Below are 72,089 nucleotides of genomic sequence, written 5' to 3'. Positions count from 1 at the left end.
TGACCTGGTCAATGTCAGCAAGTCAAGCAGTAAAGCAGCTCATTTTTGGGAAAAATACTAGAAATGTAAATAAAGAAATATTGGACAAATAAAAGAAAATCATCAGTAGATGCTAGATATAATAATTTTCTTGATTAATATATGCTAAAATTAGGCACACCTTAATCAAGCAACAATTCACAATCCTCTCTAATAAATGAAGGTTTTTTTTGCCACTTGTCACACTCTCATACATTATGCCACATGTCATTTTGTCATAATTTTGAGATATTTATTTTCCACTTGTCATTTACTTCATTTATCATTATTGAATTATTGAATATATACCATTAATTTAGTTTCTATACATTAAACATATCATAATTACTATATTAGTTTCATATTTTAAATTTCAAAATTTAAACTTCAATTTCAATTTTAAATAAATTTACAATTGAAACTTTCGTATTTAAAATTTTGTTATAATTAACACATTTAATACGTGGGTCTGATAACTAAACACGTAATTAAATTTAATTTTTTCATTTTTTTTAATTTATACTTATTTCAAATTTCAAATTCAAATAAAACTTTCTGTTTAATCACTTGTGTTTAACATTTTGTTTTAATCAACCCGTATATTATACGGATATCACAACTAGTAAATAATATGTGTGACTATATGTGTGTGAGTGTGAGGGTGAGAGAGAAGATAAACAGCATTCAAAATGCAAATAGAGAAGGTACGTAATTATAGGTAGCTCCCTTAAACTAACTACACCTAACTTGAAACAAACATAATCTAATTTTGTAACTGTTTTACTGTATAAGGTCGCAAGTCATTATAATATTTTAATTTAGAAAAAAAAAAAACAAATCTTTTGTTTATTGTCAATTGTCTGACTTTATTTATTCATGTTATTGAAGCTTATTTAAGATAAGCAACATATTTTAAGTTTAATATGTCCAATCAGAATCCAATATAAAGGTTTATATTTTTCTCAACAAGTTAAATGGATTGAAACATTTAAAAGAAAGAAAAAGAAGGTAGATTGAGTCTAGCAGTTGGTTTTTGGACCCATGCATGAAAGCTTCCTAAACTGAGTCGACGACTATCATAACTTGGTTTTAAAATCATTAAAGTTATTAAAATATTTTGTCATGATTCTCGCATATACTTGCTTAGTTTCTTATACCACAAATCCAAAATAATATTATATAATTATTGAAATAGATATTTTATTCTTGTTATGCTAAAGATGATCCATAAGAAACTCATTGCTTATTTGTAGAGGGAGAGAAATAATTCATAATATACATTTATTTTGACGATTGTTAAGAGTTTATGGTATGACACCTAACTATTGACACCCTTACATGTTATATAATTAGGGTTTGGGTAATTTAATGGGTTTTGTAAACAATGTAAGTAAAATCCATCTTCAAAAATATGCAAACTTTTATAGATAAAATTCAAGAAATAGCAAAATAGTTTTATCATATTTCCGCTATGTTTTGAAAGAAAACAACTTTTACGCCTTGTTCCCGAGTTTTTAGTAATTCAATAAAGGAAAGAGAAGAAAAATATTAACAGAAAAAAAAAGAGGGAAATAAAAATTTCCTTATTCCGTGTTCCCGAATTCGAAGAAAATAAAAGAAAAATTTTAAGTTTCTGTGTTTTCTTTCGGAATCCACTCAATTTGGGAGAAAAAATTGAAAGGAAAATATGGCTTCAAAATCCATTTATTCCCCTCAATTTCTTTCCATTAATTAAACTCGGAAACACGATTTTTCTTCGACATGCCTCACTTTACCTCCATATCCCTCCTTAAGTAGGAACAAGACATTAACAAAATGGCATGTATAGATGAAACTTGAAAATTGATTTATTAGTTAAATTGTTTAACAAACATCAAATTGTGCAACTTTTTTACACAACCAGTTTGATAAAGAGAATCATAGAAATCGTCCAATGTCACAGCAATTTATAGTCATCAATTTACTTCGTCTAACTGTATATTGTTTTTACCCTTATTTTGAAAAATAGTCAACTTTTATTCTTTGGAAAGGCATTTAAAATCATTGAACAAAGTTAATCATAAAAACTCCTAATAACTCATAAAATTAAGATCATTGCCTAATATTTTTTCTTTTTCTTTTCTGTGTATTCTTACCCTTTTCTTGACATATAGGGAGTCACCTAATCAACCAACCAATCATTTTTGAAGGTGAAAAAGGAGGCAATATTTTATGATTGTCCATCATATCTTATTAAGTAAATGATAATGTGAAAGTGACTTATGATAGGAATTTTGGGCAACTGAAATATGATTTTGTTCAATTATTATATATTCAGAGACCCATTCCACAAATGAAAACGATCATAACCTCGTTTTCTCAATAACTTCATTTATTTCTCTGTTTATACAACATGTTTAAACAAAAATATGTTGTTCAATAAAAAGAATTTTAGTTTTTTTTTTTAATACTCAGGCCATGGGTTAAAAAATGAATTATTACTGCGAATGAATATGTTAAGAATAGTAGCTAGTTATATACATTTAGCTTTAAATTAATTGAACAAACTCGAAATGAAAATATCTACATATATATTCTTCCCGATCATCTATTACCTTGAAATTACACGTGCATATCCTAAAATTCTATTAACTTCTAAATACATATCAATAGTGATCATAATATAATATTCAATACAGTAAACGTAAGTTTTGGTAGAATTTATTTGTTCCAAAATTATAGAGTTGTTAAGAGTTGGTGGGTGGTTACAACTTACAACCTCAACAATTTTTATACATAATGTTATATATACCAATTTACGTAAGTTACCAATCTTTATCTTTAGTGTATGTATTATTTCATAGTATTGGTATTAACGATTATAGTTAAATAATTGTTTGATGAAATGCAATGACTTACGAAATCACTAACTATGTCATTGGTTTAAAAGTGTACGTTTCACATACTTCAGATTTTTATCTATGTATTTTAGAAGCTAGAATTTAATTTATTTAGCAGATACTACTCTAGAAAACTCTTTCACTTTATTTTTAACAAATGTTACGAGAGGCTTACATAATCTAGAAGGTGAGGAAATGCTATTTTAACCTAATCAAATGTTATAAACGATTAATAGGCCCACCTAGTTTTCTAATTTAGAACTATTTTGATTCATGTAAGTTATTGGCGCATAATGGAAGTAAGGAAACAGTAAACAATGTTTAAGAGTCACATTTTTTTTTAATAATTCAAGAACCTCTCAAGGTTATAAATTCAACTTATGTTAAAGATATAAATTTGAGAGTTATTGTCAAATTCAAACATTTGAATTTGAATGTAATTGAAATTAAATGGCTAATTAATCAACCACATTAATTCGAATATGCGTCAGAACTCATTATACCTTAATTTTTTTTTTTCTCTTTTTGACAAAAACCTCCGGTTTATCAAAGGATCATGATAGCATATAATAAAACACACTTTTTCCTAAAACCATTTCACTTTTAGGAAAAAAATACAACACAAAAATACCAAAAAAATGATATTTGGACTATAAGGGGTAAGAAAAATATATAGTTTAGTTTTAAAACTTAAATATTTAAGAAACTGACTATTTCAATGATAAAAACAGGAGTCATTGCCCGTACCTAATCTTACCTTCATATTCTTACATCAATCATCAATCAATCATTCATTTTATTCATAATTTCGTATTATATGTATACATATCACTGTGTGTAGTTTGAAGTTGGCTAGCAGCCAGCTTGAATCTTACATTATCATAATTTTCTCCCTTTTACGTGCATTCATTTGTGTTTTTTCCCCCAAATATCCGGCAAAAATTCACAAAAAAACAAATCGAATTTGCTTCAAGTTTCTTAAAAGGAACTAATCCTTTTCATCTCTCCTGAAATTTTCCACCTTCGGGTATCAAAATTCAACATGCAGCGTCCACCGTCGGAAGAATTTTCCCTCAAGGAAACCTCGCCGAAAATCGCTGGATCAGGCAACTACTCCGTCGGCGACAAGCTCACCTGCACCTATGACCTCGTTGAACAAATGCAGTATCTTTACGTCCGAGTCGTCAAAGCCAAAGAATTGCCACATAAAGATGTCACCGGAAGTTGCGACCCTTACGTCGAAGTCAAGCTCGGAAACTACAAAGGAATCACCAGACACTTCGAAAAGAAATCAAACCCAGAATGGGACCACGTGTTCGCCTTCTCTCAGGATCGAATTCAGTCATCGTTTGTCGAAATCATTGTCAAAGACAAAGATGTAGTCATGGACGACTTCATCGGAAGAATCTTGTTTGAACTTCACGATGTCCCAAGAAGAGTCCCGCCGGACAGCCCACTGGCACCGCAGTGGTACAAACTGGAGGATAAAAGAGGGGAGAAGCTTAAACATGGCGAAATCATGCTCGCCGTCTGGAAAGGAACTCAGGCCGACGAGTGCTTCGCGGAGGCATGGCACTCCGACGCTGCCACGGTGGGCAGAGAAGGTATATCCAAGATCCGAGGGAAAGTTTACTTGTCTCCAAAGCTTTGGTACGTGCGAGTTAACGTAATTGAGTGTCAAGATCTGGTTCCAAGTGACCGGAATAAGCCATTGGAGGCCTGTGTGAAGGTAGCACTGGGTGGTCAGTCCACCAGAACTCGAATTTCTCCGGTGAAGACTGCAAACCCAACTTGGAACGAAGACATAGTTTTCGTAGCAGCAGAGCCATTTGAAGAGGGTTTAATGTTAACAGTCGAAGATCGAGGTAACAAAGATGAGGTACTGGGGAAATGCTTGTTACCCTTACACTCCGTGAATAGAAGGTGGGACAACAAAACCGTCCAGTCAAGGTGGCACAACCTCGAGAAACACCCCATGTACGACGGCGAGAAGAAAGAGGTAAAGTTCGCCAGTAGAATTCATCTACGTGTGTGTTTAGATGGAGGGTATCATGTTTTGGACGAATCAACAAATTATAGTAGTGATCTAAGGCCCACTGCCAAACAAATATGGAAGTCGAGCATTGGTGTTTTGGAGTTAGGGATTATAAGCGCAAAAGGGTTGTCTCCAATGAAAACAAGAGAAGGTCGGGCCACAACCGATGCTTTTTGTGTAGCAAAATACGGGAATAAATGGGTTCGAACAAGAACAATTATCGACAACTTTTCACCAAATTGGAACGAGCAATACACATGGGAGGTTTACGATCCGTGTACCGTGATAACAATTGGTGCATTCGATAACGGGCACTTACATGGGTCGAATAAAGACTTGCGGATCGGAAAGGTTAGAATCCGGTTATCAACACTCGAGACAGAACGAGTGTATACACATTCGTACCCGCTCATCGCTTTACACCCTTCAGGTGTAAAGAAAATGGGCGAGGTACAATTGGCTGTGAGGTTTTCGTGCACATCATATATTAATATGTTGCACAAATATTCACAACCAATTTTACCTAAAATGCATTATGTCCATCCGTTATCTATGAGTCAAACTGATACGTTAAGACACAACGCAACTCAAATAGTCTCGACCCGGTTAGCCCGGGCCGAGCCACCGTTGAAGAAAGAAGTGGTTGAGTACATGCTAGATGTTGGTCAACACATATGGAGTGTTAGAAGGAGCAAAGCAAATTTTTTCCGGATAGTGAACGTGACTAGCAATTTAGTAGGGTTGGTAAAATGGTTCGACTCAATATGCCATTGGAAAAATCCGCTTACGACCCTTTTAATTCATGTACTTTTCGTGATGCTGATACTTTCTCCCGAGTTAATCTTGCCTACGTTTTTTTTATACCTCTTTGTCCTAGGGATCTGGAGATACAGATGGAAACCAAGGCACCCTCCTCATATGGATATCAGGTTATCACACGCGGATGCGGTAACCTACGACGAGTTAGATGAAGAGTTCGATACATTTCCTACTAGTAAAGGCTCAGATGTAGTGCGAATGCGATATGATCGATTAAGAAGTATTGGAGGTAGGATTCAGACTGTTGCTGGTGACTTGGCAACTCAAGGCGAGAGGTTTCATTCTTTGCTGAGTTGGCGGGACCCTAGAGCATCGGCGTTGTTTGTGACATTTTGTTTGATGGCGGCGATTGTATTGTACGTGACACCATTTCAAGTGGTGGCGCTTCTTGGTGTGTTTTATGTTTTGAGACATCCGAGGTTTCGAACTAAACTACCTTCGATGCCGGCAAATTTCTTCCGGAGGTTGCCTTCTGGCGCAGATCGAATGTTGTGATGTACCGGTATTATTTATATTTCTTGAATTGTCGGTTGTAGTTGATAGTTTAAGTAACTAGATTGGAAAGAAAAATTGTGCTTGTCTTCTCAAATTTGTAATATTTTTCTCCAATTTAAATTGTTGTAACTATTATTTGGTGACAAAAGTAGGTGGTGCCAATAGTCCAATTAAGGTTTGAGCCTTGGCTAACAGAAGATTGGAGCTCAAATATCTCAAGATTTTCCTAGACCTATGTTTAGTAGATCGACCAAACTCAATTAGGAAGCTTGAAGAGTTTCAGCCTTAGTAGACAGACACTTTCAATTGGTAGAAGTTTTTCATAATAAGCATATGAACTGGTGATCTCACATAGAATTTCTATATCCAATTAAATGACATGCGTTTTATCCCAAAAATAATGTAATACTCTTTTGTCTGTCGGATTGATTAAAATACGTAGACCAATTAATCAACAAACATGTTACACGAGTTTGGCGTTTCATCGGTGACAAAGTTTGAACGGACTTGCCTTAAGCCCATTGGGCTGTTTCTGGTTTTTGTCCGATTATCTCATTGTAAAATTATAACTGTTAATTTAATTAAAAATGTAAAGCATATTTTGCTCTGGAAATAAATTGCATAGAAAATTTCGATTTAAAGAAAGAGGGTGTAAATTAAAACTGAAAAAACGACAGAAAAACGTAACAAGTTAAATAATTAGTAATTACATATATTTATAACATTATAGTGGTTAAAAAGTGTAAATCAGCTATATATAGGGGTATGTATGGGACGGTTTGGTTCGATTATTGGTCAAAACCGAACCATAACCATTACAGTTGGTTAACGCATTTCAATAACCATTGGGCAGCGGTTAATATTGGTTTTGGTTAACGGTTTTAGTCGGTTAATAGTTATGGTTAATGATTAATATTAGTTAACCATGGTCCAAGATGACATAAGAATAAAATACTTTTCTATAAAAATTGAATAATATAAAGTCCATTGTCATAAAAAGTGAATGATTATATATATATATATATATATATATATATATATATATATATATATATATATATATATATATATATATATTTTGATAGAAGATTACATATCCTATCTAATTCCGATTAATTACCCTTTTAAATTTTTAATTCTTAATATAATTACATACCATACATTTAATTTTATATTATACTAATATAATTGGTTCGGTTCGGTTTATGGTGGTTTGGTTTTAAATGAAAACCATAACTGAACCATATGTATTCGATCAAAATTAAAAACCGCACCATATCTTTTAGTAATAGTTCGATTACATCGGTTAATTTGATTATGGTTCGATTTTTCGGTTAATATGTTCATCCAAATGACCAATTAATGTCATTCAATGTGCCTTGAAATTTAATTCAATAATATATCTTTCAGTTTTCTGACTAATAAATAAAATATTTCTTAATGAGATTTCAATACGAAGTTAATTTAACCCATTAATAATGGTCGCAACATACTACATGCATATTTGAGATACAAGAGCTTTTCGATTCTATTTACTACTCCGTATTAAAAAAAATTAAATATGATAAACGTTTTGATTCGGTTCTTAAATTATATTTTTGATAAGAATAATAATCTGTATATAAATTGGATTTAAAGAAGAAAATAAGAATTAAAAGAAAATCAAATTGGGAAAAAACATTTAAATAATTGCAATAAATAACCAATTTGACTACGAGGCTCTTTGTTTCTTTGATTTTTATTTTAAGAAAACCATTTTGTGTCGTGCAGAACACAAGCAACACTTAATCTTTCGTATCTGTTAGTTTCTTAAAAGATTTATAAGTTAAAACTATTGCGCGTATTTTGTGTGCCGCAACACCGGACCATCCTCTTCAAACTATTTCACATCTTTAAGTTATATTATTCAACATAGATTTGTTTTATTTTTTTTTTCAACATATTTATTATTTTAATAATATTATGAAGGATATTATAAATAATTCAAGTATAATTTATATAATTTAAAAACCGTTTGTTAAATTTCATATAAATACTTTTTTGTTACATTGTCCATAACCAAATATTTATAAATTATAAAGTTAATGTTGAAGTTAACTGAAGAAATAAACATGGTTTTCGAAAATTTAACAAAATGAATATGTTGTTCGCTAACAATTTTATTATTTGTTGTTATTTAACAATTGCTATGTTGAATTATTTTATATAAACGTCTTTAAAAATTATATCATCACAATAATCTTTATATTCGATTTCCATATAATTAAAACTAAATAATTTTTTGAAACAAAATTATTTTTAACTATTGTATGGTTAATTCCAGTTTATTTCAGCAACATACAAATGTTAAAAAACAAACAGACTTTTTATTGCAACCTATGAAGCTACAACCCATGCATCATCTATACCTTTCTCTTCAACAAAATCTAAACCGAACCAAATAAATAAAAAATAAAAAAAAATGTAACGCCTGTTTCAGGAATCATTTGATTTTCTATGTTTTTAGGGTTTTTTACTGGGACTCGACGAGTTAGGGAGCCCAACTCGACAAGTAGAGATCGATTCTTGGACGCGGGATTTAGGACCTACTCGACGAGTTGGAAGGCCCAACTCGACGAGTAGGCGCTGTAAAGGAAAACCTTAAATTTTAGGGTTTACATCCTATATAATCTCCTTAAAACCTTGAGGCTGACATTCCATCAGCCTCCAAACCCTAAGAACGCCAATGTTAAACCCTAATCTCCATTTTCTCTCATATTGTGAGCTAAAGTGACTTTTGGAGCTTAAGAAGAAGAAAACAGTGAGAAGAAAGAGAAGATCCAACAAACAAAGTCCTCACTCTTAAGCTTGACCATCTTGTGGACTATTGTAAGCACCCAAGATTCGGGGTTTTATCTTAGAGTATGACTAGATCTTGAGTTAAATCTTCATTTCCTATCATTCTTGTCGATTGCATGCATGGGGTTCATAAAGTGTGCAACTTTATGAATCTCCAGGGCAAAATGGTCCCATGGTGGACTAGATTTAACTTTTGGTCAAGCATGGATGCCATGCATGGATTTTAGGGTATATTTTCCCTCTTTGGCCATTTTGACTTCAATACATGCATGTCCATAAAGTCTCCATCTTTGGAACGTTTTGAGGATTAGAACATCTTCTAGAAAGGAGGGATTCCAAATCCCTATAGTCTTGAACCACATGGCTAAGATTTTGAGCTTTCCAACCTTTGTTAAGGGCTTTAGAGCATTCGTAGTGATTCTAGAGGATAAAGTTGGAAACTTTATCCTTCTAGACACCTTTAGGTTTCAGATCTAAGCCCTAGAGTGCCTGTAATCAACGTAACATCCCAATAAGCAAATGGGGGAAAAACTCGGTGAGTTGCCTTGGCAACTCGACGAGTTGGATTGGGTTTCCCCCGTTTACTGGATATTGAGTGAACTCGTCGAGTTGATGAGACAACTTGACGAGTTGGCTAGGGTTTGTCTCAGTTTTCTGGACTCTGAAGGAACTCGACGAGTTGCTAGATGCACTCGACGAGTTGGGGTCAACATAGATTGTTGACTCGGACTTTGACCAAGTTTGAACTTGAGGGTATTTTTGGTATTTTGGAATTTTGACAAAGCTATTCACATGATGATTATAGGTAGTTAAGTTGGAGCTACGCGTTGGGACTTATCTTATCTTATCTTATCTTATCAGTTCATCATTTTTGAGAGGTGAGTCTTCTCACCATACCAATGGGTCGAAGGCACCAAGGTCGGCCCATTTTATAATATGTGGTACACTAGTTGAAGTAGTGTTATGTGGCATATTTTTTGGTTATGTGCTAGGAGGTATGCTAGTTGTATATGTGGTATACTTGTATGGAAGACCATGGGAGATCCCATGACACTTGGATGTAAGACCATGTGGAGAGCCCATGGCACTTGGATGTAAGACCACATGAAGGGCCCATGGATTTCCCATTAAAGACCAGGGGGGGCATGGCATCCTGGAGTAAGACCATGAGGGGAGCCCACGACATCCCTATATGTTATATGCATGGATTATGTGGTTTATGTAGCTTTTATAGCTAACATGGTATATGTGATTATGTGGTTTGTGTGGGCTATGCTCTGGGGAACTCACTAAGCATTAGTTTAAAGTTTGATGGTTTATTTCAGGTACTTCTGAGGCGACATTAACTCTCTCACGCGTTTTTATGGGACACTTTGATATTTGAAATAAATTTTTTGATGTTATGAATTTGAAAACAATTTGTAACATACAAGTTCAGTTATCGTGTTTTTTAACTTTTAAAAGTAAATAATATTATGAAATATTATATGAATTTGAGTATTGAGTTATAATAGATAGTTTTTACTAGAATTGAAGTAAAACTATGTTTAGAATCATTCGAAATGTATTGGAAGTCTTATGAGATTCCAATCAAGTGTCAGTTATTGAAATTAACGAAAGTATGAAGTTGGAAATAAGTGAAAATAATGTTAATAAAAGTTGTAAAGAATCTCGTTAGAGACATTTAGGCGAAAACCTCATCGAAATCCTAGTTATAATGAAGAAGTTATGATCAATCGAAGATTCACGACAAAATCGACAAAAACACTATTTAGCATAAAAAGTGAGTTTTTGATAATCTACTTTTTAGCCTATATGATGTAAATGAAAGTTGTAGTATTCATTAAAACGAGAACTTCCATAAAAAGAATGTCAAAATCTGACTTCGTATGAGGAAGTTATGATTTTTTTCGGTATAACAGTATATAGTTAAAAACTCGAAATAAAGATCGAGTGAGTTTTAGCCGACACAACCTAAATGAGAATCGAAGGTATCGTCAATAGTAGTACAATGGTAAAACGACAGACAAAAACGAACGTCAGATGAAGCAGTTATGAATTTTTTAACGGACTTTTCCTGTATCGGTCCGTTAAATATATAATAATAAAAATAAATTCAAAAATAGCCGACGGAATCTAAACGAAAGCTGTAGAGCATAATTTCACCTATGCGTGGATATAAAGAACGTCAAAAACGGAGTTCGTATGCGAAAGATATGAAATTTGAAGTTTATGGCACAAAATTCGAGGCTGGTCCGAAGGGTACGCCCAACGTACTAGATCCGATGAACACGTATCATGCACTCTTGACATGTATGAGGCTCGGGTTCCGATTAGTCGACACCTCGTAGGTACGCCCCGCGTAGAGAGCCGCCAAGCAGTACGCCCAACGTACTGAGGAACTACGCCCCACGTAGTGAGCTGCTTCGGACCCTATATAAAGGATGCGAAGGCTGTCGTATTTTGTTTACAAAATCTCTCATTTTACACCCTCTACTCTCTTTAAATTTACCCTAACACCCCAAAGTCCCAATATCATCCCCGACACCCGAAGCAAGTCCTGACGCTCCGAAGTTCCCGAGAAAATCATATTTTCAAGTCGAAACTCTACCCAAGTAAGGTCTGATTTTCAACTAAAATCCTCGGTTTCGTCACAAAAAGTCATTTTAAAAGTCGAAGTGCTGCCCAAATTATCATTTATTCCTTCGGTTATTTCACGGTGAGTTCAATATAGGGACAATTGTATGTTATGTGTTATATATTCAATGTACTTTCCTGTGTTATATCGGATTTATGCTTTTGACCATGTAGAGCGTATAATTTTATGGTATTGGCTTTGTGCCTTTGGCCATGTAGAGCATGACTCGTATAATTTCTGGTATTGGCATAGGGCTATGTAGGGTTGAAAGCCTATATATCCTAGCAAAATGATAATCCGAAATTGTATTTTCTGTGCCATTTGGGCTGAAGCTTTATTGATGTATATCAAGTATGAAAATTGTTATGTCTCATTGTTTGTAAATCATTGAATCAGATTATTGGTTGATATGGAAAGTCTGTCATATGATACACATAAGCCTTTGTTGTTCTTTGTCCCTCTTTGCTTCTGTCATATTAATATGTATATGGCATAACGTTATATTGTAACTGTTATTGAACTCACTAAGCGTCACCCGCTTATCCCTCTCAATGTTTAAACTATTGCAGGTGATAAACATCCAGTATAGTCATATACTGTTGGAAGATTTAGAATAGTTTATACTGTTACTTTTGTACTTGGGTTTATGTATGTATAAAACTATAATATCCTGGGTAGTTATGTAATATACTAAAACTTAGTCGGTTTGTATCCAGTCTTTTGTAATCAAACTATCAATGTAAATATTGTTTATAAACATGCATGTAACATGTTTTGGAGTAACTTGGAGTAACAATGTCTTTAGTATGAAAGTTCAAGGTCTTTTACAATTGTTCTTGAGATTTTGTGGTTTATTGAAAATGTTTTGATTATTTAAAAATGAAAAATTTCTTTTGAAATTGGGTCGTTACAAAAAATAAACAATGTCATGATCAAAAGATACAAAAATAAAAATAAAAATAAAAATAACATTTTCGCGTAAGAAATCAACAATAGGTCTTGCTTGTCCGTGTGCTTGACCAATGACCTTCTCTAGTACATCCATTTTCATGGGCAATCTTGTAAATTCTTCTTTTAAAGAGTCTAAAACAGAATAATGAAGGTTAAAAAATTGTACACCAAAAGGGTAATATGATAATTTTAGGTTACGAAATTAGCAATTTAGCATACCCGATGAAGTCACGTTCTCTATTTCTCTTTTGTTGTGGAGAAATTTCTCGATGGCCTGAAACAGGGAGAGAGTTTCATCTCTAACCAATGAATAATACAACCAACCCACAAAAATTTTCTTTTATTTTTTTCTTCAGAATATTAATAGCACACATAGTATGAGGAGAGGCTTCCAAATACATATTTAATAAGGTTTAGCTGTCCGTTAAATGATAACGTATTGCTTTACAAACCGAGAGTTTAGATTGTAAGTTTCCAACAACGGGCTACCAATGTTTTTTTCAACGCCATGTTAGCACCAATCTGAACTCCCATGTATTTAACGGGTAGAGAGCTTGAAATACAATCAAATATCTAGGCCCATCTATTAATCCCACTATCAGAACTATAATGCCAAACACACGAGACTTGTAAAAGTTAACTCTCGGTCCAGAAATCAACAATAGGTCATGCTTGTCCGTGTGCTTGACCAATGACCTTCTCTAGTACATCCATTTTCATGGGCAATCTTGTAAATTCTTCTTTTAAAGAGTCTAAAACAGAAGAATGAAGGTTAAAAAAATTGTACACCAAAAGGGTAATATGGTAATTTTAGGTTAAGAAATTAGCAATTTAGCATACGAGATGAAGTCACGTTCTCTATTTCTCTTTTGTTGTTGAGAAACTTCTCGATGGCGTGAAATAAGGAGAGAGTTTCATCTCTACCCAATGAATAGTACAACCACCCTACAAAAATTTTCTTCTAATTTTTTTTTTCAGAATATTAATAACACACATAGTATGAGGGGAGGCTTCCAGCCTTCCAAATACATATTTAATAAGGTTTAGCTATCCATCAAAGGATAACGTTTTGCTTTACAAACTGAGAGTTTAGATTGTAAGTTTTCAACAACGGGTTTCCAATGTTTTTCTCAACGCCATGTTAGCACCAATCGGAACTCCCATGTACTTGACTGGTAGAGAGCTTGAAATGCAATCAAACACTCGGGCCCATCTATTAATCCCACTATTAGAACTATAATGTCAAACACACGAGACTTGTAAAAGTTAACTCTCGGTCCAGAAGATATTTCGAATCAAATACATCAACTAGACGTAAAAAAAAAGCGATATCAGATCGAGACCGAATTGGTCTAAAACAAGACCAGACAGAAAATGACCAGTCTAAAACAAGATCGTCCTGGACCAATCTGAAAAATTACTCACCTTTTCGCAAACAGGTACCAAAAAAGACTGAACCTTTCGAAGACCGGTGCGAGACCGGTCTAACACCGACTCGAGATTAGTCGCAAAAAAGACCGAAAATGAAAGTTTATATACATATTGTTTCTGTGTTAATTACATATTTTTTTAATCACATATTACTCAATGTCTTCCCTTATTTTGTTAATTAAAATTTACTATATCATTTTTATTAATTCTTAATGTATCATTGTAATCCTAATCACATATTTGTTAGTGGAAGAACTCGAAATCGAAATCAAAACCAAAACCCAAAAAATACCAAAATTAACCGAAAACCCTCTAAAAAACTCCTTTTTTCATTTTATTTATATTTTTAGGAATATTTTTTATTGAAAATTACTAAACAGTCTAAAATTCATAAATTTATTGATCTCTATCAACAGACACTCATATCAAATATTCAATATATAAAACTTTTAGTTCGCTTTTACCTATATAATTCATTTTGTACTTTTAAAATGTGAATATGACTTTGTACTTTAATACTTTGATCATTCACAAATTAATTTAGTAAGATTCGTAAGTGAATTTACTTACAGTCTAAAATTCATAAATTTATTGATCTCTATCAACAGACACTCATATCAAATATTCAATATATAAAATTTTTAGTTCGTTTTTACCTATATAATTCATTTTGTACTTTTAAAATGTGAATATGACTTTGTACTTTAATACTTTGATCATTCACAAATTAATATAGTAAGATTCGTAAGTGAATTTACTTACATTCATACTAAATATTCATATTCACATATGAATCGAACTAAATTTATTTTCGACTTATACCATTTCAACATTTTGATTATTCATGAATTGGTTTTGTAAGTTTCACAAATGAATTTATCTTAAATTCACATTCAAATTTACTTATATCCATAAATATCAATATCATATATCCAAATTTACATTGTAAATGGCAACAATTTAATTATATACAATTCAAATTCACATTGTAAATTTGAACGAGCCGTAAAGTTAATTTATTTATTTTTTTGTATATTAATATTGATGTGTATTTATAGATGACAAAAATTTATGAGTTTCATATATTCGTCTTTTTCGATAAAAAAATAAACCATAAAAATTTTAAAAACAAAAAGAAGTGATTTTTTTTAATTATAATCTGGTGTCAAACTTAAAAATGAACAACTTAATACATTACTTAATTCCTTATTTAAGACAAAATTGCAAGAATTGTCCTTGTGGTATGTCGAAAATTGTCACTTCGGGCCAAACAGTTTTTGACTAGCACAAATGGTCAAAAAGTTTCCATTTTGTTGCTAGTTTGACCATTTGTGCTAGTTTGGTCCATTCTGCTTTAATTTTTTATAAAATGATGATTTTGCCCTTTTTATTTTCTTTTTTCATTTTTCATTACAAAAATAAAAGAAGAAAAGGAAAAAGAAAAAAAATACCATTTCTCTCTCTCTCTCTCTCTCTCTCTCTATATATATATATATATATATATATATATCTCTCTATCTCTCTCTCTCTCTCTCTCGTTTCTCTCTTATGTTATTTATCCTAGACACATCTTCTTACCCATCTTCTTCTTCTTCCTCAAGAACACTCAAGAACATCTACCATCACCACCGTCCGCCACCACCACAATCCGCCACCACCACCACCGTTCGCCACCACCCACAGATGAACAAACACACACGAAGTCAGATGAACATACAAACACATGAAATTTAAAGAGCATAAAAACAAATCAACACAAACATCCATCGTTTTTTCAACAGATTCAACACAAACACACACACACATAAAACCCAAAAAATCGATTCTCTCTCTCTCTCTCTCTCTCTCTCTCTCCCTCCCTCATGCACACACATATCTAAAAAGTCATTTTTCTTCTTCTTCGTCTTCTTCTTCTTCTTCTTCTTCTTCTTCTTCTCGCTCTCTCACACAGATCTGAGGTGGTGTTTGAAACCACACCTGGGTAGTGATCGTCATAAATCCGGTTTTGCTAAGGGTTTCGTCGTCGGTTTAAACAACCCTAGCTTCGTCGAGCAGTACATCGTAGGTGTCTCCGCCTCGATTTCCAGTAGCGAAACACCCATATGAAAACCCTAGCCGCCAAGAAACCCTAACTTTAGATCTCGATCTCCTTTTTCTCATTGTAGGTTGTCGAGGTTCAAAGGGAGGGCATCAACGATCGAAGTTGGTGTTTGGGGCGATGCTACATGACCGGAGGAGGCGGAGGCAACCTAGTCCGTCGACAGTTGCCGATTTCTTCTTCTTTTGTTGGTGGTAAGCAAGAAACGAGAGAGAGAGAGAGAGAGAGAGAGAGAGAGAGAAAGGGTATTTTTTTCTTTTATTTTTTATTTTGTTAATACAAAAATGAAAAAAGAAAATATAGAGGGCAAAATCATCATTTTATAAAAAAATAAAAGCATAATGGACCAAATTAGCAACAAAATGGAAACTTTGAACCATTTGTGCTAGTCAAAACCTGTTTGACACAAAATAACAATTTTCGACATACCATATAGACCATTCTTACAAATTATGATTATTTATTGAACTTTTGTCCTATATATTATAATCAACTCATCTATTAACTTTCAACCTTATATGTCAACGTTTATATATATTCTCTTATTATATTTATTATATAAATAATAGAAGCCATCCTACAAAGAATCATCTAATAGTTAGAAGGTAAGGGTTATTCGTTTATTCCCCTTGTGATCCTCATTGTATCGTTGTAGGCTCCTAGGAAACAAAATGAAATCTTGTTAACATTTTCTAAGATAGATTCAACAGGTGCCACTACGTTACTTCATTATATCGTAAATCACGATTATTGTTTTTTTTTTTTCTAAGGAACGCTATCGAATACATAAGCTGTGTTATTATATGTTTCTTAGTTAAAAATGCAAAGGAGAGGTAACGCAGAACATAATACAAGATAAAAAGTTTAATTATTTATCAATTATCTGAGGGATACAAACACTAAAGTCCTAATATTTCCAACGATTTGACAAAAAAATCTCAAATTTTATTTTTTTTACAAGAAAGTCCTAATTACTGGCTAACCGGCAAAAAATGGTAAGCATGTAAAAAACTGACGGTAATTACGACCTTACTGTAAAAAAAAATTATGACTTTCTTGTCAAATCGTTGAAAATATTAGGATTTTAGTCTATATATCTCAATATCTACAATGGGTTTTCTTTCAAGGGAAAATGACTTAATCACAATGTTTTAAAAAGTTCGTCATAGTTTCAAAGCTTGTAGTTGACGCCAAACTTTAATAAAATGTCGCTTCAACTCATATATGTATATAAAACGAATAATAGTAGAAAATATATATAGAATTATTAATTATATACAAAATTATCGTCTTAAGTCGCGCCTTACAAACAACATGGTTCGCAACAACTCGTAAAAGTTTGAGGCTTGACATTGCCACTAATCGCGTCTAACGTTATTTAGAACCAATGCTTAATAGGGTAACATAGTTTTCGTTATGTACACATTCAATCCTTATTGACCGACTATTCCAGGTTATGATCGACAACTCCAGGTTAAGTTCTCAGTTTGTATACATTTAGTCCTTAATGTTTTTTTAGTTGCAAAATAAGTTATTGTTGTTTTTGTACACATTCGGTCCTTATGACCTGTTTTTCTTTAGGCTTTGCTCAAATGACATCCTACGTTGGACAATCATTAATAAGATGTTCTCATACGTGACTTGCCCCTCATTTATATCAGTAATCTAATTCATGTATCAGTTAAATAATGTTAGTGCCCTAGTTTCTTTAAGAATAAGATGTCTTTTGCTTCAGTTTCATCTATCTCCATAACAAAAAATGACATTCGTTATGTTTGTTTTCTCCCAACTCGAATATGCACTTCCAAGACAAAATAACATCATGAAAAAAGTTTAGTGTCTCTCTAATTCCTTGGTATGGCGATTTTGACTATTTTTCAACAAATGGATTTTTTGTTTATTTCAAATTAACCCTGAATTTTGAAGACAAGCTTGCAGCTGTTATAGAGGAGGTTTCATATCTCAACCACATTGAATCACAAAATACTTAAACCCTAGAACGTTTAGGGTCCTGTCGCAAGGATGAAGGAGACGAGTCATAAACTTCTATTAATTTGTTAATCGCTAATAAATTAACAAACTGGATCCCCGATAAACTCCCATGTCAATAATTGCTTAAATTTTATCATACTGTGTAATCTAAAAAGACTCTAATATTGATAGTAATATTACCAACTATTATGAACGTGGACATTATTTCCAACAATTGAAATCATTATGGATTATGTATTTTCTTCACCTGATGTAATGTAGTTGGTATTGATATTGAATGAAATTTGCATTAACATTAAATATAGTTGATATTGTATTATAATAGTTACTAATATCAAAAGTACAATGCTATTATTAAAACGAAGACAAAAACACATGATTTCATTTCCCATATGAGCCACATAGGAAAACACTTTATTAATGTTTGTCCCATATAAGATGTTTTGTGAGCAAAACCTTAAAAAACTTATCATAAGGACTAAATATATACAAAAAAATAAGGATTAAAAAAAACATTAATGTCTAAATGTGTACAAACTGAAAATCATTGTATACTTATAAAGGAAACATTTTTCCTTTCACCACATTCATTTGAAACTCCCATGACTTTTCAATTTATTTTTAATAATGATTATAATTTGGTTAATAAGGTTAAATAAATATAAACCTAAAGTGTAATCATATATAAACTAAATCTCAATATTAAAAGAATATATTTGCTTCTACTTATAAAGTTATGTTTTTAACTTTCAACATATTATACTTAGTTTATTAGGTCTAATATATTATTGTTTGAATAATTTGTATAAAATACTTAAATTGTTAATTGAAATATAACCTTACATGATCAACTTAATATAAATTTTAATTCAACTTAAACAACCGAAAAAATGTTTTGTAGATAATTAAAAGTGATAAATTGTAGTGACTTTCTGATAATCATTATAAGTTGGACAATAAGGTTAAATAAGTATCAAACCTAAAGTGTAATCATAAATAAACTAAATTTCAATATTAAAATAATATGTTTACTTCTACTTATAAAGTTATGTCTTTAACTTTTAACATATTATACTTAATTTATTATATTTAATATGTTGTTATATGTCAACCATTATCAGTTTAAAGCTACAACTTTTGAAAGGTTTGGACAAAATACTTGAAGTTTTAATTTAAATATAACATTACAGGGTCAACTTCGATATAAATTTTAGTTCCACTTAAAAAACCCAAAGAATATTTTGTGAATAGTTAAAAGTGATAAATTATAGTGCTAAATGCAAAAATTAAATTGTAATATCAATTTAACTAAAATATTTCCAAAGGATATTTTAATAATCGTTAAAAATTTTCAATTAAGTAGCTTAAAATAACTTATAATAATAATAGTTAAAAATAACTCTATTTAAATGATTATATTATTACATTTAAAATAAAATAAAAATTGTTTGATGTTTTAAATAATTACAATGACAGAAATTAAAAAGTTAAACAAATAAATTTTCAAAAATTAATTAACAATAACAAACACTATAAATAACATTAAACCATATATTATATTTAATTTTACTCATGAGCAACCCGCGGGTAGATGTCATTCAAAAGATTAAGATTATGCAATTTTAATAGATGTATATGTTATCATATAATTTCAAAATAATCAGTATATTATATCAACGTAGTATACGAATTATTATATCAAATTTGACAACATTATTGTTTTATTTAAAAAAACATATATTTGTAAAAATGTCAGCTATATAGTTGCTTATGCGCAACGCACGGACATTCACCTAGTTTAACATGGAGTAGTCGGTTATAAGGATTGAATGTATACAAAAACAATAAGTTCAAGGGCTTATATATATATATATATATATATATATATATATATATATATATATATATATATATATATATATATATATATATATATAGAGAGAGAGAGAGAGAGAGAGAGAGAGAGAGAAAATAAGGACTAACGTGTACCTAGCGAAAACTATGTTTCCCCTATACAAAATTTTAAAACTATATTGAAACAATTTTACAAAAACAATAACAATATAGTTTAATCAAACAACTATATCAATGTATACTTCGTTACTTTTTTAAGATTTTCATTATTTATTGTTTTGATCTGGCTATGCACGACATAAATTAAACCCAATTTGTTTACTTATTACGTGTTATATTAGTTTCCAAATCGGTTATTAATAGGTAAATTAAGTTTGTTTAATAAAAGACTTTACGTCACTATGAGACTAGCCCACTTGGTAGAGGTTTTGGCTCTTAAATTGGAGGTCTCGAGTTCTAACTCTGACATGAACAATTATGTGATACTAACTACCAACCACTAATCCCACCGTTAAAAAAAATAAAGAACTTTACATTGTGTATTTTTTTTCCATTTTCGACATATATTTTTTTTCAAAATAAGCTTAAATTTAACATATTTTTTGTTATTTCATTAATATTAATAGAGGTGGTTACCACATATAACTGTATATCCTCTAACTCATTTGTGTCATATGGATATAGACTAAATAAATACTGCTGAAATGAAAGTATGTTATTGCAAGCAAGAAACTCTTTTATTACATCTTGTACCAAGATTGTTTTTCACAAAGATTAAGTATGTCTTTTAATGTTGTTCAAGGCTATTTTGGTATGCTCTAATAGTATGTTTATTTTAAAAGTATTTTGAAATAGTTTTTTAAATAAGTTGTTATTTTATACCTTTAAGTTCAATTTATCTTAAATATTTGTCAATGTTTTACAATAAATACTAAACTTATTTAGTATTGTATGTATGAATAATCTCAATCGTTAACTATTTTTTTACTTTTATAACCTTCAATTTTTCCATGCTTCAGTCCTCTTTTACTAAAAACAAGTAATAAAGATAATTATTTTTTAAAAATACTATCATTAAGGGTGTGTTTAAGATTGCTTATTGATTTTTTAGAAAAACCGGAAATTTCTGACTTAAAAAAAACATTTTTTTAACAAAAAAAATTAACATTTTTTAACTTATTAAATCAATAAATCATTTTAAAAACAGTCACAAACACTCGCCACGAATGTTAAACTAAAAAAAAAAAATTAAACCCATTCCAATTTTGCGAGCGAAAACAAGAGAAGAGAGGAGATAAGAAGGTTGAAAGGTCGGTTTCATGGTTATATAAAAAAAACAGAGGAAACGTCATAAGATAATAAGATAATGAGATAATCTCTCACTCAAACCCTAATTTAATATTAGCATCCGACGGAGATCACAAATGGCAACTGGAATTAATAGGCAGCCTGATCATGGAATATCTGCTTACAATATTCCTAAATTCTACCACCATTTTGCCTATCATCGTTGGACTTACCACGGTTTAGAATTTACCGTCGTCCATGGTCGTTTGTCGCTTCTTACTTGGAATTCTCCATCGTCATTGCTATTTCCTTTAAATTTCACCATGATCTCGTCACTAGTCACCACTTGTGCTCTGTGGAGGTCTCGTCAGCAAATCTCTCTCTCTGCTCCTTGTGCCATTTGGCGCTCATTTTCCATTTTTTACTCCACTTGCTACTTTATTACTACTGCTACACAGATCTTCGTCGTCACACCTCCCAGGTTGGTATACTGCTTGCCATTAGTTGCAATTTTCAAATGTTTTGTGTGTGTGTGTGTGTTAGTACATTTTTTATTTGAAAAGTTAAATATCCTCCTACATTTTATATATATGCATACAATTCAAATATGGCATTAATGGAATCTTTTAAGTATCATTGACCAAATTTATTGCAGTTCATGATATGGTCATTTGAATAATAATGAATGAATTAGAACTGGTAAAAGAACTATTCTTATTCTATAATTTTTGAAGCAAGTGATTTGTCGGCTGTTTATTTCGTTAATTTTGCATCTTATTTTTATTTACTCACACAATATGTTTGCTGACATACTGTTTAGTCCTTCTTGTTCAAGAACTTGCAAATAAGTACCTTGAACCTCCATAACCACTACATTGTGTCAATTGGGGAGGGAAGTTGTGTTATTGCTGCAATGAACTAGTCATAAACTATGATAACTTTCATACAGAAAATTAGGAGATGAAAGATGAGATAATGAATGCAACTGTGCAACTAAATTCAAATATATACCTATATTAATCTAACAAATTACATTCATTCAGTAGGTTGGTCTAGCTAATTACTCAAAACTGTTGATATAAATTCTAGTAGAAGCTCTAATGTTTTTTGTTAGGTGGTATCAGAGGGGTGTAAAGTGTGCATGCCAAAGTACAGGGGGTTATCTTGAACTTTATAAAAAGCTTATACCTGAAAGAAAAAGTGTGTGTGTGTGTGTATGAGAGAGAGAGAGAGAGAGAGAGAGAGAGAGAGAGAGAGGACTAATGTCCAATGAATAAGTATTTAGAACTTAATTTGTTTATTATTATTTACTTTAATGATATGACCTTCTACAGGTTTTGTATTGTTAGAATATGTTTCAGAAAAGGAAGACAAATGATGAGAGAGACAAAGAGAGATTTTGCAGATTATGGAATTCTTTTTGGAGGGATAGATTGTTTACGTGAGAAATTATTGCAGTTTGTAGGAGTTAACTAGCCTAGGAAATTTTGGAGTTAAAGTTTACTCTTAATAACATGTTTATGAATGTTCTACTGTTCCAAGTACCAACTTCTGTTGTTCATGCATTGCAGGAAGATCTACTTACACCCGATTGAGTTTGGTTAATGAAGCTGGTTAGTCCACCTTTTCTCATCTCTATATGCTTCCATTTTCAACTTATTTGGTGTTCTAGCATGATTATAGCAAACACAATTCTTCATATATACATGTTTATGTTGATGATGAAACTGAAATTATATTATTTATCAGCAAAAAGATATATATAATTTTTTTTTTGGATAATTCAGGAATTATTTTCTATGCACACATCAACAAGAAATTGATTTTTGTTTTGAGTGGTAAGGTCAAAAAAGAGTACTTCTATTATTCTCATTTTTAGTTTTTTGTTATTGTATTTCTTACCTGAGATGCTACAAGGAAGACAAAAGAATAAAACTGATGCAGGCCCCCCTTTCATGAGAGTTAAAAAGTAGAAGAAAAAATCTTTGTATGATTCCAAAGCCTTGTTTTTAACACAACCTGTTGTCCGATCTGAAGTCTCATCCTTCTTGTTCCTACTATTCATTGCTGTGGATTTGAGTCATAATTTTTTTAAGTTCTTGATTTGACATATAACATTTAAGAAAAACTGTTGGATACTATATTACCCCTTCCTCTTCTAAGAGTTAAGCAAACTAGCAAAGAATATTATGCGCATCTAATCGTGTATTCAGTAAAGAAATAGTCTTTAGACGCCTTATACATTTTTTGGAGCAAAAGTCTGACTTGTCTTTCCACATTAACCAAAATCCATATCAAGAATCATCTTACACTTTTACATCAACAGATACTGGCATTGGAAGACTAAAACATTGTAGAAGATGGACCTGCAACAATCAGTAGCAGACCAATTCTCAAATCTGCATCCATGTATGCCTCTGAATACAAAAATAGGCATAATAGGAGGTGGCCCAAGTGGTTTATCAGCAGCTTATGCACTTGCTAAGCTTGGTTATAGTAATGTGACCCTTGTAGAGAAATACCACACAGTCAGTGGCATGTGTGAATCAGCTGATATTGAAGGCAAGATGCACCTCCTCTTTCCTCTTTCCTCTTTCCTCTTTCACATTGCTCAATTGGGTAACTCATCTAAATGATATTAACTTAAATCTCATCATTATTACAGGAAAAATTTACGATCTTGGAGGTCAAGTTCTTGCAGCAAATAGTGCCCCCACTGTTTTCCACTTGGCAAAAGAACTCGGGTCTGAGCTTGAAGAAATGGACTCTCATAAACTAGCCCTCATTGACAGTTCAACCGGGAAATATGAAGACATCCAAGTTGCTGATGATTATGTAGCTGTGATCCCATTAGCCTTTGAACTCCAGGTTAGTATTGTCCTCAACTTTTTTCTGACAAATCTTTCTGTTTCCTTTCATTTGAAATGTTGAAATGTTATCTTTTGTAGGATAAGGTAAAGAAGTCAGGTAGAAATGGAGTCCATGCCATTAGTGAATTTGCTTCAGAACCAGTTCCTGAGTTCCTGGAAAGTAAAGGGCTAAAATCTGTTCCAAAATCCGTTGCCTATGGATACACTGCTTCTGGATATGGATTTGTTCAAGATATGCCTTATGCTTACATTCATGAATTCACAAGAACTTCAATGGCTGGTAAAATAAGACGGTTTAAAGGTGGGTATATGGGATTCTGGCAGAAATTAAGCAACTCTCTCCCCATACAAGTTCAATGCAACACAGAAGTATTATCCATCAGACGCACCTCCTCAAGTGTCTCTGTAGACACCATGAACATCAGTAGCAAAGAAGTCAAAAACCTGGAATTCGATAAGATCATCATTTCTGGATCATTTCCTTTTACAAATGGGAAAATATACAGATCACCAACCTATGTTCCACCAGGTAGGTGCATTACAATATCTATATCTTAAAATTTTATTTAAATTCATATGTTGAAACTTGAAATGAATGTATTTCTTTTACAGATACTGACAATGGGTTGATGGATTTGAGTGATCTTGAGAAGGAGCTGTTTAGTAAAGTGGAGACAATAGATTACTATACGACTGTTTTGAAAATAAAAGGATTCGATCATTTGCCAATTGGATTTTATTACTTTGGCGAGTTCATGGATGATCCTGCAACTATAGGCAACCCAGTGGCTGTTCAGAGATTCTATGCAGACACAGATATTTATCTTTTCTGGTCTTATGGTAATTCAGTTGATATCAAGGGTCCAAAAGTGACTCAACTTGCAATTGATGCTGTTAACAGAATGGGTGGTCAAGTTGAGAGTGTAATATTGCAAAGACGCTTCAAGTATTTCCCACATGTTACTAGCCAAGGTATGTAAAAAAAGACGTTAATAACCTCCTCATTTATGGAGTCAAAGAAAGCATATTAAAACACCATCACACCTTTTCTTCTTACAGATATGAAGGAAGGATTCTATGACAAAATGGAAATGGAACTTCAAGGTCAGCAAAACACCTACTATGTAGGTGGACTCGTAGCATTTGAACTTACAGAGAGAAACTCAACGTATTCTATGAACCTAATTCGCAAGCACTTTGCAAATGATGACCCTTTGCCAAAGTTTCCATATGTGAAGGTAAATTAATATATATCATTAAAAGTTAAAACACCATTACAATTTACAGGACCCAATGAATTATTTAGTCTTAAAAAAAAAAAATTGTCCCTCTTTTTTGCAGAGATTATTTCCACTGTTATCAGATAGCTTGGACAGAAACCCTGAACGGTTGGATGAATATCCAGGTGTAACATTCCCTGACTTGTGTAGTCTTGATGGGTATTTGAGCCACTGGGGTACTCATGAAATCACTAAAGACAAAACGCTTTACACTTGGATTAATGATGAAGGGGAGGAGGCATATAAGCGGACTTATGGAGAACTTCATGCCAATGCTTCTTGCATTGCTCATAAGCTGCTGACTAGTCAAAAACCAGTTATGTGTCCTGGTGACAGAGTGTTGTTACTTCATGTTCCAGGGCTTGATTTTGTTGATGCGTTCTTCGGCTGTTTAAGAGCAAGATTAATTCCAGTTCCAGTTTTGCCCCCTGATCCTCTCCAAAGAGGTGGACAAGCGCTTTTGAAGTTAGAAAACATTGCTAAATCAAGCGATGCAAAGGCAATCTTGTCAACGGTGCTTTACCATGGAGCTGTAAGGGCAGGGTCTGTAAAAAACTTGATCTCTTTAAAAGGTGGGAAAAGTGCTGCAAAATGGCCTAATCTTCCATGGATACATACAGATTCTCTTGTGAAGAATGCTAAAAGTGTTGACTTTGAAGACTTCAAAATATCAGAACCAAAGGGAGAAGATCTTTGTTTTCTTCAGTTTACTTCTGGATCAACCGGTGATGCTAAAGGAGTAATGATAACTCATGGTGGCCTAATTCATAATGTGAAGTTGATGAGAAACATATACAAGAGCACATCAAGGACAGTTTTAGTAAGTTGGCTACCTCAGTACCATGACATGGGACTAATTGGTGGACTTTTTACATCTCTTGTTAGTGGTGGAAACGCGATTCTCCTCTCTCCTATGACTTTCATTAAAAAGCCTCTTTTGTGGCTTCAAACCATGAGCAAGTATCAAGGCACTCACAGTGCGGGCCCAAATTTTGCATTTGAACTTGTGGTCAGAAGATTAGAGGGTATGAAGGATAAGGTGATGGATTATGATCTTTCTTCCATGAAGTTTCTTATGATTGCTGCTGAACCAGTGAGACAAAAAACCCTCATGAGTTTTGTTCAACTCACTGCACCTTTCGGCCTTTCACAACAAGTACTGGCTCCTGGTTATGGGTTAGCAGAAAATTGTGTTTTTGTTTGTTGTGCATATGGAGAAAAGAAGCCCATTTTGGTAGACTGGCAAGGAAGGGTGTGTTGTGGGTATGTTGGTCAAAGTGATGAAGATGTTGACATCAAAATAGTCAACCCAGAAACCGGTTTAGAACACGAGCCCGGGAAGGAAGGAGAGATATGGATTAGCAGTCCAAGTGCTGGAGTTGGATACTGGGGAAAGGAAGATTTGAGTGAGAAAACTTTCAGAAATTTACTCGGGGGTAAAAAGTACACAAAAACTGGCGATTTGGGGAGGATAATAGATGGAAACTTGTTCATCACTGGTAGGATTAAAGATCTTATTATTGTAGGTGGAAGAAATATATATTCAGCCGACATAGAAAAAACAGTGGAAAGTGCTTCTGAACTCTTACGCCCCGGTTGTTGTGCTGTCATTGGTGTTCCGGAAGAAACGTTATCCACAAAGGGTATTTCTGTCCCGGATTCTTCTGATCAAGTTGGATTAGTGGTGATTGCAGAGGTTAGAGATGGTAAACCAGTCAGCAAAGAAGTTGTTCAACAAATTCAAATCCGGGTGGCTGAAGAACACGGTGTCGCGATCGCATCTGTGAAGCTGATAAAACCTCGAACCATCAGTAAAACGACATCCGGAAAGATAAAAAGATTCGAATGTCTGAAACAGTTTGCTGATGGGACTTTGAATCTTGTTCCAGAACCAATTGTGACTAAAAAAAGGTTGATGAGGTCATACACTACAGGGACATGTAGGGAAGGGAACACACCTAGGCCTTTACTGGACACCAATCGCCCGTTGTCAGCGCCAGCTGGCGGGCCAAGTCATAAAGAGATTGAAGAGTTTTTGATTGGTGTAGTTTCTGAGCAAACAGGAATTTCTGCGAACAAGATCTCGACAACTGAAGGACTCACATCTTATGGGATTGACTCAATTGGGGTCGTTAGAGCTGCTCAAAAGCTTTCAGATTTCCTTGGGGTTCCAGTTGGAGCAGTTGACGTGTTTACTGCCACTTGTATCGCTGACCTGGCAAGTTTCTCGGAGAATCTTTTACTCAAATCTCAACCAAACAACGCGACTAGCTCTTTTCCTGTTCAAGAATATGAGAATGACACTTCTTTCGATTTGATGACTGAGGTTTCGGCACTTCACCAGTTCAAAATCTGGACATTGCAGATTCTTGCACTTGTGTATATATGCATGATGCTTGTTCTTCCTGCGTATCTATCTGTTTCAGTGTTCATGAACTTCATCTCTTCTGGTCATTCGTGGTTAGGGTATGCTACCTGTTTACTTTTTGCTCCTATCGCATGGATATTCTGCATATTCGCAACTTGCATATCAGTGGCCTTTTTCGGTAAATCATTCCTCCGGCCGAATTACGCTTTGACCCCCGAGGTTTCCATATGGTCTATGGATTTTGTCAAGTGGTGGACGCTTTACAAGGCACAAGAAATTTCTTCCAAGGTTATGGGAACTCACTTGAGGGGGACAGTGTTTTTAAATTACTGGTTTGAGCTGTTTGGAGCAAGAATTGGTTCATCGGTTTTGCTGGATACAGTTGAGATTACAGACCCATCTTTGGTTTTTATCGGAGACCAAGCTGTGATTGCAGAAGGTGCACTGATTCAAGGACATGAAGTAAGGAATGGAGTTTTGAGTTTTCTACCAATTAGAATTGGTCAAAGGTCTGAAATCGGTCCTTATGCTGTGATCCAAAAAGGAAGTCGTTTGGGGGAAGAAGCTAAAGTGGGAGCCTTACAGAAAACGGAAACCGGAAAGCCTGTTTTCCGATCAGGCAGGCGCAAAAATGTTCAGAAGGTAATTTTTAACTTCTACACTTCATTTTTTTTTTCCAAAAATGGTCAAAGATGTTTATTCTTTTGTGTATATTTGGTCTCAGGATGCAGCAATTAACACTCAAACTCTGGCAATCTATCACCTGATGGGTATTTACATGGTCGGATTTCTAAGTTCTCTTTCAGCCGGAATAGCTTACTTCCTTTACACATCTTTATATCAAGAGTCACCATCTCTTAACCACTTTGCGTTTCTATGTGTTGCTGGAGCTTTCCACTGGCTTCCTTTCACGATTATCGCGTATGCTACCATGATTGTTACCACCTCAGTGGACCCACTGACCTTTGCCACGTCGCTTGCTGCTGCTTACCTGGCTCATGGCTTGATCCTCAGCTTACTAACCTGCACAATCACATGGTTCCTTGAGACAGAAGAAGAGAGCCCGTTTAAAATATGGCTTCGTCATCGGATCAATATTTCTTGCCATCTTAAATTTGCCAAGCTTCTTTCCGGAACTGAAGCATTTTGCGTGTATTTACGGTTGTTGGGTGCAAAGGTCGGAAACCATTGTTCGATTAGAGCCATCAACCCAGTTTCCGACCCTAGACTGATTTCAATCGGTAACGGCGTTCATTTGGGTGACTTTAGCAGAATTATTGCTGGGTTCTACTCGATTACCGGGTTTAAAAGTGGGAAAATTGAAGTTCACGATAACGCAGTAGTTGGAAGTCAAAGCCTTCTGCTACCTGGTTCAGTCGTTCAAAATGATGTCATTCTTGGTGCTCTTTCAGTGGCTCCAATTGATTCGGTTCTCCAAAGAGGTGGTGTTTACATTGGTTCTCAAACTCCGGTTATGATTAAAAACACCATGCATGCCCTAGATGAACGCATAGAAGAAATGGATGTGAAATACAAGAAGATCGTCGGAAACCTAGCTGCTAATCTCGCTGCCACTACTCTTAAAGTCAAATCCAGATACTTTCATAGAGTCGGAGTTAGTGGGAAGGGAATCTTAAAGATTTATGATGACATTAAAGGACTCCCAAATCACAAAATCTTCTACCCAGGGAAAACTTACCCTATCATCATCAGACACAGTAACAGCTTAAGCGCAGATGATGATGCAAGACTCGATGCACGTGGTGCAGCTGTGAGAATCCTATCTGCCGAAACCGAAACCGAAACCCCGATTCTTGACCTGACATTGAAAACTGGAAATGCATTCTACGCAAGGACGATCTCCGATTTCGCCACGTGGCTCGTTTGTGGGCTGCCAGCAAGAGAACAGCACGTAAAGCGGGTCCCACATGTGCGTGACGCTGTATGGTCATCACTTCGAAACACCGATTCATTCACCAGTTTGCATTACTTCTCAAACATATGCAGGATTTTCCGGTTCGAAGATGGACGTGAAATGTACGTAAAGTTTAAATTGAGACCTTTTGACGATAACATACCTGAAGAATCCGGTAGGATTGAACCCATCGGAATCCTTCCTCCAGAAACCGGTGCAATTCCGAGAGACGTTAACGACAAAAGGCCACCTGTTTTCCTTGCTGATGATTTTCAACACAGGGTGAGTCAACCAGGTGGGGTTAGGTATGTTTTCCAGTTACAGATCCGAGACGTACCCAAAGATGAACCCACCCAAGACATTGCACTTGACTGCACAAAACCATGGGACGAAACCCAATTCCCGTATATCGATGTGGGGGAGATAACAATCAATCAAAATAACACACGTGAACAATCGGAGAATTTACAGTTCAATCCTTTCTTGAGATGCAACGAGGTGGATGTAATTCGCGCCACATCCGCCTCACAGAGTGCTTCAATCGATCACGGTCGTTCATTGATATACGAGATATGCCAACATCTGAGAAACGGTCAGCCACTTCCGGAGTCATGGAGGAGTTTCATAGAACAATCTGATGTCAAAGTAGACCTCTCCGGTTGTCCGATGGCAGCAACAGTAACAGCACCACCGGAGAACAAAAACTCCGGCGAAGTGACTCTGGCGAGAACATGGTATCAAACTTCATGGACGCTATTTGGGCAGCCTCTGTTACAAACGTTCTTGCCTTACTTCCTAATGGCGTTGCTAATCTCGGGTCCGTTAAACCTGATGTTTTACATAAAATCAACAACCGGGTACCCGATTCAGTGGTTGTTGCCTCTATTTTGGGTGTGTTCCGGTGTGTGGGGTGGGATAGCATGTGTGATTGCAAAGTGGGTGTTGGTGGGAAAGAAGAAAGAGGGTGGGAGTGTGTTGATTTGGGGGAAAGAGGTGTTTATGGACACGATTTGGCAGGCGTTTAGGACGTTGGTGGGGGAATATTTCATGGAAATGGCGAGTGGGAGTTTTTTGTTTGTAGTGTGGATGAAGGTGATGGGGTCGGAGATTGATTTGAATGGAGGGGCTTATGTGGACAGTATGGGGGCGGTGTTGAACCCTGAGATGGTGGAGATTGAAGGCGGTGGGTGTGTGGGGCGGGAGGCTTTGTTGTTTGGACATATTTATGAAGGAGATGGTGGGAAGGTGAAGTTTGGGAAGATTAGGGTTGGTGAAGATGGGTTTGTAGGGAGTAGGAGTGTTGTTATGCCGGGTGTCAGGGTGGAGAATGGTGGTAGTCTCAGTGCACTGTCACTTGCATTTAAGGGAGAAATTATTAAGTCTAAATAAATACTTTTTATCATATATGTGTTATGGTTCTCCGGATTCATGAATATGTGATTCAAGGGAAGTGAAATCATTTACATTCTCTATGTTTGTTGCTGTATCGAGTAATAAAAGCATATCACACTTGCAATTGTACTAAAATAGGTAATATATTCCCCTCTCTTCCTTCTTCTTGTTGTATAACTTAACAATAGTCTATAAGTTGATGAAAAATGATAATATGTCTTCTTTTCATGTTCTTCAAGAACGTTAACGGACTATCTTTCTCCCATATAGCAAGCAGTATTACAGAATTTGATTGCGTGACCTACTGCTCAACCATAAGCCAGTTTTGCATGATTTGTTCAGCGTTGCACATAAATATGTTTTATGATAACCAAAAGCATATCTGTTAGTGTTAGGCATACCTTCCCCTGCATTCCACATCAACGTCATGTGAGCATGACATCTTATAAGCTTATTTAGACGTCTTGCACGCTCATGTCTGACATCTTTGTGTACTTCATATGCCCGTTTAAACTAGTATGCTTTTCCGCGAATTCTTTTCATATGATTGTAGTTTCAACTGAAATTGATAGTACTTGTGGTATTTGAACTTGCTGCTATTCTATTTTTTTTTTCTTTTTTGCTTTGTTTTGACCCATTGGACGAGGAATTGGTTCACTATTGGGTATTTCATAGTTGTTGTCGTTAAGGTCGGCTCATATATAATCGTCCCATAGTATTTCATACGAATTTGAGTCAATTGATTTAAAAGATCACAAACCTCGGAAGAAAGGTTTAACCGTTCCAAAGCGCTTCCATTTCGTATCATCTTTATAATACGCTAAAAATGCAAAAACTCGAAAGGCGCATCTGTTTCCTCATAAACGGGGGGTTTTAAAGGCACCCGATTATAAAGTCAAAATCACTTTTAATTAAGTCAAAACAGCTTTTAATAATTAATCATAAAAAAAGATTAAAAAATGTATTGAATATTTGTAATGACTTAAAGAGGCAATGTTGACAGCGTCCACTAAACCCATTCTCACATTTTTCTTTAAAGTAATTAATTTTTATTAATGTTTATAATTATAGGATTTCATTTTTAATCACACACACACACATATATATATATATATATATATATATATATATATATATATATATATATATATATATATATATATATATATATATATATATATATGAACATGGTTCATGTAGTTTCCAAAACTTATATGAATGACTCTTTCTACTAGGGATGAGCATTAGCACCCCGGATAACTATCAAACATCAAATATAATTATTTAATGTTGTTTTTTTATGTGTTTTTCATTTACATAATTCGTTTATGTGCTCTATCTTTTTTATTCGGCTTTAAAAGGTTTTATTATTACTTTTTAAATGAACAATCTTAAATATTAGGATAAACAACTATTATGCCGTCATAACAACTATCAAAGTAACAACTATATTTTAACAATTATTATTAAAAAAATAATCTTAAAAGAAATCTACCGTTTGTTAATACCCATTAAGTACATATTGTTTGAAATATTAAAAAATTCCCCTCGTATTTTAATTTTAATCCTATTTCTTTTGTTAAAATAAATATGAGGGAATTCTTTATTGTTTCAGACAATATATATTTAATAGGTATTAAGAAGCGGTAGATTTTATTAAGATTATTATTTTAACAAATAGTTGTTATTTCGAAAGTGGTTATGATTGTATGATAGTTGTTTATCATAATATTTAAGATTATTCGATTAAAAAGTAACAATAAAACCTCTTAAAGCTGAATAAAAAAGAAAAACACATAAACAGAATGGTTTTGACTTCTCTTAATAAGTTTTGTGAGGTCAAAGTTAAAAGATAGGGTATTTACACCGCACTGAAGAAAAGATAGGTATTTATTGTAAATACAGAGTAAGTTAAAGGACTATAAATGTAAATATACTTATATTATTTTGATTTGATTCATTTACACCGCGTAGTGAAATAAAGATACAATATCTATTGTAAATATATGGTAAGTCAAAGGACCATAAATGTAAGTAGATTCCAACTTTGAGTTCCAATAAGTTTTACGAGGTCAAAATTAAAACATTCAGATTGTCAAATGTTTATAACTAACAAAACATAATTACAATTATTTTTAATCAAACACAACTAGATAAATAAAACTTAGTCTTTACTTACCATTGTTTTGTCAAACACAACTATTTTAATTTTTATTAGAAATATGTTAATATTAACAATAAAATATATAGGGCATGTTCGGCATAAAGCATTTTGGAGCGTTTGAGAACTTTTAGCTTTTAGTGTTTCACAAAACGTTCCATTTTGAACAGAAAACTTCATTCGGCACTACAAGCTTCTAGCGTTTAGTTTAAACAAAAAGCTCCAAATCCAAATATTACTTCATGTAGCGTTTAACAAAACGCTATAAGCTACCCGCTACCAGCTAATTTTGTCGAACACGCCCATAAAATTAATATGGAGTAACTTAAAGGACTGTAAATGTACAAATAGTTATAGTATTTTTATTTGATCGTAAACATAGTCATATTTTAATTTTATTATAAAGGCGTTTATATTAACAATAAAATATGTAAGATTAGGAGGCATGTGTATGTTTTCCGAAAAAAAAAATCTTGAAATCTTTTTAATAAGTTATTTTAGATATACTTATTTAAAACTTATTAGTTTTGCTTAACATGGTTATATTGTTATGCAAAATATCATATTTTGTTTGTTTATATCTAAAAAATGAAAAAAGACATTAAATTATATATATATATATATATATATATATATATATATATATATATATATATATGAAAAGTAAAACAAAAGGTGTTTAAAATAAAAAAATTTATTCAAGAAAAAAACGTTTAAATTAAAAAAATTTATCCAAGAAAAAAGAAACAAGGCAAAAGAAAAAGAGAACGTAAATAAAATTGTTTTTATTTAAATGGTAAAATACAATTTAATAATATATAATATGTCATTTCAAATTGGGTTTTAAGAAAAATGGTTTTGACTTTTGAGAAATAGTGGTTTTGACTTAATTTTTGGGTGCTAATGCCTAATAGCAACACCCCTCATAAATATGTACTCCACTTTCGCTATAATATTTACCTGACTTTCCTTGTTTCTCCATTGGTTGTATAAGTTTTTGTAGATACCATTAAATTGTGAGACAACCTTGTTAACGTTTCCTCACTTCGACTAGACTTGGTCTTTTATAATACGCTAAAAATGCAAAAACTTGAAAGGCACATTCGTTTCCTCATAAGCATGTACTCCGCTTTGGTTATAATACTTATCTTGCTTTCCCTGTTTCTCCATTGGTTGTATAAGTTTTTGTAGATACCATTAAGTTGTGAGACAACCTTGTTGACGTTTCCTCCCTTGGTACTCGGCGCCTCGTTCCATCCCTTGGCAAAAACAAGTCATAATATGAAGCCAAAATTTGTCCGACTTTTGGTCATTGTCGGTGCACACACTTTCGGTATATGGAACTACGCTTTTGCCAACTCGACCTCTTCTTCATGATCTTATTTCTTACGGGATTTGTTTTCTATTATATTGCTTTTGTTTTGGGTTGGGGTTCGGATTGAGGTTGGGTTTATGGTTAGGGTGGGGGTGGGACTTGCAATGAGGGTCTAAGTAAGGTTTGGAATTACTTGAATTTGATGAAAAAAATTGTTGTGATATTGGGTATTGGGTATAAATCGACTAATCACCAATAAAAATATTGGGTTTGTAAAGTAAATCAGTGCGTCTAATTGTGGACGATAAGGTTGTTGTGAAGAAGGATCCTATGTGAAAATTTTATGGTGGAAGTGTGGAAGAATTGATGTTGTTTGGAGACATTTTGTAGTAAAGTGAATGAAGAATTAGGGTGTAGGATGGGAAAAAAAATGTTAGTGAAATAGTTGATGTATATTGGTAGAAAGGGAAAAAAGAATATATATATATATATATATATATATATATATATATATATATATATATATATATATATATATATATATATATATATAGAGAGAGAGAGAGAGAGAGAGAGAGAGAGAGAGGATCCTTCTCTATGTTTTTAAGGTAATTACAAGATTAAAAGCTGCTAATATGTTTGAATAAGTTGATTACACAGAGAAAGATTGACGTACCTTTTTTTGTACATTCATGGAGAAAGACCCTAAAGGGACTAAAAACACAAGTTGTTTATAAGTTGGTTTCCTTTTAAAACCATGAAAATAATTGACCAATTCTAAAAAGTTCCTTAGCATATTCGTATCATTTCCCCAAAATCATAAAGATACAAGTCATTTTAATGGGTACTTAAAACCATAGATCATCTTTATAAAAAAAAAAAATTAAAAAAAAAACTATTGACCAAACATATGGTTTTTTTTTTTTTTGTAAAACACATGTAACAGTTTATATAATTTTATGTCAATAAAATGGGATCGGGTAATGGATACATAACCCTAATTGATAATGATCCCAATATTCAATAAACCTTTTAGAAAAAAATCACATAGCGGTCCTATAACCATAATGATGGGCCTATAATTAATCACAAAAGTTTTGAGTTCGATTTTTTCAGTGTATTTTTGCCATAAAAGTTAGATTAAATGCAAGTCCCAGCATGACATCGATTACACCTCGTAAATTAAGGAATAATCTGAGGAGGACATTTGTAATTTACTCGAAAGAATATGAATTTTTTTCTTAATAGTGTTCATAACTAATAACTCTATAAACCATTTTTTATTAACTATTAACTTTAAACTGAAAAGTAAGAGACCAAATATATTAATGATCAATCGATTCAATCTTGTTGTAAATCATTAGTGGTGGTGATGGTGGTGTTCTTCATCAATGCAGCTTGAAGGAAGTCTTCCATGGCTTCGACAGAAGAACCTCTGAAACCTTGTTCGTTTCTTGTTGCTTCTTCAATCATCTTCTTTATTTCAGATGCTTTCTTCCTCATCTCCCTCCCTTTTCCGTCCTCACTCATCACCTCCTCTATCGTCTCCCTCAAATCCTCACTCCTTACCTCAAAACTAGTCCCTCTTGCCACCTCCACACAAACCTCTGCAATCTCCACCATCATCTTCGCATTATAGAACTGCTCCGCCGCCATCGGCCACCCCAGCAACGGCACTCCACGGCTCAACGATTCCAGCACTGAATTCCACCCACAGTGGCTCATAAACGCCCCTACAGATTGATGAGACAATATCTCAACCTGGGGTGCCCATTTCTCTACTATAAGTCCTCTGTGTTCCTCCTCTGTCTGTTTCTTGAAGTTTTCCGGCAGCCACTCCTCTGCTCTGAACTCGGTGTTTATGTCGAACCCCAGCGGCGGCCGGACTACCCATATGAAGTGTTTCTTGCTTTTATCTAAAGCTTTGGCCAGTTGCATCATCTGGGATGCAGTGATGGTGTTTTGTGATCCGAAAGAGATGTATAAAACGGAGGCTGGTGGCATTGAGTTTAGAAATTGTAGACATGAATTTGTTTCGATTCTGCCATTTTTTCCGGTCCGAGCTCCACCACTTACGGATAGGTCTATTGGGCCAATTGCCCAAACCGGTCGACTGAATTTTCTTCTGAAATACGATAAACCGACTTTGTCGAGGTCTTCTACAGTGTTAAACAAGAACCCATCGGAATTCCCCCATGCTGGGAGGTTCTGTTTCTGGAATTTCGACCAAGGGTCATCGCCGGTGGCGGCTACCAGGCTTGGAGTTAACTGGGTCACTTGCAGTTTACCAGCTTCTGGAAAATCCGGCAAAGTGAACTCGCCGGAATCGGAATGTTTGTGTGCCAAATTGATCCAAGACGAGAAGTAACACGCTAATCCAAACCCACCAGATCCACTGAAGATGACATGGAAAATCCCGAACTCGTGGGTTACCGCCGCCGACCACCCAAAGAAAAAATCGGCCACCACACAAAGCGGCGGAGTTCCAGCGTCAACCAATCCAGAGAGGATGTTTCTGAAGGCTGGTTTAAGAGAAGTAGAGGCGACAAGGAGATCGCAGATCTGGTATGGAGGGAGAGAATCGGTGTTCTCAGAGTTGGGAGGGAGGCCATGGTCGGAGGAGTTGAAGGGGACTTCAAGGAGGCGAACGGTGGAGGTGGGCGGAAGAACACGGCGGAGATTGGCGATGTTGAGTGGGGTGTTTATGAAGGTGATCTGATAGCCCTTTTGTTCCAGTTGAAGAGATAAAGATAAGAACGGGATGATATGGCCTTGTGCCATGAAAGGGAACATAATAATATTGTTATTATTGCCCGCCATTGAAGAAGCTTTTTTTGATTCAGAAGAGTGTTGATGGTGATGAATTATAAAGCCGAAGAAATTTCTATCTAACACGGGTAAACGCTAGAAACGACCTGTCTCTTAGACCACACAACTTTCTCCTTTTCACATTTGAACCCTGGAAAAAAAATATTCTTTTTTCTCAGTCAACGAGATTATACTTTTTTAAGCAAAATTCAACTCTATGAATAACTTAATCAGTTAATTCGGCAAATATGTCTGTTTATACAAAAGTTGGTCAAACAGAAACCAAGTGTTGTTTTGACTTTATCAATTTTACGTCATAAGACATTCAGTAGAAACAAATATCTAAATACAAAAAGGTATATGATATTTAAAATGCCTTTTGCTTCGTCATACTTGTTTGTTTCTCTTTCCGTGCCAAATTAAGTATATCACTGCTATGTTTTCCATTTTTTGTGATACTTGCTTCTTTGTTGTGTTTGTGATTGCTTACTTGCTTACCTTTGTAAAACTGTTTGGTAGTTTATGTTGTAAAATATGATTGGAATAGAACATAATAAAAGTATGTTTATACGAGAAGGAGAAGGTGTCGATCATTTTTTTTTTTGCAATTTAGTTGCTTTAAAACGAGTTCATGACGCTCTTATCTTCATTTTATTATTAATATAATAATTTGTTCTGATCTATTAAAGGAGGTTCACGACGTGGTATAATGCAGTTTAAAATCGAAAATGCAAACTGCAATGCAAAAGTTTTGAACCGCATTATCATGTGTGCTTTCGTACGGACTTATGTGTGTGATAGATGAGATTTTCAACTTTACATTTTTTTTGTTTATAATCATGTAGGTTAATCATTTCTAAATTTTATATCTAAGACTTTTTGCAAGTTAAATCGGTATATTATAACTTCTATGAAGTAATAGAGTATATTTTGATCAAAGTGTTACTTTTGACATTCTTTTTTATTTAAGCTTAGAGATGTCAAAAAATCTCATGGAATTCCAATCTCATATAGAAGAAGTATTGTTTAAAAAAACCAGAATGGGGTGGATGGGCAGTAATGTCTCGAAACTCCCATGAGGCCCGTTAATACATTTATATATATTGATTATATAAATACAATAAATAATTTAATTAAACCCTCACGAGATAACATTATATTTTTGTTTTTTAATATGTAATATTTTGTTATAAATAATTATTTTTTATCCCAAAAAAAATAATTTTTTTAGCCCCAAAAGAACAACTCAAAATCAATGGGAGATGGGAAACGGAGGCAGGTGTAATCAAAAAATTGCAAGGCGGTGTAGAAATGATGGAGGGTGGGGAATAGATGAATTTTAGAGGTGGCATAAAAGGTTTGGCCCGGATGGATCCCTATCTAAATTACCACATATTTGTGACTTTCACAAATATCGTACATTGAAAACATGGAAATGAAATGGATACTAATTAGTTTGTTAATGGTGATTACATCTTTAGATGATGTACATGATCACTCATCTTTAATATCATTAATTTCCTGACTTTTTTTTTCAAGATGAAGTGTAAAAGCTATCAAGCGAAAGATAAGTACATTACCTTTGTGTTTTTTTAGATTTTTATTTTTGAACTGTAGGCTTTTTGTTTTGAAGTTTAAAGATTATAAAAATTTTAAATTATAAGAAATTAAAAATCATGATATGAATCATAATATTTTTAAATTATATTATTTTGGATAATATTATTTTTGGATCAAATAATTTTAGATCATAATATATTCAACTAAATCTAGTTTTTGAACATAATAAATTTTGGATCGTTATGTTTTTTTAATTATAAAAAATACAATCAAGGATTATAACTTTTTTATATCATAGTATTTTTAGAACATAACAAATTAAAAATCATTAACATATTGAATTATGACATTTTTGAATCATAAACATTTTAAATCATATCTTTTACAATATTATTTAATAAAAATACGGTTGCAATCTTTGATTTTTTGGGGTCGTCCACAACTACTTCAGTAAAGTGGTGAGAGAACAACATGAACGAGAGGTATGATGATGATCTCAGTATTCTAAAAGAACAAGAAATAGAAAAAAAATTGAAAAGACATACAAAGAGAAAGAGGAAGAGTGGCAATGTTAGTGGCAACTTTAGCTTCTAGAAACAGCTAAAGTTGAGGAATCAGGTGATTAGTTTCATTATTTACCCATCAGATAGAAGCGTCTTAGTAAAGCTAAATGTTAGTGGGCTTTCTTTATCTTCATCTTCTACTCTACAACACTTAGAAGTACCTAAAGCTAAGGAATTAAGAATCGGCAATGATCCAATAGCAACAATGATGATATAAAGGGAGAGCAAAAATGGTTTTTTTTTAAACACAAATAAAAGTTCAATCCACATCAGCAAGCCTAGGTGGCATTTTTACCTGAGAAATGACTTGATTCCAGTAGCAATGGTATATTTAAAAATGAAGCCTTAGTCTGTTACTTTATAATGGCGTTTTTATAGTTGAAAGATGTTTTTTAATCATTTTAAAAAGTTGGTTACGCTCCTTTATGAATATTATCCCAAAGACTAAATTAATTATGAATTTAGTGTTACAATGTATTTAATATACAAATTGGTAAAGCATTTAGGAAGGACTACACACAAAAGTGTTCAATTATGCTCATTGTCATCATTGTCTCCTTTCCTTGAAATGTGCTTTTGAGAAATCATGAGTAGAGAAGCTTCCTAAAACAAATACCATTTGCCAAAATTAGCCTTTTTCTGTTCTCCACCAAGTGGACCCATAATGAAAAATAATGAGGGCGTTCACGTCTTTTACACAAACGAGAGATAGAGAAACCTCAACGGCATCTTTATTTTGTGGGACAAAACTTGCATTTTTTGTCTGGTTGACATCAGTCTCAGTCTCAGTCTCAACCTGATTGATCAATGTCAAAACAATGTCTAAAAGAGCAAGAATGGATAAATATATGCACCAGGGTTCCTGCAATTATGGTGCCATTAAGGGGATGAGTGGCACAAGCAGTAACACGTCCAGACAATGGTATCAACTTGTTTTGCTTACGTGGATGAAAATTCTCCTTCATGTCACTACACTCAACAAAGACATATGCATAAATAAACAATCAGTCTTTAAGATGTGATTGAAAAAAGAAACAAAAAATTACTTACTCATGATCTACATGGCATGGGGAGTTTCTGTGTGGGTAAAAATCCAATAGGTGAAGCCCATCGCTTGAAGATGACCCAACTGCATACATCTGTAAATACAAATTAAATTAAACAAAAATTTATTATCAAGGAAAATAGGAACAGATATGAATTTAACAAAAAGAAAGAATGTCTAACCGAATGTGCAGGTAACCATGATGGTTTTCTCGAGAACAAAATAGGGACATTATTTGTTTCATCCCTAATTTCATAAACAAACATGGTGGTAATATATGGTTCTTAATATACCATGGGAACAAAAAAAAATGTAATTTAGAATATAGACCAAAAAAGAAAGATGTTTTAAAAAGAACGTATCCTGGAAAAAAAAATGAAAACAATAAAGTGAGAGTGAGTCAAGAGTAAGACTTACAGCCAATGAGGCGGAGGGCAATGGATATGTGTCACTTGGAAATTATGCAAATCCAAAACACCAGACCTGAATTTACAAAAAGAAAACTAAGTGACAATAGGTAAAGTGGAATCATATCATCAAATATTATTTAATATTTTAAATAACAAATTTATTTATTTTCTGACTTACCAACCATCATCAAGATGGAAGCCGAGTTGATTTGGACAAGATGGATTAATGTCAATTGACTGTATTTCCTTTGCTACAATATCTGATTGTGCCTGCATCATATATCAGTTTTTCAACATTAAACTCATTAATATTATATATCAAACCAAAAACCAAAGCGACATAATAATTTTTCATACCTTTAGAAGCTCAATTTTATTCAACATGGATGCTAACTTTAATGATATCATAGGAGAAGAATGTACCTGCCATTGGAGAGACAGTTTATTACTTTATTATTATTATATTATATACAATAAACTTTTTATTTCAATGTTTGAGAATTTTCATAAAATCAAAAAGAATAAAACGATTACAAATATATATATATATATATATATATATATATATATATATATATATATATATATATATATATATATATATATATATATATATATATATATAAAAGTTGTATAAAGAAGAAAAAGCACCTCCTTGTGACTTTGAAAAGCAGCTGATGATCTTCCACCACGTAGATCCCAAATATATATAAACCCACTCTTACTAGCACCATATACACACTGACAATTAAATTAAAATTTAAAGGTAAGTCTTTATAGAATTAAATGGAATAGTAAAATTTAACAAATGTTTAAACCTATTTACTTGATCTCCATTCAGTTGGATGCTTGTAAGGCTGCTATTTGCATTAGTTGTAAGCCCAGTTTGTGGAAGATCACCCACTCTTCTGTCCCAGATACTTATTGCTCCACATGTGTCTGAAGCAAGTACCCTATTCAACAAAGATGGAGACATTTAAAAATCATATAAATAAAGCATGAAGCATCTAATACGATTTTATTTATTAATCAGCATTAGGGTTTTTTCATTTGTGAACCTTGTGTCATCATTAAATAAGGCTATATCAGTTAAACCTTTGCGTATACTGCTACCATGAACAGTAACAGTAGGCCTCTTTCTCAATACCTGCAGATTGATAAACTTGAGTTATTGAAGCATATTAATTAATGTACTTATATTAATGAAGAAATACAAATGAAATATAAATACCTCAACTGGCTCAGAAGAAATATACCCAATATCAAATATATGAACTTCATTATGGCTTAGGGATGTACATGCCACCTGAACAGTATGCAAGTTAAATGTTAAGCTAAATTTAGTTACAAACTTGTAAAGGAAAAAGAACAAAAAATAAACAATGAGAAGAAAAGGGAGAGATAACAGACCTCATCCTGATTAACAGGATTCCAACGAACAGCATCAATAGAATTGGATAAAGAAATGTGCAGCAGGTGTTTCCCCTCATCTTCTTCTCGGCCTATAACCAAAATAAAGAACAAAAAGGAGAAAACAATTCATGGTGGAAAGTTGAAACAAATAATCAATTCTTTGATTAAAAACATTAAATTGCAACAAGGATGACACATATAGTAGAATTGGTGTTAAAAACTTACGTGGAACTGGTTGATTACTTTGACAGTATAAAGATTCAAAATCATGAACAGTTAGACACCCTGATCTTGTCACTGATGCCAAATAGATTCCCTGATAGAAACATAATAAATAAACCAATAAGATTTGGCTAATCCTGGTGTTAAATCTGGAAAATGAAAAAAACATGGCGAAATGAGACCTGAAATAGTATTCACATTTCTAGCTATGGGCAAATGATAATATAAAGCACACATGATGCTAATATTTGTCCAGACAATGAAGCTAACAGTGCCTACCTGTCTGTCAAATTCCAAAGCAGATACACCCACCCTGGATGATGATAAAGTAAGAGAGAATATTAGTGGATCTCTCTAACTGAACAAAAAGTTGAAAAGAAGATTGTTGTTCTACAAATGTAATTAAAAAAACGAAGAAACACAGTAATTTCAGATTTGAATTCAGGATATCACATTACTATCCATGGCATAAGAATGTTTTTAGTGGATACTCCTTCCATCCCGTTATATTGATAGATTTCATCAAATGATTAGGCAATATGTGCGTATATGTAATTACATATCAAACAAAGGCATCAACTAAATACAAAAATAGAATTATGACACTTACCCACTGATGCGGGATCCCTCTGATGCGTATCCAGTGGCTGCGTTTATCTGCCAAAATAAAAACATAGCTATCAGCGATAAGCAGTTCCCCTTATAATTTCTTCTCCCTCGTTCCCAGTGAAATTATCAAAATCTTGGTGAATTGAGATTGTTTAACTTGGGACGATGTAGCATTTTTTTTCCTCAATTTAAATTTAAATGTAAAGGATGCGAACCAAGAACGAGTGATACATGCTGCTGATATGCGTTTTACAAGGTCTTCCTTCAATGTGATACGTGTGAGGAAATGCCCCAATCTCTCAAAATTAGACCAATCTAGGGTTAGTAACTTGGTCAGGTAAAAACACGTTGATAACATAACCAACCAAAATCGACACTTCTTACCTCGGAATACGATTGCATAAGCAGCGGGGAGACATTGTGACGGTAATTGCCATTAAATTTTCCAGTCAATTCAACTAGACTCCTGTTCCACTGCGTCCTTCATTTGGGTGATAAGCAAAACAGCAATTAGCCGAAGATCGAAACAACCACAATATAGTTAGAAGAGCTTACCCCGTTATTGGCTTAACGTTTTCAGCGATCGCAGCAACAGGAACTGCGTACTTTTCCATGGCGGATTATGTGATATCAATCGAGGCCTCTGAGTGACCGAAGCCAGTAGCAGCGAAACATCTATAGGTTTCCCGCTCTTAAGAAAAAACAAATATCGTAAAACACTAGTCTAAAACTTCTCAGCGCGTGTTTTGAAAAAAAAATAATAATAATAATAAATAAATAAATAAGAGAGAAAAAAAAAAAACACTTGGTAGCTTTTATTGGTGTAGAAATATATAAACTTTAAATACCTAATGACAAAACTCCAAAAATATATAGTGATAGGATGAAAATTATCACATTGATCCAAACAAATTTAGATTGATATTACCGGTCTAAAACATTTATTTGTTGTAGACTTTGGGTCAAAAAAAATTTAAATATTTAGACATAACTGAAAAAACGGTCCATATAATACGTATTTTTTCGGGTTTTGGTTTAACCTTGATTTTTTTGGATTACCGATTTTTTTGAGTTAGTTTCATTGTGTATTTGCTACGTCTGAATATTGAAATTACTGTAATATCCACCTTACGAAATTTATTTTCCATTTTTCTTTCATTCTTTTTAAATCTATTACTTATTTATTTATTTTACTAATATATATATATATATATATATATATATATATATATATATATATATATAGCTAGGTTCAAATGTTTTTAGCAAGTATTGTGTGCCTAAATGCACCAATGAGAATTTAAAAAATAATTAAATCACTAATAAATAATAAAAGGGTATAAGAGTAATCTACACTATAATTAATTATGGTAAAAAAAACAAAATCAATCAATATCCCACTAATTTAGGTTATCAGTTTCATATAACACCACCACCGATTCCCCCTACTTCTCTAAAAATCATCGTTCTAAACACAACTCCAGCGGATGCCGGTTTCTTGCTGCGGAGAGGAAACATGAGAAGAAGGAAAACCGAAACAGCGTCGGCAGAGCCTCAAGAGGCCGTCGGTGGCCTTGTCGGTCGAAACACGAGTGTGAAGGGGGTGGCGGTTCACGTCTTCAACAGCAGCTTCGCAACACCGGTGGTGGAGGCAAAAGGCTGGCAGCGGTGGAGGAAGTAAGAGGGGTGAATATGGCGGTTGGGTAAACTCCGAATGGATGGTGGCGGCTAGAGAGAAGACGGGTTAAGGTTAGGGTATGGGAGCTCAGCGCCGACAAGAGATCCAAAAACAAAGAATAAATACTCTTCGGATCGGTACCATACTTTTGATACAGGGGAATTCAAGATGATGTTCGGAAATTACACAACCATTGACAACCAGAATGTTTCTGGATTTGTTCCTGTAAAACTTCTTCTCCTCTTCTTCAGTTGCGTTTTCATCACTTCGATACTAGATCTGAACCCTAATTTATTCGTTGGTAGCTGGATTATATTGTAAGCATTAAGTAATCTGGTTGTTGGTTGTTGCAAATTCAACTCTCCAAACCTTTCCCCCATCTGGAACACAAGGCAAGATCTCAGGCGCTTTTGGACCTCCCCGCGATGCCGATGGTGTGTGTTTAAATTCTTGAAGCATCTTATTAGTTTTCAACTATCTACTACAATTTAGTAACTTCAGTTAATGGATCTCATTTAGTTCAGCTACATAGTTAAATCCATATAAAATTCATCAGTTTTAGGGCTTAGATTACTAGCATTTTAAGTTTCTTCTGGATTTGAATGCATCATGACTTAGTTAACCTATCTAAAACCTCAGCCAATTGGCAAACAAGACTCATGTTATTTTAATCCTCCAAGCAAACTACCAACTAATGAACATCTATCAGTTAGACTTATTAGAGATGTAATCGTTGTTACATTTTCTCTTCGGATACATTCTCAAAGCCAGTATCTGGTTCATCAGAAGCACAACAAAGTAGTGGTTGGTTCAAGGTATTCACAGTTGCTGCCTACCAGCCTTACTTTGATGTTGACACATCCGATGTTTTAGAAAGAATCAAAGGTTCCCTCTTGCCCTTTGGAGGAAGCTTCAATGAAAAAACTGCTCGCAACCCAGACTTGTAATCTTAAAACGGGAGGGAAGATCATCGGGTTCAAGTCCCGTGCTCCTATCCACCCTGGATTTAGAATACTTCTTCAAATTAAATCCGGTAATGACCATTCTTTATTATATCGTTTCCGATAGAATATGTTACAAATTCTTTAAGAATATTCAAAACCATTATGCAATAATAGTTCATTCTGTAAGAATATTTATTGATGTATTCTGTTATAATGCATTGAGTTGCTTAATTTTTGAAAATTGATTATCTTTTCTTTTTGGATTTAGGTTTTGAAGAGGATAACATTGATGTGGAAAAGGAAGAAAACATATAGAACGAGAGTATTTTATACCAAAATGTGTTATGCTACAATGTATAAAGTGTTGCTTAAAAATAATATTCTTTTAGAATAGATTAGTTTTTTTGTTAGATTTTTATGTTTTTTTTAATTTTCTCTTTCAGAATGTTGTTATTATTCAATGAATCACAATCATACAATGTAATTATTGTTATATTATTAGTTCAAGAATTGATTTGTGTATTTTTTTCAGAATGTATTTTCTAGTTTATGGTTGGCATTCTGTCATTCTGACAAAATAAAATCGAAAAATATATTTACTAGTTTATGGTTCGCATTCTATCATTCTGACAGAATAAAATCGGATTTTTAAATTTGAATTAGTTTAAAATATTCAAATTTTTAAAAAACAAAGGAATTAATCATCCCTAGAAATCCGAAAATTTCCTTTTTTAATATAGGTTAATTGACTAAAATGCCCTTATGTTGAAATTTATGTGATTATACGGTACATGCTATCATATTTTACTATCATAGACCCTCAGATCATGACCTTTGATTATATTCCATCTGATGGTCCAGATCTGTGCATTCTGACACACAACAGTTAGTAGAAACAAAATAACCTAACCATATATATATATATATATATATATATATATATATATATATCATACATACTTATAAAGCTAGCATTTTTTCCTGAATCTCATGCGTTTGAAACTCCTTTTTTTAACTTCCTCAAACCACATTCATTTGAAACCCCATTTTTTAACTAATGCAACTCAAAAGTTTTCTTAATTATGATTTAGCACTCAAAAGTTTTATAACTTATATTATGTTTAATTAGCATTTAGTGAAAAGTTTAGTATAAAAAGGTCAATCTTTTGTGTCTTTTGTGTTATATAAAATCTTACATGTAAGAAGGATTTGAAGATATTGTGATTCAAAAGCTTTCATGTAGTTGAAACATTAATGATCCAAATATGATGATTTGAAGAAATGGGTTATGTCGATCCAAATACGATTTGAAAAAATGGGCTATGTCGCATCGATGGTAATTGTAATATGATTTTTTGTTTCAACCAAAACAAATGAAACTTTTCTATTCTTTCTTTATATTTAGTTTCTCATTTAATCTTTATATGTGATTTGTGTGTATTACTCAATCTTGAATGTGACTCTCCAAACATCAATGTTTTGCTCGGAATATCTTTTTTATTCTTCTTTTTCAAGAAAAATATTTTGATTGCAGGTTAGTGAAGAATTATCATCAAGTTTGTATGGTTGAATGGTGTTAAATGAAGAAAGAAAATTCATAAAATGGATATAAGTTTTTTTGTTTGATCAAAGTTGACGAATGTTAGTTTTTTCATTTGATTTAAATGTATGTTTATGTAACATCTTTATTTATATATTCAACTACCCAATGCTCTTATTTATTTGATTGTAGTTTTTCTATTTTGATTATGTTTATTTTCTATTATATTTTTGTTGGGTTATCCTACACAACATATTTAAAAGACAATATTTAAAAGATAACATAATTTTGAACATTTGATATGTAATTATGACAGACTTATCATGATATGCTCTTCATATGAAAGTAATTTATCCATATTACTACGACAAGAATTACATATGACATTTACGAATATATATATATATATATATATATATATATATATATATATATATATATATATATATATATATATATATATTATGTGATTTGTTTAACATATATATGCACCTATGTATGTTATAAATTTATAACTAAATATCTTTATGTTTAATAATTGAAGGGATTAAAATGATGCATCAAAACCAATTATTTATATGAATATAATAATAATAATAATAATAATAATAATAATAATAATAATAATAATAATAAATATACATTTCCAAGTACCGTATTCATTTGAAAATCACACTATAACTCAAGAGTTTTATAATTTATGTATATTTATTAGTTACAACTCAAGAGTTTTTAATTTATGATTATTAATTAGTAGTCACTAATAACTTTTTATTTTCCTTTCTTTTATAAGGTTGTAAAGTTTTGCTCATTAAAAACATTAATGCATTTGAAGAGATTTGTGATTTAAATATGAAGAGTTAATATAAATATTATAATAGATGTTTTAGTGTTTTTATGTTATTAAAAGCTATAGTATTTATTTTTCATATTTTTTATTATTCGTTGTATATATATATATATATATATATATATATATATATATATATATATATATATATTTTAATACAATTGTTATAATAGATGTTTTTCTATTTTTATGTTACTAAAATTTGCAGTTCATATTTTTGTTCATACGTTTTGTTACCCATTATATTATCATTCATTTGATATATAATTTACACAATATTAAACGGTTTATAAAATTATCAATTAATTGTACATATCACAATGACTTAAAAATTAAAACTATAATGTTTAATAAAAATAATATGTTAACTATATGTTTGTTTTACTACTAACATTTTGCTTCAAAGTAGAAATATTAAATAATAATTTGGTAAAAGTTATTATTTTAAGTATATAATTTTATTATCGCGCAACGCGCGGGATTCGCCTAGTATATATAACAAACACTTTTCCTTTCACCATATTCATTTAAAACTCTCATGACTTTTTAATGTTTTTTTTAATAATGATTATAAGTTGGTTAAGAAGATTAAATAAATATCAAATCTAAAATATAATCATATATAAATTAAATTTCAATATTAAAATAATATTTTTGATTCTACTTATAAAGTTGTCTTTAACTTTTAACATAATATATACTTAATTTATTAGTTTTTAATATGTTGTTGTATGTAAACCATTATCATTTTAAAGCTACAACTTTTGAACAATTTGGATAAATACTTCAATTGTTAATTTAAATATAACACTACACGGTCAACTTAAATATAAATTTTAGATCAACTTAAACAACCTAAAAAATATTTTGTAAATAGTAAAAAGTGGTATTTGTAGTGCTAAATGCAAAAACATAATTGTAATATCAATTTAACTAAAATATTTTCTAAATATATTTTTATAATAATTAAAGGTTTTCAAATAAGTAACTTAAAATAATTTACAATAACAATATTTAAAAATAACTCTAATATAAATGATTGTATAGCTACCTATAAAAACAAAAAACAATGTTTGATATTTTAAATAATTGCAATGATAAAAAGTTAAACGTTGAGCAAATATATTTTAAAAAATTAATTAACAATAACAATAACTATAAATAACATTAAACCATATATTATATTTCATTTTATTCATGAGTAACTCGTGGGTAGAGGTCATTCAAACGATTGAGATTATGCAGTTTTAATAGATGTATATATTATCATATAGTTCAAATTAATAATATATTATATCAACTTAGCATACAAATTATTATATCAAATTTAACAACAATGATATTGTTATATATAATAAAACATATATTTGTAAGAATTTCAACTATATAGATGTTTATGCGCAAAGCACGGGTATTCGCATAGTTAAAAAATAAAAGGGAGGTCACCTCTCTCTCTCTCTCTCATGGGTTTCTGATGAACATCATGAAGACCCTTTGAGTTCGTGAAATCCCAAATGTGTTCTTGAACATACATCACGTCCAAAAATGATTTCTTGTTCATGGTTCTTGTGTTCTTCGATCTTTGGATTTGGTCTTGAAAAATTATTTCATGTTCTTGGTTCTTGTGTTCTTCGATCTTCAAACTCCGTTTCAGATTCGACTCGATTTCATATTGGAGTTCATGTGTTTTGTGTATGAACCCAATTATAGATTTTATTTAATGTATCTTATGCTTAGATTCGATTTTTGTATTCAAGTTTAGGTGTGTGTTAAACCTATATTTCAATAACAAACCCATATTTGACCTTTATCGTGTCATCAAAATTCAAGTCATATCATCATCTTGTTCGTCAAAACCCAAGTCAGATATCCAACTTAATTTATGACAAATTAATGTTTTGAACATCAAAACCCACAAAACAAAACCTCAGAAAAGGATTTTCAGACCCAGTAACACAAAACTAAGAACACATATCTAAAAGAATTACTAAACATGAAAATCGAACATGGAAAACCCATATGATATTTGGAAATTTTTCTGAACATGAAAAATCAAAACTAGAAAGCTCATACAAAACAATTCACAATCGATTTATGATTTCTGCAAACACATGAACATTTTTTGGGTTTTGTTGGGTTTATAAGTTCTTATGTTCTTAAGCACACACACATTTAATCCTTGAAGAAAGCGAGAGATAAATTGTTTGAAGTTTATATAAAAGAGAGAGATAGAGATAGATAAAGGAAGAGGAAGAGGGATAGGGTCCAAAATTATAGATGAAATCTAGAGTTGAGTTACAGATAAAAATCGAAGAAGCACCTGTTGGTAATCTTTTTGTTGACCCGTGTTCACCATCTATGTAATTCGGGTTTTTTCATCCATATTCAACAACGGAAAAACTCCATGTTCATATTTAGGGGTCTAAGTTCTAAGTTCTAATCATTCCATATTGCATCTTTTGGTCCAATAGATAAGTATAATCAAACATGTTAGGGCGGTTGTAGGTGTGGAGAGAGACGGGTCTAGGTTAAGAATATGGTGGTAACAATAGATTGCTTTTTTTAGGAATGTTAGAAAAGTACAAACTTGTGTTCGATGTTAATATGAATGATAAGAAAGAGAGGGGGGTCTTGGTTTTTAGTTGGTAAAATAAATAAATAATTATTAAATATTAAAAAATGAAAGAAAAAAATGGAAAATAAATACCCCAATGCTATTACAGTAATTCAATATTCGGAATGACCATGTACATAACGAAACTAATTCAAAATGACCACCAATCCAAAAAGTTGGAGTTTGAACCAAAACCCGGAAAAATGCATACCACAATGACCGTTTTTGTAGTTTTGTCAAATATTTAAAATCACATATTTTCCATTATCATTTCCTTTTTCTATTGTTTTACTAATTTTGTATTTTTCCATTATCATTTCCTTTAGGTAGGTCAGGTGCTAGTTGATGGTTGCATGTGATCAGGGAAGTGAATTGGGAGCGACAATTTTTTTGTCTCTGATGTATTCCGACTGAGAGAATGATGCCTTTTTGTATTTATGAATGATTATATCAATGAATTGACAATTGGGATTTGCATGAGAGGAGTGTAGTAATCCATTTGTTTCTAGATAGGAAGTTGGTGTTTTGCTTGTGCATTTGCATGGAATTCTTGATGTTAGAAACAACCATGATTATGGAGTTCCAGAGGTCTCCATATGAGTTTCATAATTTTTTTGAGTTTGCTTGGTCTTTATCTAGAAGATCATTTTGCATTGTGTTATATATATATATATATATATATATATATATATATATATATATATATATATATATATATATATATATATCCCAAGGGTCAGAGATGTTATGCATCTGGGAAAGCTGGTTTGATTTTTGGTATGTTTGCAACGTCAGTTGGTTGTGGCCACTATGAACTATTCGTTTGCCTTTAACGTTGGTCGGCCATGACGAAAGGGACCGAATCACAAGGACAATCAAAATCTTTGTGATCCGATACCCAACAAAACACAACATTCTGCTTGGACGATCAACAATCGCTTGACTTCATCTCGTACCATCGACGATACATAGCATCATTAATTCAACACACGTCAGGGATCAATGACGGTCCTCGCCATAAACACCAGAGCACATAATTGCCACTAAATCATAGCCGCCCCAGATCTCGTGCGCGCCAAAGAAGTCCAAGGTGGGATGTTCCACCAAGTAACACCAGATAAACATGAAGTATCCAGAGAAGCTCATGCGCATCGGTGCCCACTTAACATACAAAAACAATGCACAACTGGTGGCGCTCCTGAGGCAATACTCCACCGTCTTCGCCTGGAAGCCAACGGATCTGACAGACGTCGATCGACGGGTCATAAAACACAGCCTCAACATCGCACCTGGAAGTAACCCTGTAAAGCAAAAGAAGCAAGGACAGGCGGCAGACCGCAATAGGGATATTAACACAGAAAGTGGCTGATCTGGTGAGTGTTGGCATAATGCTACCGACATGGATAGCAAACTCGGTAATGGTAAAGAAAGTCAATGGGGCATGGCGAATGTGCATCGATTATTCATATTTCAATAACACCTGCCCAAAGGATTGTTATCATCTCCCAGAGATCGATCAGAAAGTCCATTCAGGCTTCTGATTCAAATGTTTCCTTGACGCATATATGGGCTATCACCAGGTGTAGATGAGGCGAGAAAATGAAGCAAAAACAACCTTCCATACCGAAAAGGGCACCTTCTGCTATTAAAAAATGTCATTTGGGCTAAAAAACGCGGGTGCTACTTACCAGAGGTTGATGAATAAGGTATTCTCCGACCAAATTGGATGGAATATCGAAGTCTACATCGACGATATGGTAATTAAAAGCCGCAATAAAGAGATGTTACTTCAAGACGTGGAAGAAACCTTCAAAACGGTAGTCAAAGCACATATGAAGTTAAATCATGCTAAGTGCACTTTTAGAGTCGATGAAGGGCAATTCCTTGGCTATCAGGTGACCAGAGAAAGGGATCCTACCCAATCCCACCAAAGTACAAGAATTCCTCGAGTCGAAAACTCCCCACAACCTTAAGGGAGTACAGGAGAACAACGACATGTTAACGGCTCTTGGAAGGTTCATTGCCAAATCCGCGGAGAAGGCACTTCCTCTGTACCAAACACTCAAAGGATGCTTAGACAAAAAGCAATTTAAATGAACAGAGGAAGCGGACGTGGCCTTGCAAAAATTGAAAGTCGCACTGCAGCAACTCCCGACTCCCGACTCTCGCATGCCCACCCCCAAGGGAGACGCTACAGATGTACTTTGCAGTGTATAAGGATGCTATCTCCTCTGTGTTAGCGGAGGAAAGTGGAGGGCAAGCAAATCCCCATTCATTTTGTCAGCAGGGCCCTACAAGGGCCATAAGTAAATTACCCGGTGTAAAGCCTGAAGATCAGGGCTAGTCAATTTAGAGACGATAAGTGTCAAAAATGACTTTTTAATAGAAGATTATTTATAATGAATAATCTCAACTAAGTTGTAGTGGTCGTGACAAGGATTCCGGATATATAAAGAATGTCGAAATGTGAGTTATAACGAAGAGGTTATGACATGTCGAAGTTTCGCGACATAACCGACACGACACAGCGAGGTGTAAACAGTGAAGTTATGATAAAGCAATATTTGGCTTTAGCGATCTAAACAAAAGTCGTAGAATACGTTAAACCGAGAGCGTGCATAAAAGGAACGTCCAAATATGACTTCGTATGGGGAAGTTATGATTTTTCTAAGTTTCAGTTTAGCAGTATGCAGCCCAAAACTTGATATTTAGATCGAGTGATTTTTAACCGAAACAACCTAAACAATAATCGAAGATCTCGTTAACAGTAGTGCAACGGTAAAAAGACAGACGGAAACGGACGTCGGATGAAGAAGTTATGAATTTATAACAGACTTTTCCTATCTCGTCCTACTAAAAATATAATATTAAAAATGAATTCAAAATTAGCCGACAAAGTCTAAATGAAAGTTGTATAACATAATCTCACCTACGCGTGGATATAAATAACGTCGAAAATGGAGCTCGTATGCGAAATATATGAATTTCTGAAGTTCGGGGCACGAACTTCAACCTGTGTCAGAACTCACGACGTGAACATAGAGATTACGACGTGAACTCAGTGATTGACACCTTAAGAGCCTGACAAACTGATGTCGCGACTACGCACCTGATGACGACCAAGTTCACGACGTGAACAAACCTAGTTCACAACGTGAATAGCGCAATTCAACCCTATAAATAGAAATCGAAGGCAGTCGGTTTTGGTTACTAATTTCTCAACCTCTCTCCTACTTTTCTCATCATTAATCCTACTTTTAGCCCCTCGAAGTCCCAGTATCATCCCAATACCCGAAGCAAGTCGCGAAGCCCCGAAGATCCCAAGAAAAAGGGTTTTCGAGCCAAAACTATGCCCGCGTGAAGCCCGGTTTTTGAGAAGATATTCTGGTTTCGACGAAGAATATTACTTTATAGAGCCGTAGTGCTGTCCAATCATCGTCTTATCAGATGGGTGCATAGTCTCTTTCATGAACATGATTTTAATACAAATATTGTTTGAATGTATTAAATATATGTTTTTTGTGAGTTATTTGATGTTGTCTGAATTAAGTGTTAAAGAACATACCTGATTGTTTATGATAAATTAGGTTAAAGAGTAAACCTAATATTTGTTATGAGGGTTATTATGTAGTATCCCTTTATGAGTACGAGTGAGATATATACGGATAATAGAACTTTAAAATATGTCATTGATCTAGGAGCATGGATTAGACATAGTTATTCGTCCCTAGTACTAGAGTATGGATTGTACTTAGTTATTGTTATTAATCTGGGAGTATGGATTAAGACTTAGTCAGTTGTCATTAATCCGGGAGTATGGATTAAGACACAGTCAGTTGTCCTTAGTCCGGGAGTACGGACAAGATATAGAATCTGTCATTAGTCTGGGAGTATGGATTTAGACATAGACCAATTGTCCCTTATCCGAGAGTATGGAATGGGCACAATCATGGACTCGAGAATATGGATTAGATCCAAGAGTAAGGGTTAAAATTTAAGGTCCAAGAGTATGGATAGTCTCGTGGAGAGGATTGACAGGGTGGGTAAGAGTTGGTTATATATATAGAGAAAATTTTATATTGTGTGAATTCTAAATTATATATGTTATAACATTGTGGGATTGAAATCCTTATCTATGCACTCACCAGGTTTTCCAAACTTGACCCACTCAATATTTTTGTATCACAGGTATCGCTACAAAGACACATAACACTGAGAGATTAAAGAGATGTATATCATTAGTGTAGATGACTGTAAGTTCGGTTTATGCTTATGTGTATGTATTGACCAGGGCATCTCAAATGTTTTAAAACGAATAAAATACATCTCTTCGGAGATGCTTTGATAAAGTATTTATCATGTTTTCTAGGAACAAATTTCGCAACACTTTTCTTTAAAAGATTACTCTGATTTTAAAACAAAGCATAAACAAATCGGTCTTTTATGGCCATGAATTTTGGGGATGTCACACCCGACCTTGGAAAAACTGGTACTCACCTAGGTCTACGCAGCGAGACGTTTACGGAGGTATTTCCAAGCCCACAAGGTGGATGTTCTGACCAGTTCCCAACAAAACAAGTGTTGCTAAGGCCGGAAAAGTCCGGACGCCTAACCAAGTGGGCCATAGAGTTGAGTGAACACGACATCCAATACCACCCCAGAACTAGCATCAAAGCCCAAGCCCTTGCTGACTTCCTGGTTAAAACCCCAGATACCATTAAGGTCGGCCGACGAAAATCTTTGTCGACCCATTAGAGCCTAGAGCCGGCAAGGAACTTTGGAAGTTGTATACCGATGACGCAACAAGCAAAGAAGTGTCAAGCGCATACCTAATCTTCCAAAGCCCCAAAGGCGAAGAGATTACCTACGCACTGTGGTTCGACTTCCAGGTATCTAACAACGAAGCAGAGTATAAGACACTCATGGCAGGACTAAGGCTAGCCAAGGAGGTTGGCGCAAAACAACTAGTAGCTCTTAGTGACTCGTTGCTTATCACAAACCAAATAAACGGAGTATACGGGGAAAAGAACCCTAGGATGCAGAAATATCTAGACACGGTCTATAATTTTGCCAGTACGTTCAAAAGTTTTTCAAAAAAACAAATCTACGGGGGAAAAATGCAAGGGCAGACGCCCTCAGCAAACTGGTCTCTACCTCATATGATCATCTCACAAAGAAAGTGCTGGTCGAAGTACTCCCGAAAAGGAGTATTGATAACCAAAAAGTCAATACCATATCAACCCCCCATAACGGACAATACCATTTGTTGATTACTTACACCAAGATGTGCTTCCGGACGATCCACAGGAGGCGAGGAAAGTCAAAGTCAGAGCACTGTAATTTGCAATAAGGGACAATCAGTTGTACCGAAGAGGATATTTAAGCCCATGGTTCAAGTGCATTTCTAAGACAAAGGGCAGACTTTTCTCGAAGAAATCCATTTTGGGGACACAACAACACATGAAGCCATTCCGGGGACAACAACACATAGAAGCAAAATATTTGCTTGGATATTATAACTCATAAAATTAACATTGATCCTTCTTTCAGACCAATACACAAAAAAAAAATCTGCACCCGGAAGAAGTCAAATCATCAAAGAAGAAGTCGAAAAGCTCCTTAAAACACGGATGATCAAGGAAGTCAAGTTCCCATGATAGCTATCCAACATACCCTCCGGCCTAAATAGATCAATAAATTTAGGCTTGTGACAAACAAAACTATTGTTTTAGTAATATAGTGAAATGAAGATATATATATTGAGGTTTCTATTGTTTCTGAGGGGTTTACATGTTTAATTTTGAAATAAAGTTTTTTCGCTATTTTTTTAAAATAAAAAATATCATAACCTTATAGGTTTGAAGATTAACGAATTAACTTGTAATAAACACTGTATTTTTAAATGTTTAAGCTTTTTACGTTTCTTTTTATCTTTGTATATTCAATTAATATGGTGAATACTAAATTTAAATATTCAATTAAGAATCTCAAGCGAAACATTGATGAAAGAACCGCACACGCCCACGGATCACGATCCGTGTCATTTGTTTCTTCACCGTCCGATTCCACTTTGATCCAACAACTCAACTCATCTCGACAAAAACACCTCAACCTCCCCAAATTTGAAAGAATCCCGCCACTTGAAAAATTCTTCAATAAAAAGCTAACGAACTGCCTTCCGATATCATAATCCACCACCAACAAAATCTCTCAAAAGCATTCATACCTCAAAAAACCTCCTCCCTCTACTTTGCTACAGATGGCTCGTACTAAGCAAACAATAAGGAAATCAACCGGAGGAAAGGCTCTTAGGAAGCAGATGGCAACCAAAGCCGCAAGGAAGTCGGCTCCGACAACCGGAGGAGTGAAGAAGCCCCATAGATTCAGGCCCGGAACCGTCGCTCTCAGGGAAATTAGGAAGTACCAGAAGATTACTGAATTGTTGATCAGGAAGCTTCCATTTCATAGACTTGTGAGGGAAATCGCTCAGGATTTCAAAACTGATCTCTGTTTCCAGAGCTCCGCCGTCGCGACTCTTCAGGAGGCGGCAAAAGCTTACATGGTTTGACTCTTCGAAGACACTAACCTTTGTGCGATTCATGCCAAGAGAGCCACTATCATGCCTAAGGATATTCAGCTCGCTCGTAGGATTCGTGGTGAAAGAGCTTAGGGTGTAAGGGTTTCAGCTTTATCAACACATTGTATGGTTACCTTATTGTGATAACAAGTAGGTGTTTTATCCTTAGTTTCGTAAATTTGGATTGTTTTTAGGATTTGTTATCTTAAATGATAGTTTTCGTTTATGTCGAACAAAAGATGTCATGGCTTTAATCCAAATTTCCAATGGAATTTGATAAATTGCATCTAATGTTTGTTTAATTTGATATGAATACGCATATCAAATATCTTCTTATTTTTGCTTGTAATGTTTAAAATTTTGATGTTTTTATGCTTGATTAATGAATTAGATCCAACTGAAGGGTCAAACGTTTAAATCTTACACCCAAAAAACTAATTGATCAAAGCACACAATTTCGTAGCAATTTTATATGTAAGAACAAATCGCTTGATCTCTTAAGATAGTTTGTATAGTATTCTCACGACATTATTTATTCACTCGAAAGCCTTATTTTCTTATGATTAGCTACGTGCTATAATCTTATAGTGTGTTAATCGCTAGTTTTGTAATTTAGAAGGGGTGTGATCTATATATCCAAAAAATTGGTATTACAGTCGTTTGGGTTGGAGGGTTGAATATGTCCAAAAATATTTCAAACGAATTACCAATGCTCGACAAATTTAACATATAACTTGTAGGAGTGATGCATTTAGACTAGTTTGTATACACAATACCTTACACCACAATATCTGATGTGTCACGATGATGTGCGGTGCAGATGACACCGACCTCCTCGGTTGGACCGTTGTAAGCATACTTCAATAGTATTCAAGGCCATCATGTTTTTACGTTGCAACTTATATATCTGTATTGATTATGACATCCTTAGGGTTTTAACATTTTAGAAACAAACATTTGAAATCAAAATAATCTTTTGTATTGGGATTTTACGCAAAAATAAATAAATGATTTTAAAAGCGTACAATTTTTTTAATTGATTATGAAAATTAGAGGATGTCACATAAGGGGTTTTGTTTTCCAACAGAAGGAGGATGGTAGCATAGGGACCTTAGAGGTCGAAAGACAGTGGTGTTTGGAAGGGTTTGATGACAATGGGAATACAATTCAAATGGTGTGTGCAAATCCGAAAAATGATGGCGATTTGCTATGGTCCAACGGGAGGACAGTTGCGCATATTGGTAACTGGCCAAAGGGGTGGTGGTTGCTTCAGGGTAGATTGTAGTGGTGATGATGTAACATCCAGATCCTTGGATGTATTTAAATTTAACATATTTTGGATTTTGAGTGGTGCCACGTCGTGGTGGAGGCACCCCATGACGTGGTAATGGTCGATGTACCGTGGGTTTTAAATGACCGCCACAACGTGACATCTTGTGGCCACGACGTGATAGCTGTTTAATGAGAAACCCTATTTTTTCGGGTTTGCTCCCTATTTAAAGAAACGAGGAGGCTAGGGTTTGCTCATCCCAACCTCCATCAACCCTCTCAAACCCTAAAGAAAACCCTAATAACTTTCCTCCATTATTAAGCTAGTTTGGTGTTCTTTGAAGCTAAAGATGGAAGAAGGAAGCATAGATCGAGAAAGCAAGTCTCTATTTTTCACATTAGCACTCTTTTGGACCTTTGTAAGTGTCAAAAACTCGATTTTTATCATGCTAGGTTGTTATATCTTGAGTTTTGGCCCATAAACTTCTTGTTCTGCCTTGTTGGGATGATGAGATCTCATAAAGTTTGCAACTTTATGAATCTATGCGACATTTGGTATACTATATGCATTGGATCCGAAGTTTGGTTGGGTTTTCAAGCCATGCATGAGATTTAGGTCATCAACCCTCATTTTGACCTAATATGGGTGCAAGACATGCATTAGACATGCATGTCTATAAAACACCAAGTTTTAGGTTAGTTTTGGTGCTATAATCACTTCTGGAAAAGATGGATGTGGGACTTTATGGAATAAGTGCTTATTGGTTAAGTCCTTGCATTATTAAGCCATTTGGGACTTAGATAATTGGGCTTTGGACCTTGTGGGTGGTCCTAATGGATAAAGTTGGAAATTGTATCCTTTTAAATCACATTTTGGCCCAAATTTGAGCCTTGGAGCTCTTGGAATCGAAGAAAACAACTTAATGCATTAAGCTATTTGGAATCTTAGCTACACCGACGTGGGCATAGGTCACCACAACGTGGCAGATGGGAATTTCCCTGACTGTTTGGTTGTATGCAATCCACGATGTGGCCAAGGAAGACCACGACGTGACAAACATCTAAAGTCAACATTGATTGTTGACTTTAACCGTTGACCTTGTGAGTTGACCTTTGACTTGTGGATTTTGGCCCAACTATTAATGTCCTGAAAGGTAGATTAAGGTTTTGCCTCGTGTGATTATCCAGGTGGTGTTTAGCCCTTGTTTTAGGATTTCGAGGACGTGTCAACTTTTGAGCTGCTTTGCGAGGTTAGTTTGCACACTATACTGTAAGTCACTAGGGATTGTATGTGCTTGTAGTCTTTGTGACTCCTGTTGTATGTGTTGTATGCATGTGTGCTTGTTTTCTATATGTATGTGGGGTAAAATAGACCCAATACAACCTTGTGCTGACATATGGGTTGAAATAGACTCGGGGTAAAATAGACCTGGTACAACCTTGTGCTGACATATGAGTTGAAATAGATTCGGGGGTGAAATAGATCCGAAGGTGAAGTAGACCTGACACAACATTGGCTGGAATATATGTAGCACCCGGTTCCTGGTACGTAAATCTTATTTGAGTATTTCCCTTCTTTTAGCCTTGGACTCGGCGAGTCATAGGTCCGACTCGCCGAGTGGATGCGGGACCCGGGACACGTTTAAGTTGGCGACTCGGCGAGTCCATATCCTGGACTCGGCGAGTCACATCTGTTGGATGAAACCCTAAGTTTCAGGGGTTTGCACCCTATTTAAACGACTTATCCGCCCCAACCTCGCCCCCATTCACCCTCAGAGCCTTGTATCTCTCTCTAGCCTTGCTTCCTTGTGAGTTTGAAGTGTTTTGTGGTGTTCTTGAAGTTTCTTTGAAGGAAAAGAAGAGGGAATCAAGAAGAGGAGAAGGAGGCCAAGCATCTCTGTGTCATTCCAACGTTTCCCCTAAGGTATAGCTCGTTTCCCCTCTGTTTTTAAGCTTATTGTCCCTTATAGCTCCATTAAAGTCCTTTTTGAGCCATTTCCAAGATTGTGCATGCTTGAGGATTTGCAATAAGTCGATTGGCCTCTAGATCTAGGCAAGATTGAGCTCCAGGAGCTCAGATCTGTTAGCTTTATGGCCCCATGTTGCTTGTCCACCCTAGATCTACCCTTTAGAGGCATTTTGAGCCCTAAAATCCATATTGGTGAATATCTACACGTAAAGTTGGAAACTTTACGTGTGATTCGTGTCCTAGAAGTCCAGATCTGTGAATGGCATGGACTGGAATCGATCAAATCCGTGTATTTAGTGGGTGCATGGCAACGACTCGGCGAGTCGTTCATGTGACTCGGCGAGTCTGTTCGCGAGTCTCCGAGTTTGTCCCCTTTTCGTAGTGTCGAGTGAGTAGTGAGTCATGGGGTGTGACTCAGTGAATCGGAAGCTGAACTCATCTTTGGAGGTACTCGGCGAGTCAATGCCCTGAATCGGCGAGTTCAAGGCAATCTCCTTAGACCAAGAACAGACTCGGCGAGTTGTTCATACAACTCGGCGAGTCTTAGCATAAGTGTTCATCGGATGAAGATGAACTCGACGAGTTGTTCATACAACTCGGCGAGTAGGATGAAGGACTTGAATATCAGTTTAGAAGGAGAACTCGACGAGTAGAAACGGGATCCAGGACAATCGTTTGGGTAGGGACTCGGCGAGTTGGAAAGCCAACTCGGCGAGTCGGGTCAACTGAAAGTTGACTCTGTCTGTGACTTAGGGCATGATCGGGGGTAAAATGGTCATTTTACCCAAAGGACAGTTAGCAGTGTTTGATTGGGTACGTTGTGGGAATTGCAGCCAGAGGATTTCCGGAGCAGCAGCAGCAGCAGTAGACAGTCAGTTCCCGATCAGATCAGCAGCTACTTCGAGGTGAGTTACCTTCCAGTAGCGGTGGGTCTACGACCACAATGTCGGCCCACCGGTAGGAGTTGTATGTTAGATGATTGTCTTTATGATATTATCTAGGTTTGCTACTACCTGATATGTTATATGCTGACATGATATGTATATGTGATAGTTGTAGAGTTCGGTTGTTAGGACCGAAGGGTAGGTCAGACACCCCAGATATGTCTGACAGCACGTGATGATATGTTTGCATGCTGGCTTGTTATGTTATATGCGATAAAGGTAGTAAGAGGGGACTAGTCCCCGAGGATCGATTGTTAGGACCGATGGGTAGTCAGCACCCCAGAATGGCTTGACACGGGTAGTCAGCACCCCAGAATGGCTTGACACGGGTAGGACGACACCCCAGAATGGCCTGGCAGTATGTATGTTATGTGTTTGTATGGTATGTGGTACGATGAGAGAACTCACTAAGCTTTGTGCTTACGGTTTTCAATTTTGGTTTCAGGTACCTCCTCAGCTAGGGGAAAGGAGACGACGCGGTAGCAGCATGTCACACACACACTCTCTGGTTTCCGCATTTACGAGCTTCACTGGGATTTGTACTCTGATATTTTGATTGGTTGTATGATTTGACTTTTAGACATGGTTCACGTTGTGTTATGTTTTGATCAACAATGTTTTTAGTTATTAATATTTTCTAAAGTAATGTTTTAAAACAAAATTTTTGGTCGTGAAAATTGGGTTGTTACAATATATGTATGGTATGCGCTATTTTGAGGAACTCACCAAGCTGTGTGCTTACAATTTTCAGTTTATGTTTTAGGTACTTCCGGTTCGAAAGGGGAAGATACCGGGGTGATTACATTGCACACCACACCATGATTTTTCATGCTTTTTGACTCTAATGTACTTTTGGGATGTTATTTAATTTACTCTGAATACTTTAATGGTTTTGATAAACATGTTAGATTAATGGTTTAATTAGTATAAAAACGAAAAATTTTTGTTCTGTATTTTGGGACGTTAATTACCGATGACCTGCTGTAAATAAATGTGACCTATTGTAGAAGGTCAAAATTGGTTGAAGGGCAATAATACACAAAAGTTTCAAAATATCTAACATTAACGCATTAAAAAATCGTTATAATGACTAAACCGATAAAACTTAAAAAGTTAAAAACTTTTATGTCAATTAACTTTATTTTTTATGACTAGAAAGATGGATATAAATATATTAATGAACGGTGATCTCTTTTGCAAAACATTTGGTTTGAAAATTTTAAATATTTTAATTTGTAAAAGTTCATATTACGTATAATTTAGGTTGGAGACTTGGAGTGACCTTAAAAAAAACTTTTCTCCTACAATACTTACAAAAATTTACAGAAAAATAATAAAAAAAACTTTATAAATAACTTATGGGTGACAATTTATGACATGACACGACAAAAATACACGACACGACACGAAATTGGGACGAAACTGAAATTTGAATTTGTGTTCGTGTTAATTGTAAAAAACACGATGTCGTGTCGTGTCGTGTTCGTGTTCAAAATTTGATACGAAATTGACACGATTTAGCAATTTTTTATCGTGTTTGTTGTTTTATATTTGATAAAGTATTCATTAAATAAACTAGTTTTTAATGTATGTTATATTTTTCATGTCATGTCGTGTTTGTCGTTTTTTAATTTGTTCGTTTTCGTGTCAGTTAAAAAAACACGACATCGTGTCATGTCGTGTTCGTGTTACATAAAACCTTGTTTAGTCGTGTTGTGTCAGACAGAAACATGAAACGATAACACGATTTGCCACCCCTAAAAAAACTATAATAGATATGCTTAAATATTACAAGTATCAAATATTATATTTAGAATTTAATTATTCAGTTACACTAAAATTCTAAATTTGAAGAACCAAAATATACATAGAATTTTTTGAACTTAGTTTGTTTTTATAGTATTTTCATCCCACCTAAATGATGTTTGGGTTGGAGTAAAATTATCCAACAGAACACCATAACATAATTTTAAACCATTTATTTCATAAAACTGCTCCAACATAATACCAAATGTTACACAAAATTGAATGTTGACGAATCATATAAACCAAATATGATTATGAAGTTATTTTTTTAAAAAGGTATTCTCCTTGTTTCCGGACAATCTTTTGCGTACCGATTAATCCACGAATTATTTAAATTATAATTATTAATGTTATACAAAAGAGAACAAAAGTGAAATGTAAAGTGATGTTTTTGGTGTGAAGACATCTTCGATCATATCGCCGTTCACGTACCATTTTTGTTGTTTTGCAATAGTAACCACTAAAGGTGTTCTGCAATAGTATCCCACCACATTGGTGGAACACTATTCATACCACAATTGATTTGATCAAATATAATATTCATTACATATGCATAGCATAATAATACAGTTTATATAAAAATAAAGTTTAATAACATATTCTAATTTTTAGGCAAATAAATCGGATTTTATTTTTCATTTTTCTAACCATAATTAGTGTATAAAGTACTAAACTATTTGCTAATATTATTTTTAACAACATATTCTAAAAGTATTTAATGTTTTATACCTAGGTGTGGTATTTTTATAAACTTTTTATCAAGTTATAATATGTTAAAACTTAATTAGAAAAAGTGATAAATATTGTTGGTGAGTCATTATTTAAATTAAAGTAAATATGTGATCACCTTTTTATATAAAACTAGATTACGACCCGCGTTAAACGCGGGAGAACGTATAATAAGTCATATAAAATTATAAAAAGTCGACACAATAAAAAAAAAATGATAAAATAACCTAAAAAATTAGTATCATTAAACAAAATAAAACATGAGTTGACGATTAAAATATATTTCTACTTGGCACAGTCACTATCTCAAAATCTGAGTGAAATGAAAATACTTCTTGAAAAACGATGTGCGGAACAACATACTTAATCGTATTTCCTTTAAAAAAAATTAAGGAGATTGTTTCGATAATCTCAGCATTCATGTGAATCGGCATTGTAATTACTAATATCGATTTTAACTCATTGATTATGTATGAAAACCCAAATACCCCACAAACGATCTCTACCTATAGAAAAAATATCCCAATTTTCTATCAAACTTGGTAAGTCTCGATGCATTCGAGTTGAGATCATTAATAATAGAAGGTGCATATATCACTAATTAATCTTCTAAATGTACATCGAATTGCAATATGTCATTGTTAGACAATAAGATGTAAACCACATATGATGGATGAGTGATCTTGTGCATCATTACTTTTATTGCTTGAAGTGTAATCCTTTATTGATTTGATAAATTGAAGTGATTTGATAAGTCGAATTGACAATTAGTAAGCAAAACATCATGTAATAGTTGTCTTTCAATGTGTGTCAAGTAAAAAAAATTGATATTGTATACATAAAAAGAATAAAATCACTAACCTTGTGTATTTCTCGGTATCTTGATTCCGATATTAGAGACCTTTGATGTTCACAGTGAATAACAGTAATTGTTAAGAAAGTCATATACAATATATACAACATAAGTTCAAAGACAATTTTGGAAATTATTACCCATATATTATAAATGTCAACAAAATCATTTCTATACTTAATTTCAAAGGATGCATAAATAGATTATATATTATTTACTATTAAATCAACCTAAAAGTATAATAAGATCATACCAAAATATTTTAAAATCATATCAAAATTAATCCGATTCTTATAACATAGTATTTACAAAAATCATAATCATCTCTAATATATAAAAATGACATTTTCGTAATTAGTATCAAATCCAAAGATAATTAACTTCGATTTTGTTAAAATTAATTAAAATTATAATTTAATATACATCTAAAAAATTATACCAAAAATATTCAACATCATACCAAAATTAATAACGATTTTATAATATTTTCATTAAAATAAAAAAATGATATCATACCATATTTAAATAGAATCTTAACATATCTTTCAAGTTATAATTAAATAATATCGATAAAATAAAAGTTATATCATTTAAAATTTTTGTTTTTTTAAATGTTAATAAAATTTTAAAATAACCAATAGATTAAATGAAATTTCATCTTTAGTTATAACTAATTGTAATAACTAAGTTTACACCAAAAATTCTAATTTGACACTATGTTTACTTTTATCTCAAATTTGGCACTGCGTTTTTCAACTTTTTACAATTATGACCACTTGACCGTTCAACCCGATTGGTTGCTGACGTGGCATGATGACGTGACAAGCTGACATGACATGTCAAAATTGAATTTATTTCACACAAAAGACACTAAGTTATTGTTTTTTTTTTGGATTTTGACACTAAATGTAATTTTTTTTTCCAGTTTTGACACTCTGTATTTTTGTTCGAAATCGAACATCATTTTATCCAATTTTATTTACTGTTGACCATTTTCCATTTGAAATCATATAAATATATTTTTATTACATTTTAAACCATATAAATATATATATATATATATATATATATATATATATATATATATATATATATATATATATATATATATATATATATATATATTTGTTTAAAACCCACATTTTTATTTAAATAAAAGTTTTTTTTTTATTATTACTTTTACATTCAAAGCATAATGTTATGCATAAATATGCATTACTTATATCATGAGAACCAAACTAACCATAAGCTTCGAATAAGATGCAAAAATTTCACAGCTTGCAAACCTGACATCTGGGCCTTGATCGAATAGCCAAATAGCTAAAAATGTCTCTAATCATATTTTTATAATTTTAGATTAAAACCTTTTGCTATTTCAGATTAACAAAAATAATTCCTTGAAGATCGAATCTCGCACAAACCAAAAAATAAAACTTTTTTGTTTTATAAAGACGTATACACAAATAGCAAAGTACTTTGCTATAAATAAATAAAATGAAAAAAAAACTATAAACCATACACTTGCACCAAAAGCCAAGAAAAACACCAAATTTTCATAAAGGAATCTGAAACTAACCAAACCAGTCAGCAAAAATGACCCAAAACAAAGGATTAATGTGTGTTATTGTATAAAAAGTACCGAAAATGTCCCTATACTGTTTCCTAATAGATCGATATACTCCATCACAATCAGTTTATGCTATAATTCTATTGCAAATTGAATGACAAGAAACAAATAAATGTTCCTAGTTCTCAATTTATGTCTAATTTTAAAAAATTGATAAATTGCTTCCTCATATTGACAATGATTGTTGCTTGCATAAATCTTGTTTTTAATGAAGGAAAATCTTTATCTCTCCCCTCCTGCCCACCAAAAAAAACAGTCTGCAAATTCATACAACCCGAAACCAAATAGCACTGGCCAAACAAAGTTGGATGCCAGAAGAGGAGATATAATTCAGAAAAAAAATTAACCCCCCCCCCCCCCCCCAAAAAAAAAAAAAGTAAAAAACCAAACACTTTGCAAATTCAATAATCAACTGATTTACAATCGAAAGAAACTTTATAAAACAACATCACATAAAACACACATACGTACATACATGTAATTGAACACATTAACAACCAACAAAAGAAAATCAATAGGCAAAATCAGTTTGCTAACCTTATGTAGATGTTGGTGTCGTCGATGATGATTATGTAGAAGAAATGATTTAAAAAACAACCAAAGTAATTCAGTAACTGATATGAATAATAAAATAAATAGGAAATCACACACACACACACACACACACACATATATATATATATATATATATATATATATATATATATATATATATATATATACTGAAATTTGAATATGGAAACGATTACAATGATTTAAGATTTAATGATAGGATACTAAATCATATGCAAATCATCTAAAAAGTGTAGAGATACGAATTATTAGATGGTAGGTTATGAATTTAAGTTAATTACGGATTATTAACTGAAAAATGTTATTTATTTTTTTAAATTTGAATACCTTGTTTAATAGAAATTGTGTTTAAAATTTCACAAACCCTAAGGCTTTACAGAGGCATGATTTTAAATTTATCGGGTGGAAACATATAAAGGAAACACAATCAATGACACTAATTGTTTAAGATGATGTCATAAGGTTTTTGTTTTTAGAAAAATAAATGAAAACTTTGATGATAATATCCTTAAATGTAAGAATTGAAAGTTGGATGGAATCGTGTAGTCTTAAGTCCTCAATTTTATTTTCAGTGACACATTATAATTTAACTAATCAAATCCATTCTTAAAATAAATTAGAATAAATTCCATGCATTGAGTAGCTGTTTACATGTAATTTCCTTCGTTTCTAGCTATGCCAAATTTAGTGATTTCCATAACAACTCCTTTATCGAACAGAGCTTGAAATGCATTGATGATATTTTTTTTATTGTTGTCTATATTTTAGTGCCCTGTAGGTGATAACCAATGTTGTTTTATTGAAAAATAAAATAAAATATAGCATTATTTTAATTTAGTAAAATCACACCTGCTGGTCCATTAAAATCATGTCCAAGCTTCTCACCATGTTTGTGTTCTTTTTGTAAGTCTGCTTCCAACCCATGACTACTTGAACATGGATATTCTATGATTCCTTCGAGGCATCTATGTAGCAAGACTATTTAAGACGACTTCATTGACACTGTTATGTGCCATTTCGCCTTATGTAAAGAGAAACACAAAACTATTAGAGATAATTATGAGACTAAGCAAAAACAAATACTATTTAAATAAAATCTGAGGTAAGTTGTTTTCTTAATAACTATTTGATAAGCCGATAAAATACAACTTTTATGGTCGTGAGATTCTATTGCTGTCATGACACGGTGTAAAACAATAAATTCCAATATTCCATTATTAAAATTAGAAAAGAAACAAAAAAGAATAATTATTCAAAGTAAAATAAAAAACCTCAGACTTTGGTTGCTAAGTTTGCATGCAAAAGTATCAAAGTGAATAACCCATGTTGTTAACAATATATATTTTTTAATTTATTTGAATTTATGTAGTGGGCAATGAACGGATTCATCGAAAATATTTACAAATAGTTAGTTAACATATATAAGAGGTACAAACAAAGAGAAACACAACACGTACACATGTTAATTTGAATTTCCATGATGTAGATTAGCTATTTTTGCTTGATCTATATTAGGTTTGAGAGATTATAAAATTCATAGATGGATCTCATAACATAACAAATGATTATACGAATTCCAAATGTTTATAGAAATCTAAATATATTCATGTACTTATGATTTTCTATATTTCACTTATATTAGGTCTGACCCTATCTATAAGGGTCAATATAAATGTGTGTAGATGTAGAAATTCGACACTTTGATTTATATAAAGAAGATGAAGTTGTTACTATTTTTATGAAGTTGTAAATCTTTTTATGCAGGTTTCTCTGAGAACATTTAAAAATAGTTAGTTAACACATATAAGAGGTACCAACAAAGGGAAACACAACACATACACATCTTAAAAAGCACACACGAATAAGGACATACCTTGAAGATTCGTAATAAAATTGATGTGAAGGTGGATGTATTGTTTTGTTCAATTTATGTAGTGCATTGATATAAAAACGAACATGTGAAAGAGAGAATGAGAAATGTGAGAACTATTTATAATTTTCAAAATGCGGACAATGAGAAACTAAATCTTTTAAAATCTACTTTAAATTGGAGACAACATGTTTATCTATTATTTAGTATCTCCAAAGATTAGAATTAAAGGAAATTGATGAAGATAATAAGGAATGAGAGCTGATTAACGATTTTCTATAAATAATTAGAAACCAGGAGGTGTGATTTTATATTAAATTCAAATAATTGTCAAAAATAGATGAATTAGATGCATATTTAATGAGATTTGATTAACTGATGGTTTTGAACATTATAAGGGTCAACGATTTTGAATGATTTAAAGATATTATTTTCTTAATTAACATTTTAATCATAAATGTCAGAATCCAAAAAAATAATTATTTCCTTAATCAACATTTGAAAGGATTTAAAAAAATCCTATTAACATTGATGACATCATCAAATTGATCTAAGGGTGAAAAACTATAAGGAAAAGCCAATCAACAGACCTGATTTTTGAAGATGATGTAATCAGGTTTCTCTTTTAATATATATCTAGAGATTAAAGATAATATAATTATTGATATGCTTATTTAATGAGTTTTTTTAAAAAAGAAAAAACTAATCAGGTTTAAATTTTGAAGCCAAAAACTATAAATAATGGAATTAAATTATGAACAATATTAATTATGGTTAATGATGACATAGATCGTCAAAAGATGTCTTGAAGGAGATGCTTGCTTCAGTTTGTAGAGATTTGTGTGAAGCCAAAGCAGAGGTGTGATAATTGGAGATGAAAGGAAGAGACAATACACAAATTCTAAGAATACATGAGAAAAAGGAACCACATTATGATGTTACATTCTATTATGAACACACAAAACATCAATTGAAGCACAACCATTGACATGAGGAAGAAGAGGATTATGGAATTATGGTTTAAGAGAAAAAATAGAGGAGAAAGATGGGGGCGGTTATTCATGTTTTTGGCCAGATTTATGGAGAAACCGATGTCTCATATATAAATAAAATGATATTCTTTAATTGATAACATAATTGCTGATTTTAAAGATTCTATAAATAAATGCAATTATGCCCGAATTGTGAAATATATTTTCGAAAGTATGAATCGATTCTATAATTAAATATGAATAGATTCTATAATTAAAGATTCTATAATTTAATGTAATTGTGTTTGAAATTTAATTGGTAAATTTAAAGATTCTATAATTAAATGTTTGAATTCTATTTTGAGAAGATGATGTCATCAATTTGATCTAATGGTGAAAATCGTATGATTGAAATACAATCAAGGGCCTTGATTGCTTTATTAGTGAATTAAGGGTTCTCTTTTAATAATATTTAGAGATTAAGTAGACCTCCGAGGCATAACAACGAAAGCAAGAACAAGAAAAATACTCAAAGGACATTTTTATTGTTTAATTCAAAAGGCCTATGAAAAGATCAAATATGACAAAAACATAAAAAATAAAAACAAAAAGTTGGTGGATAATAAATGTTTGAAATAACCTTTAAAAAAATTACTTGTAAAAGCCTTTTCAAAAAAAATTCAAATTCAAATATATATATATATATATATATATATATATATATATATATATATATATATATATATATATATATATATATATATATATATATATATATATATATATATACAAAGTCAAGATCAAACAAGAAAGAAATTTTTGGTAGGAATGTAAAAAATTTTTTTATATGCATATTTTCTTAGCAAAATATAAAATGAATCATTAAATGATTCAAAAGTAAGATGGTTCACAAGAAAAAATTTCGAAAAAAACACCTTCATGATTCATTTTTAGGTAAATCAAGAAAAAAATTCATTTTTATAACAATTTTAGTGAATATCAACAAAATCATCATAAAAATGAATCATCGAAATGTTTTTTCGAGATTTTTTTTGGTGAATCATGTTATTATTGATTCATTTGTTTTTTTCGCCAAAAAAATAAGTCGAAATTTTTTTTTACCTTCCTAACAAAAAAAATTTCTTACCGGATCTCTCTCTCTCTCTCTCTCTCTCTCTCTATATATATATATATATATATATATATATATATATATATATATATATATATATATACATACACACACACACACACATATATATATATATATATATATATATGTAGGTTCAAATGTTTTTCACATCTATTGTGTGTTAGAATGCACCAATAGGAATTTAGTATTAGTTATATGTATATTAATGCTATCCATACTTATAACTCATTTTTATGGAAACTAATTAAATTCGTCATTAATTTCAACAATAATATTCTTTCAGAATGAATTAATATCCAGTAGAATTAGAGTATATATTCTATTAGAATACACTCTTGTTTTTCATATTCCATGCAACTTTATTGTAGTTTAAGGTAGTGAGTCCTGAAACAAAGTACGAACTCATATATAAACACATAGATGCGAATTCATTCTAAAAGAATGTTATTGCTGAGATTAATGACGGATTTAATTAGTTTCCATAAAAAGAAAATTATAATTATGGATATCATTTAATATACATATAATTATGGAAATCATTTAATATCTATATTTATTTATTTAAATAGTTATTTAATTTACTAAATTTCTATTGGTGCATTCTAGCACACAATAAATGTAAGAAACAAAATAACCTAGCCCTATATATATATATATATATATATATATATATATATATATATATATATATATATATATATATATATATATATATATATATATATATATATATATATATATATGTATATATGTATATATATAGACAAAACTTCAAAAATGGTCCCTGTGGTTTTCAAAAATATCAAGTTTAGTCCCTAAGTTCAAAAAACCTCACAGATGGTCCCTGTGGTTTCAA

The 72,089-nt window shown here is 32.9% G+C and overlaps 4 protein-coding genes and 1 pseudogene across 4 annotated transcripts; 3 read left to right on the top strand and 2 right to left on the bottom strand.

Annotated features, from left to right (window-relative positions):
• The first annotated feature begins 3,726 nt into the window (after positions 1 to 3,726).
• LOC111899830 (FT-interacting protein 3) lies at positions 3,727 to 6,394 on the top strand. The gene has a single exon (XM_023895703.3). The coding sequence runs from the start codon at positions 3,940 to 3,942 to the stop codon at positions 6,244 to 6,246; it is 2,307 nt and encodes a 768-aa protein (XP_023751471.1). The 5' UTR covers positions 3,727 to 3,939; the 3' UTR covers positions 6,247 to 6,394.
• A 14,977-nt stretch (positions 6,395 to 21,371) lies between these two features.
• Positions 21,372 to 31,388, top strand: LOC111899831 (uncharacterized). The gene is made up of 9 exons (XM_023895704.3): positions 21,372 to 21,816; positions 22,907 to 22,948; positions 23,662 to 23,897; positions 24,001 to 24,203; positions 24,284 to 24,734; positions 24,818 to 25,177; positions 25,265 to 25,443; positions 25,547 to 28,495; positions 28,578 to 31,388. The coding sequence occupies exons 3-9, from the start codon at positions 23,696 to 23,698 to the stop codon at positions 31,155 to 31,157; spliced, it is 6,924 nt and encodes a 2,307-aa protein (XP_023751472.1). The 5' UTR covers positions 21,372 to 21,816; positions 22,907 to 22,948; positions 23,662 to 23,695; the 3' UTR covers positions 31,158 to 31,388.
• Positions 31,389 to 35,890: 4,502 nt separating this feature from the next.
• Positions 35,891 to 37,555, bottom strand: LOC111899832 (UDP-glycosyltransferase 92A1). The gene has a single exon (XM_023895705.3). The coding sequence runs from the start codon at positions 37,454 to 37,456 to the stop codon at positions 35,978 to 35,980; it is 1,479 nt and encodes a 492-aa protein (XP_023751473.1). The 5' UTR covers positions 37,457 to 37,555; the 3' UTR covers positions 35,891 to 35,977.
• Positions 37,556 to 39,989: 2,434 nt separating this feature from the next.
• Positions 39,990 to 44,025, bottom strand: LOC111899834 (uncharacterized). Its single transcript, XM_052768146.1, has 18 exons — positions 43,822 to 44,025; positions 43,651 to 43,747; positions 43,482 to 43,562; positions 43,268 to 43,314; positions 42,937 to 42,970; positions 42,661 to 42,751; positions 42,433 to 42,524; positions 42,254 to 42,328; positions 42,081 to 42,169; positions 41,849 to 41,975; positions 41,674 to 41,763; positions 41,380 to 41,445; positions 41,201 to 41,292; positions 41,030 to 41,095; positions 40,795 to 40,858; positions 40,618 to 40,706; positions 40,422 to 40,536; positions 39,990 to 40,170 (listed from the first exon to the last, which is right to left on the bottom strand). Exons 1-18 carry the CDS (start codon positions 43,878 to 43,880, stop codon positions 40,096 to 40,098), a joined length of 1,449 nt encoding a protein of 482 aa, XP_052624106.1. The 5' UTR covers positions 43,881 to 44,025; the 3' UTR covers positions 39,990 to 40,095.
• Positions 44,026 to 57,148: 13,123 nt separating this feature from the next.
• Positions 57,149 to 57,562, top strand: LOC111899919 (histone H3.2-like; annotated as a pseudogene).
• Positions 57,563 to 72,089: the final 14,527 nt, after the last annotated feature.

This window comes from Lactuca sativa, chromosome 2 (assembly GCF_002870075.4).
Source record: "Lactuca sativa cultivar Salinas chromosome 2, Lsat_Salinas_v11, whole genome shotgun sequence".
Taxonomy (NCBI): Eukaryota; Viridiplantae; Streptophyta; class Magnoliopsida; order Asterales; family Asteraceae; genus Lactuca; species Lactuca sativa.
The sequence above is the reverse complement of the archived record's forward strand: the minus strand, read 5'-3'. Positions and strand labels throughout refer to the sequence as shown.

What these genes read in the sequence shown, in the direction of transcription:
- LOC111899830 (XM_023895703.3), top strand. Translation starts at nt 3,940, where the DNA reads ATGCAGCGTCCACCGTCGGAAGAATTTTCCCTCAAGGAAACCTCGCCG.
- LOC111899831 (XM_023895704.3), top strand. Translation starts at nt 23,696, where the DNA reads ATGGACCTGCAACAATCAGTAGCAGACCAATTCTCAAATCTGCATCCA. An exon ending in ACCAACCTATGTTCCACCAG is followed by an intron (nt 24,735 to 24,817) that starts GTAGGTGCATTA and finishes TTTCTTTTACAG; the next exon opens with ATACTGACAATGGGTTGATG. An exon ending in GGCGCAAAAATGTTCAGAAG is followed by an intron (nt 28,496 to 28,577) that starts GTAATTTTTAAC and finishes ATTTGGTCTCAG; the next exon opens with GATGCAGCAATTAACACTCA.
- LOC111899832 (XM_023895705.3), bottom strand. Translation starts at nt 37,456, where the DNA reads ATGGCGGGCAATAATAACAATATTATTATGTTCCCTTTCATGGCACAA.
- LOC111899834 (XM_052768146.1), bottom strand. Translation starts at nt 43,880, where the DNA reads ATGGAAAAGTACGCAGTTCCTGTTGCTGCGATCGCTGAAAACGTTAAG. An exon ending in GAGGGATCCCGCATCAGTGG is followed by an intron (nt 42,971 to 43,267) that starts GTAAGTGTCATA and finishes ATCATCATCCAG; the next exon opens with GGTGGGTGTATCTGCTTTGG. An exon ending in TGCCCTCCGCCTCATTGGCT is followed by an intron (nt 40,859 to 41,029) that starts GTAAGTCTTACT and finishes TTATGAAATTAG; the next exon opens with GGATGAAACAAATAATGTCC.